At 42.6% G+C, this 72,089-nt stretch overlaps 2 protein-coding genes across 3 annotated transcripts; both read right to left on the reverse strand.

Annotated features, from left to right (window-relative positions):
• Nucleotides 1–856: 856 nt before the first annotated feature.
• Nucleotides 857–42,228, reverse strand: CD247 (CD247 molecule). The gene is made up of 8 exons (XM_035116377.3): nt 41,951–42,228; nt 10,925–11,028; nt 8,432–8,488; nt 4,795–4,881; nt 4,004–4,039; nt 1,880–1,936; nt 1,474–1,509; nt 857–936 (listed from the first exon to the last, which is right to left on the reverse strand). Exons 1-8 carry the CDS (start codon nt 42,165–42,167, stop codon nt 868–870), a joined length of 663 nt encoding a protein of 220 aa, XP_034972268.2. The 5' UTR covers nt 42,168–42,228; the 3' UTR covers nt 857–867.
• A 13,485-nt stretch (nt 42,229–55,713) lies between these two features.
• CREG1 (cellular repressor of E1A stimulated genes 1) lies at nt 55,714–64,584 on the reverse strand. 2 transcript variants are annotated; one of them, XM_035116253.3, is made up of 4 exons: nt 64,235–64,584; nt 59,572–59,691; nt 58,276–58,463; nt 55,714–57,619 (listed from the first exon to the last, which is right to left on the reverse strand). In XM_035116253.3, coding segments are annotated over exons 1-4 (582 nt in total). In that variant the 5' UTR covers nt 64,508–64,584; the 3' UTR covers nt 55,714–57,618. The 2 variants fall into 2 exon arrangements, with proteins under 2 accessions (XP_034972144.1, XP_088524153.1); XM_088668027.1 differs by lacking the exon at nt 55,714–57,619 and having other exon boundaries at nt 58,275–58,463.
• Nucleotides 64,585–72,089: the final 7,505 nt, after the last annotated feature.

The following is a 72,089-nucleotide window of genomic DNA, read 5'->3' on the forward strand; positions in this document are numbered from 1 at the left end:
ACACTATGGAGTAAATCCACTGGTAAACATTCTCCCCAGCTAATTCTTCCCTTGCTCCACTGGTATTAAGCTCACTTAACCAGGACAGCAGCACCTGACAGGTTTGATCAGGATTCTGTCTTAACAGGAATTTGAAGCATTTAAAACAGGAGGTAATGTAATACTCATTTCAACTAACCATACGTCCTGTGGAAGAACAACCTACTTCTATTCTCTTAACTATGGGAACATACTGTCTGTGCCTGCCCATACTTCTCATGCAGTATGTCGATTTTCATATTAAATCACTTTAGCAGTGCATGTTTACTCAAAAGAATACCCCACTGCACTCAGTCCAAGGTCAATGGTGGTTTCTTTACTCTAAATGTGTGCATGTTTTTGTATCTTGGCAAAAGAGTGTTTTAAAAGGTCCTTCAAGGCAATATCTCCTCCCCAAACCCCAACTGCTATTTATAAATAAAAACCCAAACCTATAACAAGAGAGGGGGATAGTTAACCTGTTGGTGCTCAGAATTATCTGATGTTTTGGAACAAAACCCTTCCACATGAGCAACATTAATGCACATTTAGCTTCAAAAAACATCTTTCCCTAGAAAAGAAAATGACTTTGAAATAGCCATCGCAACAGCTGGTCTTAAATTTAAATTGAGCAACAACACAGTGCCCAAGCTCTACAGCTATGTACACTTTGAAAGCTGCAATTTGAAATTAGCTTTAAAAAGGAGCTTTGGTTTTTATGCTCATGTAAAAGTGGCATTTGTTGTAGAAGGCAACAGATTTCTGAATAGATCATCTTGAGAATGGTAATCAAGATTCCCGCTCGCCATGGAAATAGTTCTCCTCTTGCTAGACTCAACTGTACTGTAGCTAGTAAGGTGGTGGTAGGGGCTGCATTTGAAGGACATCGTATGTATCCTTCGTTGCTTTGCTGAGACCCTGATAAAGAAAGATGAGATGACTCAAAGTTATAACTAAATCAATATAACTACCGGGAGCTATTTTCAGCAGGGGCATATGGACTTAGTACCCAACAACTCTGGGTTTCTATCCAGAGTAAATAAAGGTGACAAGCTGATACTCAGCAAGACAAAAGTCCAGCTTAGAAGAATGTGACTGGTCCATTGTTTGTTGGATCAAGCGAGGAAGCAAAGTTGTATACTGCCCTTAGAAGTGCCTGTAGTCTTGTTCCTTCACAGACTGCATTAACACCTCTGGGCATGCAAAAATATTCTCTTAGGTGGCTCAAAGTGAGGAACAGGGCACTTGCTCTGTTCTCCCACTGTAGCAAGGTGATCCAATTTGACAGGGTGCATGTATCCCAGAAGCATACTGCACAAGCAGCCCTTTGTATGTACATTAATTAAAGCAAAGGCAAACAATATTCCTGTGTGAGCTGTTTTTGTGCAACTTGCTTCCATAGGATTGTGACCCTGAAGTTTGTAGGGAAATAGGCTTGCTATTGCTGTGCCTTACCTGATAAACTGTTTCGTTGCCTTTGCCACGTCGTCTCTGAAAAAAAGAAGCCCAGCATCAATACAAAATCTCCCTGCCAAGATTTTTTTGCCTGTGCAAATAATTACACTCACACATGGCTCAGTTTAACTGGGGGGAGTGGGAGGCTTGCTTCTGATTGGTCTTTTAAGAAGGTGCTGCACAATCTGACTCAACTGCCCCTTAATCAGTAATAAATAAAAATTATAAATCACAGAAGTGTCATTCAAACAATATCAAAAGGGTGAGGAGGAGACTATAATTTCTGTTTTGCTTGACTTGACAGTACTGCTTTAAATACAGGGTAGGAAAAAAGCAGGCAGAATATTGCCTGAATCCACCTTGGCACCTTATGTGTATAGCCAAAATGGCAGGAAGTGTCACTTACCTCTCCTTTCTTTCCAATTTCGCTGTATGCTTCCCCCATCTTATCCCGCTGTAGAGCCTGGCCATGGAAGATCAGAAAATAGTGTCAGCATGAATTAAGTACTGTTTTCTGCCATACCCCTCCTCTTTGTCAGAGATAAGAAACCAGGGACTCTCCCTCCAGATGTTCTTCCAGCTCACATCAGCCCCAGCAAGCAATGTCCAATGATCAGAGATGATAAACATTGTAGTCTAGCATCATCTAGAGCAGGGGTCCCCAAACTAAGGCCCAGGGGCTGGATACAGCCCAATCGCCTTCTAAATCTGGCCCGCGGATGTCCCGGGAATCAGCATGTTTTTACATGAGTAGAATGTGTTCTTTTATTTAAAATGCATCTCTGGGTTATTTGTGGGGCATAGGAATGCGTTCATATTTTTCTTCAAAATATAGTCCGGCCCCCCACAAGGTCTGAGGGACAGTGGACCCCTGCTGAAAAAGTTTGCTGACCCCTGATCTAGAGAGCCACCTTACAGGTTCCCTATCCTTGCTATATAGATATATACATTGCTTCCCCATTGTAGTTAAAATTAAAAACGTCAAGTCCTAAGAGAAATTAACCACAAAAAGAGGAATCTAGCCAAATAAGACATAACAAAATAATACTTTCCCTGTGTTCATTCATGGGAAAGGAGATGTGATTGGTGGTCCAGACTAAGGCAATGTTTGTTCCTTCACATTGCAGTTAGACTTGAAAGAAACCGCCTGTTGGATACAATAAAAGGCTCCTTTCAAGTCTACTTGCAGAAGGGGGGGGATGCTGCAGGCCAGATGGGGAAACCCTGCAGGTCAACACTTACTCTTGCTTTATACTTGGTAATTTCCCCCAATGTCAAATAGGTCCCTGCTACTCCCATACTACAGACATGGGAGGATTTCAAACGTTGCACTAATTGAGCATCCCTTGGTGGGGTACTAGTTGCACAAGGAAAGGGCAGGAAGCCTCGTGGCAGGTCACACAGGAGTTTGCTGTAGTCAACAGTACTTGCTGCTGTACAACAAGCTTGTGCTACCACAACTGGGGCAGATGGTAGGGAGTACAACCCCACAGAGCAGGTTGGGGAACCACGCCCTCCAGATGTTGCTGAACTTCTACTCCCATCATCCCTGGCCATTGGCCATGTTTGATGGGGCTAATGGGAGTTGGAGTCCAACATGATCTGAAGGGCCAATGGTTTCCCATGCCTGCCATACAGTCTGGTCAATTGCACATTCTGGACCTAATGGTCAGGGGTCCCTTTACCGTTTTACCTATCATTAATGGCATACAATTCATTTGAAAAGTGATTACGGTACATGGAGCCTTATGCTTTGCTTTCCTAAAGTTCAGTGCCTGTGACTTTGGAACCAATTGCTGATATCGTAGTAGCACCTCAATGCCTGAGAAGCAGCAATTCCAGCAATAGTTTTTCTTCTCTCCCTCAAGTTACACTAAGGAAGGGATGCAGCAGCTAGATAGAAACAAGGAGTAGGAATACAGAAGATAAACCTGGCTGGGAGGAGGCAGAGAGAAGTTTGTTTACAGTCCTCACAAGGAGAGGAAATAAGCTATTTCATGGCAGCTGTTTGCTGTAGCAGAGGAACAGAGATCACAAAAGTATCATGCTGCTGAAATGGCATAGGAACAGACATGCACACATATAAAAAAGAACTTTGCATGCAGGTGCAGAAACATTCTTTAAAAAGAAAGAAAGAGTGGGCTCCAGGACAATGAGGCTAAAATGCAACAGGAATATCAGTTTTTGTAAACCAAAGCAGACTGCTTTAGGGGTTCATTAACAGCATGAAAACGAGCTGGTCTTGAAACACCTTCTGGGAGAGGTATTTGGCACCCATGGGCTCACAAACAGTCAAACAGATACACTGGCAAATCTTCATATGTGTGCAAAAAGAGATAAATTAATGAGGGTGATGCCTACATGGCAGCACAATTTACTTCCCAATGTTATTTCTGATGTCCTTAGGTGGGTTTTATGTGAAGCTGGCTGGTCATTTTAGAAAACTGAAAAGCAATTTAAAGAAATTCTAAACAATATGGCAAGAAACCAAAATGCTCTTCTGAAATGGTCAGTTCTTGGTTTTACTTACACTGTAAACTCTGTCCTGAGGTTTCTTTCTTCTGTGCTGAAAAGTAAAGGAAAAAACAAGCAGTACTCACAACCGTTCTTGCGGACAGTACAGTGGTACCTTGACATCCGAACGATTCGACTTCCGAAGGTGTCGACAACCCCGGAAGTCTTTTCGCAGCACGCACGGTCGGTCGGCGCACGCGCAGAAGCGCAAAATCGCGCTTCGACAACCGAATACTTCGACATACGAAGACGGTTGCGGAACGGATCGTCTTCATAAGTCGAGTTACCACTGTATAAAAAAATTATTTGGGGATGTGCAAGGCTTTCCAGAGATTCTTGCAGAGATGCTAGTCTTGGATTAGTCACAAAATTTCTAGCTGCATTTGATGATGCATGAAGCATTATCCTGAGTTGCTGGTATATGTACACATGGCAGTGGGGAGGGGGCTGTCAACAGCTGTTGATAGCACAGACCTCCTGACATATATAATGTGTGAACGATCCTTTGTTTCTATTCAGTCCACAGGCAATGGGCTTGACCAAACCACATCCACGTGCACACACACCCCTGTAACTCAGAGTAGCACTTCATGCATCTAAGGAAGTGGATTGTAATCCGCAAAACCTTATCCCATCCTTAATAATAAATCTATTAGTCTTCAAAGTGCCATCAGATTCTTTGCTGTTTTAGGAGAGGTCAGGGATGTCATGTCCCAGTGGCTGCCTAAGCTGGGCTGACATTTTCTCTGCACAGAAAAGAGTGGCCTGAATTTAATAAAAGGACTAGGATGAGATGAGTGAAGGTACCTGGGCTTTCCCCCCTACTTCAATGTCAGCATCTGCCTGTTTCGCTCCCAGCGATTCATATTCATCTCTGGTTCCATGAGACAATCTCTGAAATGAAATATATAGATAGGGACATCTACAAGAATGACAGCTCATTGGTAAGTTGCAGTCCTGAACTCCTCACGGGCTGACCAGTACTGTGTCTTTAAAATAGACTCAAAAACAAACATGAGCTCAGTAAATCACATTCTGTCGTGTTAAAACCATCGCATAAAATCCTGGTCCTAGACTCAAGTTGCTAACCCTTTCCCCAATCCTGCCGAGAGCCCATCTAGTCCAGCATTATTTTCTCTCCGTGGCCTACGCTGAGCGCAACACTCTTCTGTACCATACCTGGATCATACCAGGTATTCAGCAGCATACTGCCCCCAATGCCAGAGGTAATACAGCCATTGTAACTAGTAGCTGTTGATGATCTCCAGGAATTTGTCTAGCCCAGGTATCCCCAAACTGCGGCCCTCCAGATGTTTTGGCCTACAACTCCCATGATCCCTAGCTAACAAGACCAGTGGTCAGGGATGATGGGAATTGTAGTCCCAAAACACCTGGAGGGTCGAAGTTTGGGGGTGCCTGGTCTAGCCACCTTTGAAAACTCCTAAGTTGGTGACCATCTGTACATCTTGTGGCAGCAAATCTTGTAATTCAACTACGTTGTGCCGAGATGTACCTGCTTCCGTCTGTCCTGAATCTCCCACCATCCACCTTTCATGGGATGCCAATGCAGGCTTCCCAATAACCTCTCATATAAACCCTTGCATTCACAAGGGCCATCCCAAACTTTCCTGCCAATTATCCTTCTCTCTACTACTCATTGCAGGAGAGACTAGCTGTAGTCACAGTCACATGCACAGCCCTTGTACAACAGGCCTCTCTCTTCACCTTCCTTCTAGCATTAGAGCTGCTGGCTCTTATACTAAACAGGAAACCGAACTGACCACACATACAGTCTTCATGGTAACAACATGGTATAAGCTGCACGTGCAAGTTCATTCTCTCTTCTAGCAGGAGCCAACCAGAATCTTTTGATTCTAAACAGGAAAACAAGGTTAACCCTGCTTTCACATAGGACACTGCAACTGCTCTACAGTAAAATAATACCTGAGTGGTATACAAAAATAGAATGTGGGTGGGATTCTATGTCAGGCTAAGGGCATCATTTTGTCAGTACAAGCATTTCTGCTTTCCCAATAAAATGATTCACCCTCTCCTCCTCTTGACTCTCCCAAGCAGATTTATGGAGGGCATAGGGGGAGACATTCCATTGCACTAAAGGAATTTGATGCACCAGCTTCCACTGGAACAACCTGTTCGTTATTATGAAACATAATATGAATTTTTAAACACTATTCAAAATGTGAAGCCAGCTAGAATTAAATGCTGCAGAAATAAAATGGGTGATTTGAGAAGAGTTTTTTTCATCGAATCATAGAACTGTAGAGTTGGAAAAGACTACAAAGGTCATCTAGTCCAACCCCCTGCAATGTGGGAATGTTTTGCCTAACATGGAGCTCGCACTCACAACCCTGAGCTTAAGAGTCTCATGTTCTACTGACAGCCATGCAGTCTCCATGCACAGATTTCCTTCCATGGGTGTAAATCAACACCAAATGCAACCATTTTATCTAGTTCCAGTGTTTATAGGTTTACACAATATCAAAAAATAAATCCTAGTGTATTTAGAAACAAAAACCACATGTAAAAGTGTAAGTTCCACAGATAGGCAGTGTTTAAACCAAACAATATTGGCAATAGCATTCTGGAGGGAAAGAATTCCAGAGAACTGGTGCTACAGTGCTAAAAAAACAAAAACATGTTCAAATCATGTCAGGCTTTACTGCATGAGCCTGTGGCACTGTCAAGAAATCTTCATCAACAGATCTAATAGCCTGGTCCAGAACTGTACAGTGCTTTCTTACACAAGGAATAAAACCTTGAATACGGCCCCGTAGCAAACTGGAAGCTCATGCAATGTTTTCAACAGAAGTGTCATACCTATGTTGACAGGTTGCCCCACAGACCAACAATAGCTGCAGTTTCTGGACCAAATTCAAGGGCAGCCCCATGTTAAGTGTGTTCCAGTAATCAAGCCTAGAGGTTACCAATGTGTGGGCCACTTTCTCCAAGTCACCCCTGTCCAGGAATGGTTGCAACTGCTATACCAGCCCAAGCTGGCAAAAAGCACTCTTGGACATTGGATACATCTGAGTTTCTAGTGGCAATGCCCCAATTACACAGCTGTTATTTCAGAGGGAGTGCAACCCTGCCCAGAACAGCTGATGGACCAGTTTCCTGGACCTAGGAACCACTCACCCACAGGGCCTCCAAAATGATTGCCAGCTGATTGCCAGCAAAATCCCCTCTCAGCAATGGGCATACACCTGGTTGGTTGGGAGATGATTGCCTGTAGTGAACACCTATCAGATACTTCAGGCTTCCTCAAACTCGGCCCTCCAGATGTTTTTGGCTTACAACTCCCATGATCCCTAGCTAGCAGGACCAGTGGGTCAGTGATGATGGGAATTGTAGTCTCAAAACATCTGGAGGGCCAAGTTTGAGGAAGCCTGAGATACTTGCTACATTCCAGTTTGGGGCTATTGACATCATGAAGGAATGTGCAGAAGTAACATGCAAAAAGGTAAAGTATGGGTGGGGCAATGGAGACACTTTTGAGTATTTCTGTACATATTTTCAGAGCACAGCACTGCCATCTCTTTCATAGGAAATAGGTAAGCCAGGTAAGCCAAGGGTTGCCTTACTCAAGACTTTAATCTAGCGATTAAAAGTAGAATACACTTGAGAGTGCTGCCCTGTCCAGAAACCCTTTAGAATGTATGTTTCTTAAAGTGGGGAAGCAACAAAGCAGAACTACTGTTTTAATTAGTATGGAGAAGACCACACACTGAAAGACAAGAGCATATTCCAAAGCACCCACAGTGTGCTTTGAAGTCCTAACTATTGGGGCTTCAAAGTGCAGCAGCATCTGACATCCCTATGACCACCTGCTTAATTTGATTCACCAGGAGAACAGATTAAGATCTGGTCCACCATACAACAAATATTATCCACTTCTGATTTAAACATAACTCCTGAGACCCACTACTGATACCTCTATTGCCAGAAGCTCTCACTGCCATTAACCCTCCCCCCCCTTGCTAAGCTGGGGGTACTGGAGAGGACTCTGAATAAAAGGAGCAATGAATTTAAAGAATCCATTTAGAATTTGCCCAGACTCTGGAGGAGTCCAAGCCTACTTCTACTTGAATCTTAAGGGCAGATCCATGAAATCTGGTTTCATTTAATTCTCTGTCCTATTATAATTATTCTTTTATTTTATTTGTGAAATAAAAATCATTCAATTTCAAGATAAGACATAAGTTTAGTTGTTGTTGTTGTTTAGTCGTTTAGTCGTGTCCGACTCTTCGTGACCCCATGGACCATAGCACGCCAGGCACTCCTGTCTTGCACTGCCTCCCGTAGTTTGGTCAAACTCATGTTCGTAGCTTCGAGAACACTGTCCAACCATCTTGTCCTCTGTCGTCCCCTTCTCCTAGTGCCCTCAATCTTTCCCAAGATTTCCCAAGATAAGTTTAGTACTTACATTATATAGGTCCTCTGAATTCTGAGAAGTTTGAGGTTCAGGAGAGCCTTTGCTTATCTGGAAAACACAGCCCATTTCAATCTCTGAATATGACTTTAACATGAGGATAATTTCTGCTAGTGATTTATAAATAGTGCTTTATAAACCCACAATTCACACATTTCATGGAGATTCCATTACTCTCTTGTTCCCAAATTCAAAGAATGCCAATTACGTAAGTGTATGAAAACTGCATATTAAAAATGCACGTAAAAATGTAGATTCATCATAGAATTTCTAGATCTTTGGTCATCTTTTCATAACCCTCAGGAACTATGCATACATTGTGATATGCAGAGCACCAAGCCGTTAAGAAGATCAAATATGTTTTAGGATACTAATAGAGTATTGAAAAGTTTCTCTGCAATGTTCTTGCAATCTTATCCTAACTTTATTGGCAGCTAAACAACCTTCTAATGCCTATGTTTTGGTAAATGGAAAAACAGTTCCAAAGTACTGTTCATCGGGAACCTTTTAATGGCAGTATGAAATCTCAAATGTCCAAGAGAAAAAGTTTGTTTTGTTTTGTTTTGTTTTTAATTAGTTATTACTGTTTTCTTGTGTAACAAAAAAGTACATATAGCATCTCCACTTTCAGTTCATAGAGTCTTTTTCACAGTTCGTTTACATTCAGTATGAGGCACCGTTGTCGTAGACAAGCGGGGGGGGGCAAGGGGGCGGGGATAAGTGGCAGAAAAAACTACTCTCATTTAACTTCTCTCACTCAAAAAAACATGAATAAACTCCAAATTCTTGCACCTCTCATCCCGAGAATGATGGGGAATTCCCAACACTATATCACCTACAAAGTGCACCACATAATCCCATACATCCTAGAAGATGGAATGAAACAATGGGTGCACAATCTGCACATGGAAATAGATAAAACCAGAAACACCCCCACTACAGTGTACACAAGAGGGAAAGTTGCGTTGAAGGTTGGCAACAGGACTGCACCTTCCCTTCTCTCTTGTCGTACTGCTTGTCTCTGTATACATAGCTTACCACACCTGTGTGTGAATATGAATACAGAGTGGGGAAAGGCAAAAGATTCAGTCTTTACATTGATAACTCAACTTGCAAAGGAGTCACCTGAGTACCATAAACAGCAACTGCCACCATTTAAAATATCTTTCAGTAGGTTTGAAGGGATGGTTTTTGCTTTTCACTTGGCCAATATCTGGGGCTGGAAGCAAGCAGCTGGTTGTCAATTGACTTACTCCTCGATCAGAATCTCAGTGGGTACTTTATCATGCCCTCCCTAATCACCATCTTGACTCTGCAATGGGCAGAAGTTTTGACTCCAGTAGTTATAAACAATGTGTATCAGGCAGTGGGAATGTGAACCAATTTCTTTACCCTCAGGCTAGCTCATGAAAGGTTTCCAATGTTAAGATCAGCTGTTTTCTGCTGGAGGCAAGCATTGCGGCCCCTTCTTGCCAATTTTGGCCACTGCCTATTTTCACTTCTTCATTTAAAGCTTTCTTCTGTATTTAATGCCAGTGAGAAAAGGGACCAAGTTTCTGTCATATTAAGTTGCTTCCTGCTTATAGGTCAGCAGGGGGGAACTTCCAGGCCCATCTTCCTCATTAGGTCAGCCACACTTCTCCATTCGGCCAAGACATGCCCACACAGAGGACTGAAATCTGCACATCAGCAGATACACGGGGTGTTCAGTCCTGCTTTCTGCAACCTCATCGCTACCTACCCCCAAACCTGACATCAGAGGTACGCCAGGTGTATACGGTTTGGGAAGGGGAGTCTCTTGAGCCAAATGGAGAAGACTGGCAGGTGAAGTTTAGTTTGCAGGCCAGAGATTTCCCACCTGGTCCTAAGGAATGAATGAAGAAACTGCAAAGTGCCAGGCATCTCCAGTGACTTCTCAGGAAACCCTCCTTCAGGAATGGGGAACTCTTGATCCTCCAGATATGACTGAATTTCAACTCATCAGCCCCAGGCCCCCAGTCAGCATGGCCAGTGGTCAGGGGTGATGGGAATTGTAGTCCAGCAACCCCTAGAGAACACCGGTTTAGCATCCTTGCATGACTTCCTTGTTCCATCGAGAGATCCTAGACTTGGGAGGATCCAGCAAGTTTAAAGAAACCTACTGCTGAGTGGTGAGAGGTTCCTTAGCACAAGGCATCTTTGAATTCCTGGGGTTATACATGACTGTATAACCATTCAAAGCATTATCCAGCATACCAAGTGCCCAATGGAGTGCTCTGTTGAAATGCTGAAGTTTCCAAACACCATGGATAGCCGTTTTCTCGAATGAATCCAAGTGCCCAACGGCTCATCGGTGCTCATCCTCTATTCTCATGTTGGAAAAAGTGGGTGGAATTGGTGCAGGAAATTGAAGACGCAGAGTTTACAAATAAAAATAAGGTTTCACAGGTCATTCCTTTTATGTTAAAGATCAAGTGTCTTCCCATTTTAAAGAGGCTTAGGACTCACCTTTACTTTTACAAAACAGGCTGTGATGATTATAGCATAAATCAAGAGGATCCCATCCAGAATGTAGCAGAGTCTTGGATCTGTCAGGCCTAGTGCATTGGCATCTGCATTAAAAAACAAAGAAACCCATGTGTTGATTATTCAGAAAGTTGCCCTGTACTGAGTCCAGAGTCAAACTACTGGTTCCCCCTCAGTATTGTCTACATTGACTGGCAGTGGCTCTTCATGGCTTCAAATAGGGGTCTAGCCCAGCACTACCTGAGAGGTGCCACAGATTGAACTTTGGGCATTCTGCATGTAAATCAGGCACTGCACCACTGTCACTCCCTAAATATGAACACTCCATGTTATAGTACTTACAAGCTGGAGTGAATGAGCAAAGAGCAGGGAATGTTTTCAAGCAACTGTGATCTGTCCTCCACTAGTGACTAGAGATCAATAATACAAATGATAACTGGGCGAATTAACAGACAATGAGGTTGAAAGGTTTCTAAGAATGACCACCTCCAGGTTTCATTAGAGTTGTGATTGAACAGTTCAAAAGACAGTAACATTTGCATGAATCGGTACCAATGTGCTGTCAAAGTGTAAACAATTAATGGATGACACAAACACTAACGGCTGCCCCATCCCACTTTCCTGCAGCTAAATGACCAAACTCCACATTGTGTCAGTCACATATTTTAACAAACAAATTTTTCTCCACTTTATTTTGGAGTTAAAAAAACACCAAGCAAGCCCCAGTTCTGGCTCAGCAAGTTCCCTAGATTGCAAGATCATGCTGGTTTTGTTGCTTAAAAACATCCCCTTATCTGACTGCTGGTTACCTCCAGATGTCCTGTTTACAGTAACAGTTGCCTAGACCATGGGTAGGCAAACTAAGGCCCCGGGGGTAGGATCCGGCCCAATTGCCTTCTATATCCGGCCCGCGGGCAGTCTGGGAATCGTGTCCTTTTATTTAAAATGCATCTCTGGGTTATTTGTGGGGCATAGGAATTCGTTCATTTCTTTCCCCAAAATATAGTCCAGCCCCCCACAAGGTCTGAGGGACAGCTCCCTACTGAAAAAGTTTGCTGACCCCTGGGCTAGACTGAGATGCTTATCCCCATCCCTATCTAAAGACTCATCCAGCCTGTTCAATGGTTCCTAGAGAAACACTGCAAAAAAGGATGCAAGTACAGTATACTGTATATCCATATTCACATTTGCCTGCTCTAGAGGAAAGATTACAGTGCTGTCTTTGAAGCAGCAGAGAGAAAATTGAAGGTGGGGATTAGAGGAAAATTCAGTACTCAGGGACTCAGATCCAAATAAAGTTACACTAAAGTCCCAGTGAAAATATTCGAAAGAGTATTGTGGCACCTTCAAAATTTATTATGGCACAAGCTTTTGTGAATTCCAGTCTCAAATGACAATGATCAAACAGCAAGCTCTAACCCTTAACTGGTCATTCCAGAACAAAGGAGCTTCCAATGGAGACTGAAATGTGAAACCACTGAATTACAATTCATCAAGAGACTCAGTGGACTGAATCAGGGCAGGGTTTTTTAATCGCACTCTGTGTCATTAATCGGCTTACCAATGCCAGGGTTTTCTCATCACCAACAACTTTTTTGTGAATGGTCAAATAGCCATTTGTATACAGTACTTTTATGCACTTTCATTGCCTTTTGATCTGACTGTTTATATTTCCCTCCCCACTACCATGTGTATAGACACCTGCACTTCAGCATAATGCTTAATGCATCTGATGAAGTCAACTGTAGTCTACAAAAGCTGCTGCCATAATGAATGTATTAGTCTTTTAAGGTGCTGCAAAACTCTTTGATGGCAGTTTGCTGCAATGGCCTCATCTGGCTTCTCAGGAAAATGAAATTAATTGAACTTAAAAGAATTGCATGAAATTGAGTATAGATTTCAATGGGACTAAAGCACAATCTCAATAAAGACCAGTTAAAGGCTGATCAGAATATACACAAGTATGCATCACATGGAACAAAGTCAAATTACAGCAACATTTAAAGAGGACAGTCTCTCATACATGTACACCTTCATGTTTTAGGGCACGTGATTGTTCTCCAGGAGTACTGGGCCGCTCTCTGGTTCATATATTAATAGAAGCAATGAAAATTGCAATCCAATGCATGTCTACTCAAAAGATCAAATGGAGCTCCCAGGTTAATGGGTATAGCCATGGTTCTCAAACTTCTTTCTCTGGGCCACGCTTTCAGAATAAAAATTTGCTCGCGCCACACTTAATATTTTTTTAAATAATACATTTAGGATTATCCTCAGTATCACTTGATGTTCTTGTTCTCATTTGTAAACATTACCTAAGCATGTTCTGAAGAAGAAAAAATACTACACTGCAGGCAGTGACTGTTCTAGGCCAGTCCAATATGTGTGCAACTGTGCACGCATGCATCGCACCAAACCTGGAAGTGACAAAAAAAATATCCCAAAAAGTGTCTCTTGGTAAAAGTAAGCCTCTTCGCACATTGTTTCAGTGGTCTGTCATGACAGGGTTTTATTTCACGTTTCAACCAAATGAGGTCATAAATTTCCATTCTTGTGGAAACTGCCCTACTCATGCTGGCTCCAATCCATGTGTGGAGGGGCTGTAGTTCAGTCATGGAGCACATGGTAGTGGGTTCAATCTCTAGCTGCAGCTGAGAAAAGCTGCTGTCTGAAGTACCAGTGAAGAACTGTCAGTAGGTGTAGACAGTACCAAGCTAGATGGAAGGAACTCAGGCGGTTTAAAACAGTGCCATGAGGTGTGAGCATCCTTTTCAGAGAAAACTACTGAATAAAAATAAGATGCACATCTTAACAAAATACTGAACTCTTTCAACCCTAATAGGAAGGGTCGCCCCCATAAGAGACAGGTAAAAACAACAGCAGTCTATTTCCCAACATATTAGCCTGCTGATGTTTCATTGTAACAAGATAGTTTTGTTGAAGTACGAGATTGGAAGTCACTATAAAGGAAAGGAAACCTGTGCGCTCGAAGTAAAATGGAGCTCAGTTTCTGACATCAGTGCAAAGAGTTCCCTTGGCTGTTTGTGGCATTCGGTGTGGTTACGCTAAGTGTTTACAGCCCCCTCCACTCTGATCTGACAGCTGTGCCTCCTGCCTGCAAGGTTTCCTGAGTGCAACGTTTCCTCTACTAGATTTCAATACCAAGGGCAGCAAAAGCTTATGCCATAAAGCAGGGATGGGAAAGCTGTAGCTGTCCAGATTCAGCCACACTGGCTACAGTCTGGAAGTTGCCATACCTTGTCAGACCATTAGGACCCATCAAGCTCAGCATTGTCTGAGACCCAACTAAAAATGCTGGGCATTGAACCTGAGACCTTCTGCACACAAAGTGAATGTTCTATCACTGCTCTACCCTTGCTGAAATCCAACAACGCATGGGAGGGGCAGAGTAAGCCCCACCTCTGCAATGAGGTGCTCCTTTTTGTTGCTAATATTGTGAGCACCAAGGATTAAGAGCCAGTAGGCTGAATTGCAAACTCCAAGATATGTAAGAAAAAGCAAGATTCTGAAGAGATGCAGGGCACAGTTTCCTCCCACTCTTGTAAAATAAAAAAATTCCTTCAGTAGCACCTTAAAGACCAACTAAGTTTATATTATGGTATGAGCTTTCGTGTGCATGCACACTTCTTCAGAAGAAGTGTGCATGCACACGAAAGCTCATACCATAATATAAACTTAGTTGGTCTTTAAGGTGCTACTGAAGGAATTTTTTTATTTTGCTTCGACTCAGACCAACACGGCTACCTACCTGTAACTCCCACTCTTGTAAACATACTTCTACATCTACATCACACTAAGAACCAAAGCAATAGGAAACTTTCATAGAACAAGAAAAAGGGGACTCGAATTTAGAACAACTGTCTAGCCAAAAGCAAGTTGTGATCGTTTCTTCTCAGCCGAGTTCTTAAAACACAAACACACACAAAAACCAACAGCATGTGAACACGTGTCTTCCTGAAAGTCCAGGGGAAATATATGAACTTTGAAACCTGCCTTCATGCCACAGCAGCCATTCTTAACTCACTCATCTCTTGAGGGGGCTGGCAGCAGCATCAAAAACACTTAGTCACATTCAGAGGAGGTGAAACACACACACATGCACAGCTGTTTCAATTCTAGAAGACTAGAACCAAAAGAGATTCACAATGTTAGCAAACGAGAGCAGAGTTTGTGCAGAAGTAGGTGTGAGCCAGTTGAGCTGCTGTCAAAGCCCCCACGAGCAATTCTCCTCATGGCCCATTTCCCCACGCAGTCTCCATGTAAGCATCCAACATACAGATTTCCTTCCCTGGGTGTAAATTTATTCCATAGCCTAATAAACAAATGGCTTTGCCACCCTAGTGACATTATAGTTCATAAGTGAGCTGAACTTCATTTCTTAGACTTGGGGGTAGACGGAACCCCACGGTACATGTAACTATGGATGTTTTTAAAGCATAAACATATATGTGCAGGATCTGTGAATCAACACTGGGTCAATCTGAGCAGAGGTGTTGAGAAAATCAAACATATATACTGCTTGAGGCATAAGTATATTCCAGCTTAAAACCAGGCTGAAAAGCTCTTCTGCTTCCTTAGAAAAGGACAAAGTCCACAAAAATGTATGCTGTAATAGATTAGTTATTCTTTGAGGTACTGTTTTGACAGAATGACTGGGGAAAATTTGGCCTTTCAGATGTTTGCCAGACAATATAGCTCCCATCATCACTAACGGGGGGGGGGGGGGCTAATGGGAGTTGGGGTCCAATAACATCTGGTGGGGACAAAATGTCCCACCTCTGGTCTATAATAATGTTCCAAATCATGGTAGCAAACTTACTTCACTTACTAGATTATTGTCTAGAAGCTAGACAAATACATGGGGGAAATAAAGATCAGGCCCTGCTGGGCCAGAAAGGTTCCCACCTCTGGTCTGGATAACACAGCCTTGATTTTTACAGGCTTGTTTGTTAATACTTTAATTTATTGTTCATCCATGGCATTTGAGGGGGGATTTAAACATTGCAAACCACTTTGGGTGAGCTTGCCCCCCAAAAAAACCAGTTTTAAAATATGATTAAATGACATAACATAGCATAATCCCTCCAGTAAACAGTTGGTGAAAAAGGGAGAACGTGGCTCTTGGTTCTAAAAGAGCCACTCATCAGAAGTGTCTCAGCTTTTCATATCAAATGAAAGAGCTCAAATCAATGCAAGAGGTTTCAGGACACAAAGGCACACAGGCAACCTATGCTGTATGTTAAATGAAACCATTGCTTTCATGAACAATCTTGTAAAGTTAAGGAATAGTTGGTTTTCCTCTTATTGAACTATTGCTTACTTCAAAAATACCCATACACTCATATCTGTTCTTCTCTGTGCTAGAGATCATTACATTGGTCTCTGAACAGCAAGTGGAACCTCTATATGAAAGATAGAAAATGTGACTTTTGCAGCAAGAGCTGTACAAGGGTAAGCTGATGCACACTACATTGTCATGTAAGTACACACACAAGATACTGCACGCACCATGCTATAAACGCATTATGCAATCACAATAACAGTTCAAATGATTTAAGATGACATTTTTTTATCCCATCTAGAAAGTGGAAGAGAATTATGGGCACTGCAAGCTGACAGAAATGGCATTCTCCTCACATTACTAGGACATGGAAATCATGTTTTTTGTCATTGCAAAGGACGAGTTCCCTATCATCTACATGCAGGTCGTGAAATCTCAGGAAAATCAATTACCAAATTCAATCACCTAATTGAATTAGCTCAGAGTTTTCCATCTCCTTATTAGCAGTTATTGTCCATCTTCCCAACCCAGACAGTGATCTTTTCACTTGTGCTCAGCATCCATGCCTTCTGAAAAAGTCAAGTACAGCATTTCCCATAAATTCCATTTTCTTATCCTCCAACTTACTACTATACATACATACATACCGTGTTTCTCATATTATAAGACACATCTTATATTTATTTTTTCCTCAAAAAACACACACTATGGCTTATTTTCAAGGGGTGTCTTATTTTTTTCCTCCTCCTCCTGCCATGGCCGGCATTGCTGCTGCGCCTATCACTATGTCTTATTTTCGGGGTATGGCTTATATTCCTTGAATGCTTAAGAATCCTGCTATGGCTTATTTTATGGGTATGTCTTAAAATATGAGAAACAGGGTACATACATACATTTTATTTGTATGCCACCTTTCCATAGTTCAAACAATGCTCAAGGCAGCTTACAACATAGCAAAAGTAGTCGTACTATGTCAGATTCAAGAGTCAAAACACATAAAGGAAAAGGTTAAGAAACAGGAAGCAGAAAGTCGGAATGAATGGACAGCTCTCCCGAAGAAGGACTGAAGAAAGTGGAAGCCATCAAGGATCAGTATTAAGGCCTTGTTCATTAAAGACCTGGAGGGTCATTAAGGCTTTATGCATTAAAGATGAGCAGTGAGGTAGCAGTTTGTTTAGGATACCAAATTGTTCAGGGTGGTTAAAACAGAAAGGGAATGCAAGGAGTTCCAAAAGAATCTTTTCAAACTGGGTGAAGGGAGTAAAATAGCAAATACAATTCAATTTAAGCAAGTGGAAAATTATGGATTGGGGGGGGGTCAATTTCACACATATGTTCACAGGGTCTGAACTGGCAGTGACTGGCCAGGAATGAGACCTTCAGGTCATAACAGAGAGCTTGGTGAAGGTGTTGACCTAGTGTGCAGCAGTTGTGAAAATCCTGTGCTTGTCCATATCATATGCCATTATACAAATCTATGGTGTTGCCTCACCTCGTAAAGAACATTGCAGAGCTGAAAAAAACTCAGAAAAGGGCAAGAAAAACAATCAAGGGATTGGAGCAACTCTCCTGTGTGGAACGTTTACAACATTCGTGGCTTTTTACTTTACAGAGAATGTGAATTAGAGTTGACATGAAATAGATGTATAACATTATGCATAGTATGGAGAACATAGGTAGTGAGAGGTTTTCCCCTCACACACACAATGCTAGATGGGATATCCAATGAAGCTGGATGTTGGGATGTTCAGAACAGGCAAAAGTAAATACTTATTCACATAGCATGTGGTTGAATTATGGAATTCACACCCACAAAAAGGTAGTGATGGCCACTAACCTGGAGCTCCTTAAAAGTCCTGAAAGAGGAAAGACAGCAGCAGTTTGGTGGCAGGCAGGAGGTGGTCTGGGGTGACACCCACCGCATACTAAGGCAGCAGATGGGTAAATAGTTACAATATAATATTTATTATTTATACCCCGCCCATCTGGCTGAGTTTCCCCAGCCACTCTGGGTGGCTTCCAACCGAATATTAAAAACAGTACAGCATCAAACATTAAAAACTTCCCTAAACGGGGCCGCCTTCAGTTGTCTTCTAAAAGTAAAATAGTTGCTTATTGCCTTGACATCTGCTGGGAGGGTGTTCCACAGGGCGGGTGCCACTACCGAGAAGGCCCTCTGTCTGGTTCCCTGTAACCTCGCTTCTTGCAATGAGGGAACCGCCAGAAGGCCCTCGGTGCTGGATCTCAGTGTCCGGGCTGAATGATGGGGGTGGAGACGCTCCTTCAGGTATACAGGACAAGTCAAGGATAAGGAACCTCAGATCCAAGGGCCTTATGCAGCCCTCCAGGCCTTGCTGGCTGGCCCTCAAAACGTCTCAGCTGGGCCCAGATCTACTTTTGCTTCTGGCCCTGTTCAGCACTGGACACAGCAGACATAGGCTGCCTATGGAGGAATGTGACCCTTGGGCTGACCCACCTCTGGTATGAGCAGATATTCCCTTCCTACATTATATTCACTCACCTGCTGCTGACCCATTAAATGAAGACTAGGTTATATCACTGTACAGGGTCTGCTCGCTTCTCACGCAGGGAGCGAGAAGTGTGGCCGGAATACGTACAGCCACAATATTAGAAAAAACTGCAGAGTAAAAATAGCTTCAGCCATTCCGACCTCAGCAGCTACCCAGCAACTTCATTCATTTCATATTAAGGTAAGTTTAACTATTTTTAGGCCTTCAGAGGCCTTGTACAAAATATAGAACTGCAAAGAAAAAAGAAAAAACTTCACCAGCCAAGTACATCCATGTGTCAAGTGATGATTTGTGAGTATGAAATGACTATTCAACAATCTTTTCAAAATACCATCCAGTTATACAGCTAAAACCTTCACCCACAATGGTGAAAGGAGTGCACATTTGGGTGGTTGAGGCTGCTGTTTTAAAAGCAGACACCACAAACCTGACGTAAAAGTGCTTCTCAGTATCTTGGCATATGCTTTTCTAAATGGACATTTAGGAATAGTGTAAATTTCAATAACGTTTCTATTTTTATTATATTGTGAATATGAACTGACGTTTTTGTTCTGGGAGCTCTTCTCCTGTTTTTCCCCTTTTTGTTTTATGTGTGTGCGTGTTTTCTTTTTTGAATAAATCTATAATTTTAAAAAATATTTTTTTAAAAAAGGAATGGTGTAAATTAAAAACCTTAAGATCCCCACATGCGACAAGAGCAGATGGATATATTTCATTATGGCGATATGCACTGGGATAAGCCAGTCGTGTCCTGTGAAGATGACCATGTCTGTGAAATCTATGCATATACCGTATGCAGCACGGAAAGGAGGTGGTCAGGAGAGAAAATTCCCCATAGACTCACTTCTGTCATGTTTCATGTGAGTTGGAACAAAAACTTTTAAACTCCATCCTCAAAATGAATAGGGCTGAGTTCAGAGAAAATATATTTCAAATGGGAGCATTCATGCAAAATATTTATCTTTTATGAAGAGTGGAATGCAGCTTCCCCCTGCGCCAACAAAATGTAGAAAGAAACTGCCCCCTCTGTCCCTTTTGTGCCTCCCCCAATATTTTTTTGGTACTACCATAAACTGCTGGAAGGTTGCAGCACCTGCTGTGGATGTAGAGACTAATACGGGAGACTTTTTTGTTGCAACTGGGGCAGATGAAAGCATCCAGTTATGCTTCTGCTGAAGCACCACAGTGTTTCTTCTCTCTGCTCTCTTCCCAGCAGTCATTCCTCCTGTGGTCACTGCTGTGGATACACAACCTGACTGTCTTTCTGCAGTCACTGTGGTTGTCTGCAAGGGATTCCCACATGGCAGCCTTCATGTCTCATTTGCAGACATCTTTGTAATACAGAGCTGGTGCGTCAACGGGTCTGGTGCCCGAAGCCAGCTCCTTGTAAAGCACGTCCTTGGGGATCCTGCCATCTTTCATTCTGTCGACATGACCAAGCCAGCGTAGACATTGCTGAGACAGGAGTGTGAACATGCTGGAGATGTGGGCTTGGCGGAGCACATCTTTGTTTGAAACTCAGCCCTGCCATGCGATACTCAAAATCTTCCTGGCACAGTGTATGTGGAAGGCATTGAGGTGTCATTCCTGACGGTTGTAAGTTGCCCACGACTCACTTCCATAAAGTAATGTACTCAACACACAAGCTTGGTAGACTTTCATCATGGTATTGAACTTCAGCATCACATTCTCCCATACCCTTTTGGAGAGGCAAGCTATTGCCATAGCTGCCTTGCCAATACACTTGTCCAACGAGTGTGAGTGTGTGTGTGTGTATAGATACACACACAAATCAATGAGGCTTAAGTGGGAGATGGATCCAAATAATCTGAGAAAACATCTCTGCAATCTTAAAGGTCCTCATTCCTTCATGATCTTTCCTTAAATCCCTAATTAATAAAGTGGCCACAAGACATCTGTTGGATCTGAGGAGGGGACTAACACAACAGAAGCATTTTTCACACACGGAGCATCAAAATCAGTAAGACATATTTTGACCTACTCTGAAGGACTCATTTGTATACACATGTACATGCCCTTACTCGAAAACTTTTCACTTGGTTGAGTGGCAGTGAAAAGGTAAACGGCCTTCATTGTGCTCCAGGGATGTCAAGTGATACGAAAGGTCTGTCTTATTTAATCAGTAATGGTCATTTCATACACACAAATCACCACTTGATGCTGCAAACAAATTACTGTTTGATGATGAACACAGTGTATGAATTCAGATTTAGTAGGACACAGAAACAGTCTTCTTGTCTCAGCTTCCCATCTACACACAAACACACCTTTGAAGCCCAACGTATCTCACAATGGTTTCCTCAAGGAGAGATATTTATCTAGACTCCACCTTCCTCAGCATAAGTATGCTGATATACTTGTTAGAAAGAGACTGATGAGAAAAAGACACAATTGCTTAAGACTGTTCTTCTCAGAATTTCACATTCCTTTTGGAGAATGTAATAAATTGACTATTAAAGTCAGAAATCAATACAAAAAATTGTATAGTACATAGATGAATGTCCTGTATTATTAAGAATATACAAAGAGATTATACAAAGTTTCAAAGAGCAATAGGGCTGATATAAGCAGTGGTAGGTCAAATTATAGCAGCCCATCATTCCTCTTATTTATATGAGGCTGGGCCAAAATTTTGATCCCCTGAATTTCCCCAAATATTAATTCCCTGTGAAAACATATAGCAATCTCCTGCCACTTCTAGGGGGAGGGAAGACATTGTGTTTGGGAGAGGGGTTAAATTTTTTTGCTTATTATGTTATTTATTTTTACACTGTAAACCACCCTGTGATCCTCAGATGGAGAGTGTAAAATAAAATAAATAAACTACTTTTTTGTGGGGGAAGCAATTATCTCACTGGGTGCTTCCACATGACCTATTTATTGGGCTTTCATCCTGATTTGCTTGCAGAAAGCTTATACAAGAGGGGTGGAACCTCATCCCCACATGCCAATCTTGACCCTCCATCTGGGCTCTCGGTGCAGTTTGGGCCCAGAGAGATGGGCAGCAGTTACAGTGGCAAAGAGAAGAGAGCCCTGGATCCAGCACTAAACATGTGTAAGAGCACCTGAACACAATCCCCTCTCTCATATCTTTATATAAAGACCCACTCAAGAGTGAAAGAACAAGCAAAAGCCAATACTTCGCCCTCCTTTCCTAATGCAGAAACCACCCCCACCCTGCCCCCTCAACCACAGCAGGAAGACACATTGAAGCTGCAGCGCAGGGGACGCTACATCAAATCACCTTTGAAATTGCCCTTGAAAGAGTCATGCTAAGACCTCCTAAATGGTTTCCTCCTGCAGGATCCAAAGCAAGTTCCCTCCCCCCTCCCCATTTGTTGGATTCAAAGTCACTAGCATAAAAGCCACATCCTCGGCGCAGCGCTGCCTTGACTGGTAACCAATGTGACTTTCACAGCTAGACGCAGTTAAGTGCAGCTTGGTGGGAAAGAAACAGAAGAAACAATTAAGGCAGAACAGGAAAAAAGTGCAAATAAAAAGAAGTTATGGAAAGAAAATAGAAGGAATCTGGTTAGCAGGCAAAAATATGAGAAGGAATGTTAGGTGGTTAACTCATATCTGCCATACATCCAACAATAAAAATGAAATAAATTCACAAGGCTAACAGGGATAAGGAACCTGTGGGCCTCCAGGTATCTGATAACACCTATCATTCCTGACCAGTGGCCACGTTGACTGGGGCTGATAGGAATTGTAGTTCAACAACAACTGGAAGGCACCAGGTTCCATCAAATTGGGGTGGGGGGTCAACAAACTGTGACTGCATCTTGGTAAGACACAGAGACAGTGGTGGATCCCAGGTCTGGAAGTTGGGGAGTTCAGTTCTGGACAGGGAAGGAACAGGTGCATGGTTTGGGGGTACTTTTAAATCCATCTTTGTCACTGTGTGTAGGCTCAGATGACACTTGTGGCAAGAAGCACCCATTATCAGCTTAGACTGGTGGTCAGGGATAGCTTAGCCACTGTGATTCATGTGTTGGTAACCTCACAATTAGACTGCTGCAATGCATTCAGTGTGTAACTTCCTTTGGGATTGGTCCAAAAGCTGCACTTGATGCAGAATACTGGAGTCAAGTTGTTGAGTGGATGCGCACATATTATTTCTGGGTTGAGGAAACAATACTGGCTGCTGACCAGCTCCTGGGCCATGTTCAAGGTCTTGTTAACACATAAAGTCCTGAACAACAGTGAATACTGCATGGAGATTGTTGAAATATTAAACATTTTAGACATGCATCTTAAAAATAAATAAATGGGATGGGAGAAAAAGAAGACAATTAATGTTAATATGACAATATTGAATAGGAAAAAACCAGTTTGCAAAAACAGTTTCCAGTTTCTGGAAACTGCAGGAGGGGAGTGTGCTTAGGTCCTGCTTGCAGGTTTCCAACAAACATCTGGACGGCCACTGTGAGAATCTGACTCAGGACTATATGGACCATTGGACTGATCCAGCAGGCTCCTCTGATGCTCTTCTGACAGTTTCAGCTCTGCTTTTACCAAGGTAACAAATACCTCTGAGGGTCAATGGGCAGCCCAGCAATGCAGATGGCCTATAATGACTATAAATATTTATTTGTTGATTATCTTATGAATATGTTGTTTTGTTCGTTCTCTTTAACCCATCTACCTTATATAATGAGTACTTTTTTAATCCGACAGATACTGGGGTCAAATACAGAGCAACAAAGGCAAAGTCTAAAACGGGGGGGGGGGGAGTTTGATGAACCACAGTTGTGTAAGGAGGTTAACCCTCTTTATAAAACCCACTTTACTAATCTGATACCATGCTAAGACAAGCTGCTTTTTATCTTACATTGTAAACAGACAGGTGACTTGTCTTTTCTGTATGTATTAGAAACCACAGAAACCCTTGACCATATAGCATGTTCCTCAGTTATTTTCATTGTGGTACCTGAAGTGCAGGTGTTCCCCCTGCAACAGTGTGAGAACCATTGATCTGTTTGACCATTGATCTCTTTGTCTACAGCACTTTCCTATGTTTCATTTTTTGCATTTTTATGTTGACCCCACCTTTCATCTAAAAGCAAAACGCACCCTCCAGCACATCTAATAGAACTACAACACATGACCATTGACCACTACTCAAAACAAACTTAAAAACAAGGCTTATAAATGCCATCATGAAATAATGCTCAGCAAGAAAAACAAAGCGTACTACATAGTAGCAATGGAAAATTAAAAAACAACAGGGTCTCCCACGTATATTCATATACCCGTATTGCTATCTGTCCAAGAGGACAAGTGCTAATACTGACATGATGGCAGACTTAAAGAATGAGCAAACCCAAGCAGGAGTCCTCAATACTGTACAATGGGAGTTAAGAATCAGTGGAACAGATGGTGCTTTGTTTTGAGGCAGGGGTAGGCAACCTGTCACTCTCCATATATTGTTGGACCCCAACTTCCATCAACCCCCAGCCAGCCAATGGTCAGGGAAGATGGGAACTCTAGTCCAACAACATCCAGAGGGCTACATGTTGCCCAACCCTATTAAAAGCAAATAAGGCTGCAATCCTATGCCTACTAACGTGGAGTAAGCCCCACTGAATTCAGTATAGGATTGCGCTGTAAGGATGTGTATACACTACACATTTAAAGCTCATTCAAAACACATTATCTCCCTTAATCAGATTTCTGATTCCCAACAACCCTTAACCACAGTGCCTAGAATTCTTTGAGGGAAATAATGTGCTTTGAATATGCTTTAAAAGTGTTGTGTGTACACAGCATGTAAGACTATGCGCACACACACCTGGGAGTAAGTCCCATTGTAGGTAGGACAACTTACTACTGAATAAATACACATCAAATGGCACGGCAAATAATTTGAAGGGCATGAAAAAACCACCAGGCTTATATCTCTTTAAATTAAATAGTTGCTACCTCTCACATGGAGAATTATAGCTCTTTCTTCTTATCGTGCCAGGCTTCTGGTGTACTATGCCTTTCTGTCCATTATTAGGAGATATTATGTTTCCATCCAAGCTATTAATCTGGAGAGATACTTCACACTTTACATTCACTTCTAATAGGGATTATTCAAAGCTTTATCTTAGCTTGGTGTGTATGCCTTACCTCAGGTGAAAAAGCTGTTTATGCACACAGCTTCCCAGATTTCTAGCAAATCTGCCTAAAGTGTATTGGAATTACTTTTTTGTTCATGGAAGAGATCCAGGAAGGCAAATTCTCCCATTGCCTCAAATGACATGATTAAAGCCATATCTAACTTGTACTTTTACCCCCAATTTGTGCTTTTGCTTCTAAAGAATTGAATGTGAAGGGAACACAACATGAAGGTCTCTTAGCAAGCAACCTTTTCTATGTTTTCTCCCCCTTAATCGAATTCTTTGCCACTCTTGTGATCTACTAACTGGGCCTTTTTATCCTTTTCTCGCTTTCTCCCCATCTTGCCTGCCTCGGCAAGTAGCCTAACCTTTTACAGCTTAATTGATTTCTCTAACCAGCCTTTATTCGCTTGCTTCCCTCGTCACCACCATTTTCTCCTCCTCCCTGTCTCCTTTTCATCTTTTTTAGAATACAGGAAAAAGCTTTCCCGTTTTCTCTCTTTGATAAGCATAAATTGCACCCGGCTGAAAATGGGGCATCAGTGAGGAAATCATTAGAAGGCCTGGTTCCAAGAGCTGCTAAGAACCCCGGTGTTGTTACGAACAAGAATAGGGCATAGGCCTGTACATGGTTAGACCTGATCTGGAGAATCACATACATTACAGCTTTCTTCTGTTTGCCAGGCAACACCTGGAGCACTCAGCAGGGGCGATTTTCTCTCTTTTAATTCTTTTCAAGCACCACAGCACTGATGTTCAATCATGACTTTCATGAAGTTCAAGAAAGTGAACAGAAGTTAACAAGGCCTGTAACATGCGTACACGCAAAGGAGGTTTACTCTTGCCCCCACCCCCACCCCTTGCCTTCTCCCAGTCACACCAGAAGTGAAGACGACCGGGAAGGAAGACCCCCTCTGAGTAACTACTTAACCACAGTTTAACCTCCTACTAAAGGTAAAAGAAGGAAAAGAGTTGGTTCATTTTTAATGCAGATACGGCATCCTATAAAACAGAGATGGCTAATAGTTCTTGGTCTAAGGGCCAAGCTCTCCTTTGGCCAAGCATTGGGGGCAGGGGGGAGGGCATGCAAGAAATGGTTGTGGCCACCCTACTCTCTCAAACATACACTCAAACATACACACAAACAAACAAACAAACAAACACAGTTACCCTCTCAGGGCAAATAAGCTGCAGAGGGGGAGCCCATGCCCCCTCCCTGCTCATCTAATGATCTGTTTAGTGATGAAAGGGAGCAATCTGCATCCCCACCAGGGTTCTGGGATGGGCAGAGAGGATTCAGCTTCTCTGTTTACCCAAACAGTGTCTACTTTTTAAAATATACATTTGCCACCACTGCCAAATATCGGTGGGGCCTTGCAGGGGACAGAACATTTTGTTGGGGTACCTGGACCAGTCTTTAGTACAGAAGTTAGTTACCCCCTGCTATAAAAGATTAAAGAAAGCAACAAGGGTATTGGTTCAAAAGGAATAGCTGGTAAAAGAACCCCTCTGGAATACCTTGCCGGCAACCTTCTCCCTACACACAGTGGAGAATAACACTGCACCTTCCCATCCTACTCTCTAGGCAGTCCTGTCCTGTCACACAGCTGGATGTGGGCAAAATGTATATGCATAGCACATGCATGCATAAAATCCAATGTATGCAGGACAGAACTACATAATCAATCCTCTGTTATGTATTTAAGACTAGCCCTTTCCATGAGATGTGGGGTGGGGAGCAGAACTGTGTCTGCTGGTCCTTCCCTGACCTTCATGCATTTATTAGAAGTTAATTCAAGCTTACATGTACAAGCTATGTAAGCATAATTGGAAATACAGCCTTGTACAGGGTTCACAACTGCATAGAGAGCATTGTGCTCTGTTCTGATATTCCACTGAATACATGGACGGTCAGAATGCCCCTTCACACATTCTTTGGACATACCATTGTTCCTGTGATTCTTTCTGAAAGCAGAATTTGTCATGGAGATTTTTGGCCAAGGGTTTCCCCCCAATTTCTAGTACTAAGAACAATGGGTCCCTTCATTATTTAAGGGCCAAGTTCCTAAAGCTGACAAGTTTTAACAAGCTTCAACCCCTGGTTTCAAATCATGATTAAAAGCATACACTGGCCAGCTGTAGCAATGGAAAATCTTGGTGCCTGCCAAAAGAACTCTTAGTTCTGGTTAAGCCCCAGCAAGGCCCTGCAATGGGGGAAGAAGCAGCCAACTGATCAGCCTCCCCTTAACCCTCAACCATGGTTAGAAATTAGGGATAGTATGGGATCTCGGAGAATTCCCAGGGGGGAAAAGTCAAGGGAGCAGAAATTGCTGGTCTTTACTTATCTGTCATATGCCTGGAACAGAAATCAACCCACCAAATATGATCAGTATTTGTTGCTTTTTGGGCACATATATGCATACCGGTAGTTGATTATGCCACCCCATCCCCATGTGCACTGTGTTTCTTTTGCACTAAAATGAATGGGGGAATATTATACTGACAGCATAATTTATGTAATTAACTACGCAAGTTATGTATTTTCAGCACAGTGGACAGTAAGATGAATACTGTACTGTCAATTTTGGCAAAGGATCAATTGCACTGGAATGGAAACTGAGTCTGCCCCTACAGGACGAAAGAACGAGCAGAACCAACTACTATTTTTGTAAAAGAGATAGGGAACATCTCCAGGTGTTCTTGAAATGCCATCACCCCCAAACAGCACAGCCAATGGCCAGGAATGAGGGGAGTTGTGGTCCAACATCTGACAGGCCACAGGTCCCTCATCCCTGCTATATAAGCTGTTCTACATGCAAGAAAGAGCATGTAGAGTCCCACAATCATTTTTCACAAAAATATACTACGCAAAGGGTTTATTTAACCTTTAAAAAGAACAGAGAGCCCAAATTTGTATCCCTGCCACTCCCTTTGAAATGGTTCCATTGATCACTTTTTTTCCCTTATCCACTGTATCTCTTCACAAGTTCAATGAAAGTGTGTGGGAAGGGTGCACCTTTGCAGCGGCAGGGGCCAGGGTTCAACCCACAAATGCATGTGTTCATTGAAACAACTGTTATTGTACAGAGGACTCTCTTTACATGTTGGGGACTCCCAAATTTTTGAACAGAGCCCTCTATTCACTGTTGCAGGTGCTGGGTTCTTTTCAAACCCTGTAAATGAAGGCATGTAGGTGTGTGGAGGAGAGAAGAGCTTGCCACCGGCCTGCCACATCAAACAGCCACCCACTTGTGTCAAACATGTGAAGCACATTTGGAGATTCTCACACGGTGTTCATACCTGGCACCATGCCATCTATTTTGATCAGAAGGATAAGCAAACCCTCTGATACGGTAACTAAAATACCACTTTTATTCAGATTGACTGCCATCCTGAGAGCTGTGTGATTGTAAATATAAAGGTAAAGGTAAAGGTACCCCTGACCATTAGGTCCAGTCGTGACCGACTCTGGGGTTGCGCGCTCATCTCGCATTATTGGCCGAGGGAGCCGGCGTATAGCTTCCAGGTCATGTGGCCAGCATGACAAAGCTGCTTCTGGCAAACCAGAGCAGCACATGGAAACGCCGTTTACCTTCCTGTTGTAGCGGTTTCTATTTATCTACTTGCATTTTGACGTGCTTTCGAAATGCTAGATTGGCAGGAGCTGGGACCAAGCAACGGGAGCTCACCCCCTCACAGGGATTCGAACCGCTGACCTTCTGATCAGCAAGCCCTAGGCTCAGTGGTTTAACCCACAGCGCCACCTGGGTCCCATTTGATTGTAAATATAGCTTTGTGCAAAAAGTGCTTCTTTCAACTACCCTAATATTTTAGATGTTGCTCGGGTTAATCAAACTATGTAAATCTCATAATAAATTCTTCAGACACACCTATCCTGTAATTCAAAAGAATACATGGAAACCATAACAATAGGCAGCCAAAAGAACCCAAGAAGAGCCTTCTTGATCAGGCCAGTGGGCCATGTTGTTCAACATCCCGTTCTCTCAGTGGCCAACCAGATGCTTGTGGGAAACCCAAAAGGAGGATGCAAGTGCAACAGCACTGCCCATTTGTGATTCCCAGCAACAGGCATTCAGAGGCACACTGCCTCCATCTGTGGAGGTAGAACATGGCCATATCTCACTTGGTCATGAGACAAAGGCCAATGCATGTCTAACTCAACATGTCAACATGGAAACTCAGATATGATGATGGCATCCTTAAGTCACAAATAACATGAGAAACATAGCCCTCTTTAATATACCCCAGAGGAAAAATTAGCAGGAATATGACATCATTACTTAAGAAAGCACATACAGAAATAAATTCCTTTGAGTAGTGAGTGACACAGTCATGAAAGCTCAGGGTGGGGGATGAGTACCAATTCCTAGGGGAAATGAGAAGGCAGCTATAGCCATCAAGCCTTGCTCATGAACTTCCTGGAGACATCTGGTTGGACACTGAGAAGCAGGATGCTAGACACTGATTTGATCTAGCAGGACTCTTGTGTTCTTAAAATAGTAAGTAGCTTGACCAAAGGCCACTTAGTGTACCCCAATGCCTATTTACCCAAAAAGGAGTCCCATGGGGCTTGCTTGCATGCAAGTAAGTGTGCAGAAGACTAGCGCCTTAATGAGCCTGAGATCTTAACTGCTTGCTACAGAGAAATCAAAAGAACATGAGGAAGAATCTGGAGGACGAAGAAGAACTGACCTCAGCAAAAATATTGTACTAAGTAGAACAGAATGGCTAAATAAGTACCAGGATGGAAATAACCTGGTTAACTCATGTCTTATAATAAAAACAAAAAACATTATTAAACTAGAAGAGATAACAGGAGTCTAATACTGTTACATAGGAGCATACTGTTAATTCAAAATATCCGAATCCAGTTTAACAAGCTCTCTTTTTCCTCCAGTATTTATAATATTTACCAGCATTTTGATGTATACTTTAATTTCAGCAAATTTAATTAAAGACCTGGTATCAGCATCTAATTGCACAAGGGAAGCAGAGGGGTATATTAAGGAAAAGATAAAAGAGGAAGAGCCCAGCAAACGGACGGTGGGGTGAAACCACTGTGATACTTGACTGTTCTAAATAAACCTTTAATTCCACAAAACACTCAGGCATGAGGAGCAGAACTCCTAGGCATTCCCATCTCCACTTGTTTTGCTCACTGCCCTCCCCTCCCGCCCAACAGATTTCCAGGTTGGCAGAATGAAGCTGTCACTTCTACCAGCAGGTGCTGTCAGTCCCAACTTCACTCCACAGCCGTTATTAGACGAGATTAAGACAACAAGCTTCCCTGGGCAGACCAAATGGGCGTAATAGATGGGTTAACCTTGGATTAACCAGATAAGCGTGGGTGGGTTCACTTGAAATGACAATGCATTTTGTCATCCATTTTCTGTGAAATAGATTACTGGCACCAACACTTTCCACTGAGTCTTGGGGAAAGTAGCCAGAGACCTGGGTCTAAGCCATCTCAGTAAACAAAGTACTGAGTGAAAAACAATTCACATTCTTGGTTACAATTCTTTTCCCCTGCAGCACAACACATGCCACAGGTGATCTTGGGTCATTTTTTCCACACTTCATAGTAATTATGACACGGGGAACTAAAAAATAGGCTTTTACACACACACACACACACACACACACACACACACACACACACACACACACTTTTACAGGCTGTACCAACAAGCAGATGACAGGTGGAAATTAATATACAATAAATTACACTCAAATATTTTCTTATTCTTCTTCTTATTATTATTGGAATGATGCATTGAACACACTCTGAAAACAGGATCTCTTCTTTCTGATACACTGAATAAGATTTACCAGTGATCACTAGGCTTGACAATACAAGCTCCAGTCAGAATCTCCCTTCCTTGCAGTGCTTCAATGACTGCCAAGGCATTTGTGCCATATAACATGATTTTTTAAAAAAAGAAAAAGGCAACACAAGTTTGAATTCACACTTACTCTGCACAAAGAGCAAGAACATCCTGCTTCATTAACTGTCCCACGTTCAGAGGAATGGCTGGTTCTAAGAACTGCAGTTAAGCTTAAATGAAAGTTTAAAAAGGCCAAGGCACAGGTGTCTGCACCCATTTATATATAAAAAAGTATTTGATTCTTATAAGGCACTACGTGGTATCTCACAGTCATGCCCTTAGTTTGCACAAGCAGTGGCATAACACTCATTTACTCTGACTCGGTGTGTCTAGGGAGCCTGCACTGTGCGTTGTGTTTACAGATATGCATGACTGTCATTGTCCTTTAGACTCTACCTTGATGAAACTTTAGGTCAGGGATGGGGGACTTCTGGCCCCCCTGGTGTTGTGGGGCTACACCTCCTATCACCCCAGACCATTTGCCATGCTGGGTGAGGCGGGTCGATACTTCAGTCCAACAACATGCAGGGTGGGGGGCACAGTTTTCCCATGCTTGTTCTCCATATAATGTGAGAAAGAAACTTTGTTGAGAAAGCTGTGTCCCCGTGCTGGGGATGGTGGCTGCCCTGGCTGGTACATGGGCACAAGAAGAACAGGATAATTTTAAAATATGAATCAATCAATGGTAAGAGATCGCTGAACTCTATGGCTATGCCTAGAAGTGCAGAACAATCACTCCAGTTCCCTAGTCTAAACCAGCCTTTGACTTAATGGATTATTAAGCTCTACAAGGAACACCAGGCAGCCAGGTAATTATTATGTCTGCTGCTGACTGCTTCACACACATGCATAGCTTTAACCTCCATTCTGAAAGGTTGCGGGAACGATGGAGAAAATTCATTCAACCCTGCTACTTCTCTGTGTTTTGCCTGTTATATTCTCAACCAGGCTCAAGAAGAGGCACTAGTATTTCACTACAAATCAGTTCACCACCAGCCCATCTTTTCAAGCTTCCATCTAACTGTTAGAAGGAACATTTTTTAGTGTTGGCTTCTTTCCCCTTCTGCCTCAACATAGAACCCTGAAACAAAAACACGTCTTGATCAACTTTCTGGATCTTCCCTACAGCCTTTAATGCACTTGAGGATTCCCTCTTCTCCCATAATCTGCTGATTCACATGTACTTGTGATCTTTTCATTCAAAAATATTTTAAAGTAAACATAAGCCATAGTAAGAGCAAAAACAAACAAACCCACAACCCAAAATACAAATTACTTAGAAATATAAATTTGAAAAATCAAGTACAGATGACTAAAAGACCACAATTATAATAATGCAATTAATACTTTGACAATGCTTTTACAAGTACAAAACATAATTATCTAGAATTATGCATTGTTATAACTATCTTCCAGAGGGGTTAACACCTTAGTCTGTTGCTGCATATACTTTTGACGAAGAGAGTGCTAGTCTATGAAAGTTTATGCTGTGATTATATGCATCTTTCTGCTACAAACATTTTAACTTCGTTTAGGAGGTGGCTGCCTTATACTGTTGGCTGACCCATTTAAATCCAATTGAAGAAGAAAGCATGCTGGGCAGACTTTTCATACTATTTAGAGGCACAATCTTTCTGCAATGACAGTATGGATGTGATCAAATCAAAGCGAATTAGAACAACTCTATTAACTATTCCTCAAAACTCAACAGATCTTAAATAATCAAAACAAGGGGAAATTACAGTCCTGTACTACCAAGTAATTTTATTGCAGGGGTGCAGAGAGCAAACTCTGAAAGGTTGCAGGGGCCAGAAGCAAAATTGGCTGAGGCTGTGGTGATATTGTCCCTTTTAGACTAGCATGCAGGTTGTGTGGGAATTTGTTAGAACTCCTGGAATAATGATTTTAAACACAGATGTCTCTCATTAAGGCCTCAAGGTCTGTGTCTAATGGTAATCAGATACCTGATGGGAGCAGGTGCTAATTTCTTTGGGAGGAAAGGGTGAATGCCCATAGTCAGCGTTCCCTTAAAACCTGGGGCAAGCATAAGCAGTTCTCTCTCCATGGAAGGTCAGTGCCTGTTCGGACCTCTGAACAGGTATTTTGCTTTGCCACTCAGCTTGCTAAGATTTATGTGTATGTGTTCCTGTCAGCTAGCTAGAAAATATAGTTTTGTTGTTGTTGTTGTTTGCCTCTGAGCAGTTTTAACTTGTGTAATTGTTTGAAGCTTTTCATTTTTACAGAGTTTGGCTTTTAATAAACTTTATTGTATGCTTTTATGGGAATTGGCCTTGCCTGAGTTTCTGAATCTTCCAATCTTGACTACACTTTTCAAAGTGGGTCATTCGTCACAGAGACAACCCTTTGTATAGTATGCTACATTCCAATCATGCAAAACCCAAAGGTTTTCCACAACCTCCATCTCCCCATCCAGGCAGAGCAAGAACACATTCCAGTCAGTTGAATGCCCACAAGGAGGGTGGACAGTAGAGCCAAGTGAGGGGTGTGACCTAGAGAGTGTCCTTGGGGATGGACAGAGTCCTCACATTTGGCCCCATTCTGGAGGTTTCTCACCCCTGTTTTATTGTCTAGTATCTTCCAGCATAGTTTTTATATTGGCTGCACCTTCTTAAGGTGGCGTTTCAGTGGTACTCCACTTTTCCAGGTGTTTCGAAGAATAAAACTGGCTTTAACTAAGTCTGCCTGATGATCCACTTAGCGTTATATTGTAAACTCAACTCTTCAGTTCCTTGAAGTGCCTTTAAAAGATACAGTATATAAGCTCCTAGGAGTAGCAGCTATTTCCAACATAGTAGACCCTGGGCTGGCTAGTTATCTGCAGAGATTCAATTCTGGAGCAAAAGTATTTGAAATGTTAAGTTCTGAAATATATATATTTTTAAAGACATACAGTGCAGTATTGTGCATCTTTACTCAAAACTATGTCCCAATGTTTCAGATGGTCCATACTCCTAGTTTAGGAACTCAGCATTCATATCACATGATGATGATGATAAAATAACAACAACCACCACCATTTCAGCAACATAAATCACTACACCCCTGCAATGTGCACAGATCAGATCTTTCTGACATTTTTACTTTCCATACTCCCACACTGGGAGAAATAGATAAATTTTGTCCCATTGGTTTCAGGGGGACCTAACTGCAAATCGTAGCAGCATAAATCCTATACATGGCTGCTCAAGAAGATAAACAGCAAAATTAATTCTGGCACCTTAAAGACCAAAACATTTATGATGCTTTCACTGACCACAGTCCACTTCATCAGATGCAATGTTCATCTTTATGGCACCCAGTGGAGGCTGGTCCATTAGGTGGACCCTGCCCCACCAACCTGAGTTTTCCCTTAGACACCTCCACCTGCCTGCCTGATTACTTACACCCTGCCCAGTGAGTGGCAGCATTGCCTGTTGGCTTCCTCCCCTCCTTTGGCTCTGGCTGCAACTACTTTGGCCTATCAGCCTTCTGCCCACCAATCACCATTAATGGTGCCGCAAAACAACCTGAATTCATAACAGAGTTTGAAGCACCTGAGAAACAGTATGCAGAGTTCCAGATTCATCGTTGGAATTCTATTAAACTTTAATTGCACCTGGGCTTCTTCAGGAGAAAAGGAGGAATAGATAGACAATAGATAGCATTGCTGATTTATAGAGCTCTCTCGCAATATTTCTGTGGGATGCGGGTGGCCCTGTGGGTTAAACCACAGAGCCTAGGGCTTGCTGATCAGAAGGTCGGTGGTTCAAATCCCCGTGATGGGGTGAGCTCCTGTTGCTCGGTCCCAGCTCCTGCCAACTTACGGTAGCAGTTCGAAAACACGTCAGAGTGCAAGTAGATAAGGTACTGCTACAGCGGGAAGGTAAACGGCGTTTCCATGTGCTGCTCTGGTTCGCCAGAAGTGGCTTTGTCATGCTGGCCACATGACCTGGAAGCTGTACGCTGGCTCCCTCAGCCAATAACGCGAGATGAGCGCCGCAACCCCAGAGTCGGTCACAACTGGACCAAATGGTCAGGGGTCGCTTTACCTTTACCACAATAACAAAGATCCCTTTGTTTTTGCACTTCAAAATAGCAAGAGAGCTATTTTCAGACTGCTTACTGGTTTCAGACCACATTTCAGACTCCTTGCTGGGTTCTTGGAAAGCCACCATTTCTCCCACTCTGCAAATGTATAAAGCTTCTGCCCACATGGAACAGCCATGCTGTGTGCTTACACAGCACACTGTGTACTTACATGGAGTGCCTCCATACAGTGCATACGTGGTGTGGAGGCAGCCCATCATATGGGCTTCTTTCATGTCATATGATCCCAGAGGGACACATAAGTAACACAAAGGCAACACACTAGGTAATGTATAAACAGCACAACCCTTAAACTGTGACTGAACTTCCTCTTAAATACTAACATTCTGAAGACAACAGCACCAAAAGGATGCAAACCAAAATATGATGTTTTAACAGATTTAAAAAACAACTGGCCTTCTACTTGAGAAAGATCCAAAGTTACTACTGTAGGGGGGAAATTATGAAGTCCTAACATAACTTTTAATTACACAATTCGTTTAAATAATGTCAAAAAAATGCATGTCCACCATATAGAGCTCTTCCTAAGCAAAATCAATTTTCTTTTCTTTATAATATACACACCACTGTCCACTTCTGCTGTGTCACTCTAAACTTAAGTAAAGAACATGTGCTAGAAATATTAAATATTAAGGCACACAAATAGAAATTGAGTTCTGTTTTGCTTTTAATGTGCTATATGTTGTTAATTTTTATCTGTTTGACCCATTTTCTAGCCTGGATAACGCCAATGAAAACAACATGTTGCTTCATTCCTTAGGAATTTATCAATGTCTGAATAGAACACATTTGCTAGATTATGCTGATAAACAGAAAATACATAGAAGTTTAGCTGCTAAACCATTAATGGAAGCTACCCAATTTGCTTCTTTTTGCTTCATGCATCAACATCCAGTTCACAGTCTGTTATGAATTAATGCAATCACTGTGCATAAAAAGGTGCAAAATGGCTATAAATATTAAAGTCTCCTTCAGATTTTCCTGTCAGCATTCATATATACAAACAGGGAACGGACAATGATCGATGGAGAACATCTGATAATTGAAAAGCAGAACTGATACACATTTCCAAAACAATAAGCATAGTATTGATTATCTGTGTTAGCACATTTAGTCCCATGGCTTGTGACAAGTCTCATAGTATTACAGAGGTTAAGTTGTACAGAAGAAGAAATGACTGCTTAATTTATGGTAATTGTCAGCCAAGAGCTATCTTGATTCTCTAGAGACCAGTAATATAATCAAAATCCTCACACACATACCTGCAAAGAAAGTGAAAGAAGGTATTAAATGAATATGGAGAGAGGGATGGTGTGTATCGTTTAATCTATATATCTATTTGAAATGTAGGGTATCAGCACATGGACTTGGAAGGCACCAAACAGTGGGGTCAAGCAGGGCAGACAAACAGCGTGGGGGGGGGGTCAGGATCCCCTCCCGCCGCTGCATTCAAACCCCCTGGAATCTCCCAGCAGCAAAGAGCTGTGAGTAGGTGCTCACCGTCATCTATTAGAACAGGGAAGCCAATGCAGGGGGAGGGAGTGGGCTCAGATGATACACATCCAATTTCAATGTCAGCCATACCTCTTTCCAGTCTGCCCCTTTGCAAACCAAAAGAATTGTAAGAGGAGGGGGAAATTGGGGGGATTTTAACAATTGGCACACTAATCACAAGCCCCCGAGAACATCTACGGGTCCCCCACTTATGTATGTATACAACCTCTCTCATTATTGGCAGGGTTGGTGGGTTACAGAGTGTTCAAGAGCAATACACTATCAGTGCCCTCCACACACAATGAACAACAGTTGATTTTGTTTAATCTCGGATAATCCTTATATAATAATCCTAATTTGAATTTCATTTTTAAAGGATATTAATGAGTTATTATTAAACACAATAAAGAGGGACTGCCTTGGCTTGGGCTGTGAGGCTTTTTTGCCCACATACATTTCCAAAACAAAAGGGGATCATTTTTTTTTGTTGGGGGAGGGATTCACAACGTTCCTTGAAAAACAAGGTTTTTTTCCTCCTTGGAATTCTGTCTTCCCTGAGTAGCGCCAGCCAATCGGGAATTGCATAAGAAATGTTATGAGTTACATGGCACTGTGTGCATAGCTTTGCCTTCATTCTAAATTAGAAAGGGGACAATAACTCTATAGCTGAGGTATCTGGCCTGCACAGTTTTGTCCATACTGGTATGTGGAAGGCAGCAAACATTCTTGTTGATAAGGCAGCTGTGCAGTGCTGGCAGGACCAAAACTGTTGACTCAATTGTCTTAGCACCAGAAACCATTTGCAAATAGGTTTGAATCCTTTTAAGACCTTCCCAGCCCAAACCAGAGAGTGGTTTCTGGGAACAAGGCAATATTCACAAAGACAAGCCCCTAATTTTGATTCAACCATATACTAGCCAAGAGCAAGAACGTATTTCTTTTCATACAATTTTTCTAATCACCTTTCAGGAAAGCGAAATGAGACTAAACTCCATATAAATGAAGGTTATTTTTCTACTCTAGTCATTACCAGATACCGACATTTTCAGATTATTGTTCTTGGTTAAAAAGTATATATTTCAACATTGCAATCTGGGGGCATCTTTTACTAATTCAGAATGCTTGAAGGACGTTCATGCATTTGTTTCAGTGTAATCTAAAACAAAAGAACGCAAAGCTGCTTTCCACAGTCAGTTTTTCAAAAACAATGGCATTAAATGCAGGTGGCTGTGACAGCTATGCAGGCAAACTGGCATGTCTTCAAAGGACCCAAAGAACACAGGGTGGAAAAGAAGTCCTAATAGCGATGGTGGCAGCAGTTGTTGTGGGCATGTTGTTGTTTACTGGTATTGGACTTGCCTACATGAGCTACAGGTGGCATGTATGGCTTTCCTGTGTATCTTGTGTGGCAAAGGAATTGGAACATCTAACTTATCACACCATCTAGAAGAGCCCAGCTACCAGGCGACTCAAAAAGTATGTGGACCCTAGCAACTGGCTATTATAATGAAAACTGCCATGTGTTCTATCAACATCAAGAAATTTAAATCACTGAGAACGTAAGAGCCCGGTTGGATAAGGCCAAAAAGGCCCATCTAGTCCAGCACTCTCCCCACTTGTGATGCCCAGTGACTGGTATTCAGAGGCATACCACCTCCAGCAGTGGAGCTAGTCGGACTTACCAATGAATGAAGGTCTATTAGAGGTCTATGCATCGTTTATGTAAACACTGCTATATGTAGATGTGTTTTCAATCAACAAACAGATGGATTCTGCTTAACACCTTGATAGAGAAAATTAAAAATCCTTACATGAATGGAACTTCTTCCCTGTGGTGGGTAACCATATAGGATTATCAAGTTCATGCACCTGAAACTGGATTAGTGAAATGTACGCTCAAATCATTCAGCACGACATAGCCATGCATTTCAACATTGCATAGTTTTCAGTTCTTAATTTGCTTTCTCTTTTGATCAGAAACTGTTTCTATGTTTCCAAAGCTACCTGTGCTGTACCTTGCTCCAAAGCAGTTTTTATCCCAAAATGAACTAAAATAATAATAACCAAACTTCATGCTCAGAGATAAATGGATATACCGTAGTCTTGTTGGTGTATCACTTCTCCATTGGCTCCTACCTGTTTAGCTTTTAACCAGTGGACTGTTTCCAAGGCCTTATATTTAATGGTCTTTCATCTTTATGGCCATGTTTGAAAAAGAAAAAATGGCTAATATTTATTTCCCTATACTAATATATTCATTAGTAATAATTGACAATCAATTGGACTGGTTAGCACTAAGAATGGTGTTAATACTTAGACCAATTTAAAGTGTGCCCAGGAGGTGCAAAAACTTTACTAGATGGTCTCTGAACACTGAAACATTTCTGATGGAACATACCTTTAAAACAAAAAGCTCTCTTCTTGGGGTCCAAATAGCAATATTACCAAATTGCTTTGATGATGAGTGTGCCAAATATATTGATAAGCCATCTGCTAGTAAATTATGTACCATGAGACCTAGTAGTTATTAAGAATTGAATATATATATTTTGACATTTTATAACCAGAAACTAGCAGCATGGGGTCTACAAAAATAATACATGTTTATGAAAGTCGAATTCCATTTTGTTGTTTAATGTAGATGACTGTTATATGCTGACAAAATATCATTCATTTTGTATTATTTATTGGGAGACGTGCCCTTCATTTTGCCCTTATTTCTTTTTCTTTCAGTCAAGGACTATCGGACATGAACCCGCCTAGACTAAATGGATATGATATTGACACTACAGATTCTGGAAACCATCTTAAAAGTTATGTTTATATTAATACGCTGCATTACACTGCATTTAAATAAATAATAGTGAAACTAGAAAAGACTGAAGAAAATAACTTATTGCATCAGGGATATTTGTAGTTTATTTCCCTCCGATGTCTGTACACATGATGGGTATCCTCTATCCCTGTGCAAGTACAGTGCCCACATGGCAGGAGTCAGGAGATCCCCATAGGGTTCAAAGCTTTCCTCCTTTCAAAATGCCCATATAAGTGTGTGTAAGCAGAATGACAAGCTACTTTTAAGGGATAAGAGGCCTGTATGATATCCAGACTTCCCAATCCATTCAGCTGAGTTGCCTTAGCACAGAAGTTCACATAACTTGACTGAATGGATTGAGAGAAAGTTGGATGGAAATATGGAGTGTGTCTGTGCACTGACCTCCCCCCCCCCATGACACCTCTTTCCTAGGTGGGGGGGGCACCTTTGGCAAAGATAGAAACAAAGCTCTCTTAAGCTACTTGTGGAAGCTGCTGTATCCAATCAAGGAAGATACTTTAAACAAAATTGCACAGCTGTAATATTGTATTAGCTCTGTGTGTGAGTGTGTGTATAAATACAAATTAAAATATATAAAGATCTAGCTTAGGAATAACTTCTATCTAGAGCCTGGTGCCAACAAAGGTCTGTATAGTTAAAGTTATGGTTTTCCCAGTAGTGATGTATGGAAGTGAGAGCTGATAAAGAAGGCTGATCACCAAAGAATTTATGCTTTTGAATTATGGTGCTGGAGGAGACTCTTGAGAGTCCCATGGACTGCAAGAAGATCAAAACTATCCAATCTGAAGGAAATCAGCCCCAAGTGCTCACTGGAAGGACAGATCCTGAAGCTGAGGCTCCAATACTTTGGCCACCTCATGAGAAGAAAAGACTCCCTGGAAAAGACCCTGATGTTGGGAAAGATTGAGGGCACAAGAAGGGGACGACAGAGGACGAGATGGCTGGACAGTGTTCTTGAAGCTACAAACATGAGTTTGACCAAACTGCGGGAGGCAGTGGAAGACAGGAGTGCCTGGTGTGCTATGGCCCATGGGGTCATGAAGAGTGGGACACGACTAAACAACAACAGAGCCTGGTGAAGATGCTCCATTTCCCTCAAAAGCTTTCTAAATGCTCTGGGTTCTTCATGGCTCTCTATACCAAATATCTCAACCGCATTATACCATATACTGTACGAATGCCATTAGGAATGCAGTCACCTCCCACATAAAGCTGAGTGGGTTCTACCAGTTCACTTTTGATTAATTTATCAATATTTGAAGTATACATAAAGAGAAAGAAAAGAATTTACAAAGTAGGTATTGTGCCGTAGCCTAAATATGGGTCTCCTAATATGTGCTATTTCATAGCTAGTAGCTACCGGTATTAAAATATTTCACACGCAAATCAAGCATCAGTCTAGGCTTAGCTAAAGTCCTTATTATGCTATTAATTGTATAGTGGTATTGAAAGGTGGCAAATTAATGCAGGTTTTATCACAAAATCTAGTAGAACCTTCCAGTGCTAAACTTAGAATTACCTTTAATATTTCCAACTTATTTTACATTTTACTGTTGCTGGGAATTTATATTGAGCAGAAAAGCAGAAGAATAAACACTTTGGGTGCTTTCTATGAAAGAAAGTTTCTAACCATCACTCAGAAAACCATAGAAGTATAACTGAAGCAAACTTAACATTTTGGAAACCGATATTGAAACACAAACCAGTTTTCAGATTTATTTTATCACAGAATTAGGATACACATCTGTGCTCATTTGTATAGCTTGTGTATGCTTGTTTATTCAGACGTGCAAGTCCCACTGTGATCAACGACGCTTATGCTCAGGTTAAGAGCACACAAGATTGCAGTCACAGAGGAGCTAAATATGTGAAGTGTTTGCTGGATTTCCATCCCAGACATAGAAACAGTTGGGTAAGATGAAAGCATACACCATGGTTTCAATCTTACTTACTCAGAAGCAAGCCCCACTATGTTAAGGACAAAATAAATGTGCATAGCACCTTAGACCAATCATAGAAGAAGCTGCTATATTCAAACACGCCATTGCTGCTTCCTTATTTTCCTCCACTGTCTGAATCAATTATTTTGTGCACTCAACAGAGTTTGACCATTGCCAGCTTCTTTTGGGGAAGGACTCCCCCCACCATGGGAGCAATATGTGCTTCTTCAGAAGTACCAACAACGTGGAATCCAATAGCTCCTCCCTTAACCAAGTACTGTATCAAGAACTGCAGCAATGGTTCTCATCCAGAGGATAATTGGGATGCTTTGTGGCCTGGCCATCATGAGTAACAGCACTCTACTACGGATGATTGCAGGGGCAAAGGAGAAACTAGCGGGTGGTCAGTAATTCCAGAGATAACTCTTTCCTGCCCACCTCTGCATGCAAACGCAAACAGGCCACAGAGTGTAGTTTACACCTCCGGATATGGTTCATTATCTTTTATGCCACCCGTGCTCCTCACCAGCCTACAAAGCGCCAATTTATGGTGTACTTTTAAAACTAATTATGGGGCTTCAGTTTCCCCACTAGAGCATAACTGGCTGTAACCAAGGGGGCGCACATACGGCAGAAGCTCAAACAGAGACTCCCCTCCTGGTACAAGGGGAGCATCATATTCAACAGCGGCATCATCTTGCCTCCATTTAGAAAGGAGTTTCAAAGGAGTTTCCTACCAAAATATGAAAAGCTAGCCTTACCTGTAATTGGGGTCCATGCCTGCAGGATGGCGGCGAGGAGGATTCCTTTACACTTCATGTTACTCCCCCCAAAGGTCGCAGGGCAGGGGGGAGGCTGGAGGCTACAATTTAGCAGATAGTGGAGAAAAGGAAAAGAAAAAGGCACCTTCACTGGCTTTGTTCTTCGCCCTGCCTCCACAGGAAGTGCAAAGCTCATAAGATCTTTCGGAGTCCACATGCTGGCAATCTAGTTGAAACACACACCTCCTTTTGCTCCACAAACAGAAAGCTTGAGAGTTTTTAGAACTTTGTTAGGGGGGTTTTTTCCCCAGTATGAGGGTTTTTTTAAAAAAAAAAGCAGCTGGCAGCAGCTCAACGGGTAAAGACATCTCGTTAAAGACATTAATTTACTCACTTTACAAGAGGATTTGTACAGATGCTGCGTCTGCTTTTAAAAATGGGTGAAGGTGTTGACTATGTTCCTGGTATAGGAACAAAGGAAGCTGCCTTGTACCAAATCAGACTCACTGGTCCATCAACCTCAGGTCTGTCTACACCAACTGGCAGTAGCCTTCCTGGATTTCAGACAGGGGACTCTCCCAACCCTACTTTGAAATGCTGGGGATTAAACCTAGGACACACTTTAATTAAGAAAAGGCTAGCACAGGTGGGTTTTCTTAAAAATAGTTACCAGCCTTTAATGTCTAAACTAATAATCAAATCCAGGTGGGATTGCAGTCGTTTGCAGCTACCAGCAAAGGGAGGGAGGGTATTGAGCCTCAGGGTTCCTGGAAAACATGCTGTTCCTCATCTCCCATCATATAAACATAGGAAGTTGCTGTATACAGAGTCAGATCATTGGTCCATCTAGCTCAGCGTTGTCTACACAGACTGGCAGTGGGCTCTCCAGTGTTTGAAATGAGGACACTCCCGTCTCTACCTGGAGGTGCCAGGGATTGAAACTGGGACTGTCTACATGTAAAGCAGGTACGTCACCACTAAGCTACAGTGCATCCCTTGCCTTGCTCCAATTCTAGTCACTAATAACAGCCACAGCTCAAGGTCTGTGGTGCTAATTGTTGCTTCCTATGGGGTGGGTGGGTGTGTGAGAGAGAGTTAGTGCCCATCCTCCTCTTTCCTGCCATTGCTGCCCATTGCTTATTTGCTTGCCAGAGTGAAGCTGCTGCTCTCTTATTATTGATGATGTCGCCACACACTTACTAGATGGTAGATGAGCAGGCAGCAATGGCGAACAGGTGTGGCAGCAGGGCCAATAGGCACTCAGCAGTGGAATCCCAGGCCTCAGCAGGGGCCCAACCATGCCAACCTCTGACCTTGCCTCCAGGATCCCCAGACCTCACCACTGATTATTTGCAATACTTGTTCAGTGCAAGCCTATTCCTATTTACTCAGAAGTCAGTCCTACCGTATGCGTGTTTAGGGTTTCAGTCCAAATGCAACAAAGAGGTTGTGTGAATTGGTTCAGTTGCTTGAATCTATTTAGTTCCTACCTGAAGTCACATCACTGCCTTACCACAAACCTGTTATTAATAGTAGAAGCTATAATGCAGCTCTTGTCTTCCGTACTCAAATACACCCTCTCCATGGAATTCTAACAAAAGCCCTGCAAGGGACTATTATCCTGGGAATTCAGATAGGAGGCTGGGCTGGGGCTAGAATGCAATGGTTTGGTTCAGTTCATGAGATTTCAACCAGGGATCTCCAGCAAATGGCTTATATTCTTAACCAATGTACAATGCCATTTTAGGTGCTGTGCTAAATTAGACTAGCTGTGTGCTTTGTGTAGCTGTTAATAGGGAGGAAAAGACACACAACCAATCAGTTATGCTAATTTGCTTGAATATACAGAGCGGTCAGGAAGCAACTATGCTTGATTTTCTGATAATATATTTCTGTCTATAGGCTTACCCAATACAAAACACAATGCACTTTCAAGATACTTTTAAGTGAGGTGTAGACAGTGGGCACATTCAAACCTGAAATTCAGCGCCCTTAAGCCCACCAATTTCAAATTATTTAACACACAGAGCTCTGGTTTGGATTGTGGTCAAAGACCTCATGGTAGATTCTGTGCCCTTCACAACTTTGAAAACAGGCACTACTTCTACAAGATGCAGGGAAAATGCATATTGGTAAAATAAAATAGAAATCAGGATTTTACAACAAGTTAGACTTAAACCAGGGCTAGCCCTAGCATGGAAAGGGAGTGGGGCAGAAGTGGGAGAAATAAAGGCATAACTAGGTGTCTGAAGGGCGGCAGTTTTTGTTTTTAAAAGTTGGCCCTTGAAGACAGTGCAAACAGCAAACTGTCCTGGGCCAACACTGACTTGCATTGGCCAGAACTGCCCACCCAACGCCCATCACTTTACTTTGGTTTTGTAGTTCAGCATCTACTCTATGCAATGCTTTTTTTAAATGTGCATGCATTTAAATTAATTAACATGTGCAAATAATGTTACCACCTCTTGTGGGGGTGATGGGGGAAGCTGTCATTGCTCATTTGCATGGAAATTCATTTAAATATATGTACATTTTGAATTACCCCTAGCAAAGCATCAGCACCAAGTTGGGGGGGGGGCAATTCCTCATAACAGAGAAAAGAGGCTGGCGTTACCCGCCCAATTTGAACCCCTCTAGTAAATGAACAAAGGCAAACTTTCCTTCCTAAGGAGACTGCATCTGCTCCTTGAAAAGTCCATTTGTCCCATAATTGCAATTTCTACCATCACAGTATCTTTGTAAGCTCTTGCCTGCCTAGTTCCTTTCTCCTCCTAATTCCAATAATAATAATAACAAATTTTTATTTATACCTCGCCCTCCCCAGCGAAAGCCAGGCTCAGGGCGGTTGACATCAACAAGATCACAACAAAACGTAAAAGAAAGAAAAACAATTGATTAAAATGCGGGTTAAAATACAATCCAGATTTTTATAAAAAAATTAAATGCAGCCTCATTTTAAAATGGCCCAAATCAAAACCATAAGGGAGGAAAAACATAGTGGTCAGACTGAGTCCAGCCCAAAGGCCAGGAGGAACAGCTCCGTCTTGTAGACCCTGCTGAAAGATGTCAAATCCCACAGGGCCCTTGGCCTCCTGTGAGAGCACATTCCACCAAGTCGGGGCCAATACTGAAAAGGCCCTGGCCGTAGTTGAGGCCAATCTAGCCACCTTATGGCTTGGGATCTCCTTGATATTGTTATTTGTAGACCTTAAGGTCCTCCGCGGGGCATACTAGGAGAGGCGGTCCTGTAGGTACGGGGGTCCCAAGCCACAAACAAATGTTCCTTCCCTTTTACATTATGGACAGCTTGATTCCAGGTTTATGGTGTTACGTAATTTGTCCTTGTTTATTAAAGATAACTCTTTTGAAGGCTGCCTCACTTCAATGAAGTGAGGTAGGAAGAGTTTTAATGATCAGAAAACAGGGCCGATCATTTCCTGGCATAAGGTCATGCTGCTAAGGCTCCATAATTACCATACCTTCACAGCATATCCCCAGACCCAAATAATCCTGGTATCTGTAGTTTTCTAAGGGTGTTGGGAATTGTTGCTCTGTGAGATGCAAACTGCAGTCTCTAGGGTTCTTTGGGTGGGATGTGTTTTGTATGTGCAGTTATTTTGGAGTAAGCCACATTGAGCACATTGGACAAAGCAAGCATAGGGCTAGCCTGTGAATAGGCCAGCCACCTTGGGCTTTGGGGAAATGAAGCAAAGTGCAAGAATGGCAGAGAACTATTTAAAAGGTGGCATATAAAACTGGAGCACCATCAAGCTTCTTGCATTTTTATTGTTTCTTTACAACTGCAGTTTATTAAGATTAGTGTTCATTTAACCATTTGAGACTAACTCTTCTCATGAGGTGGCCAAAGTATTGGAGCCTCAGCGTCATGATCTGTCCTTCCAGTGAGCACTTGGGGCTGATTTTCATCAGAATGGATAGGTTTGATCTTCTTTTTCCATGCTTAGTATTTTAAGAGTTCTTTGTAAAAATAATAGGGTTACACAATTCAGGACAAGGCAGCATTCCCATGTCTTTGATAACCAAGAGAAAAGATAATTTCATTAGGTACAGCTTCTCCAAAAATCAGATCAGCTGCCAGATCAAGATGTCAAAAACCTTACTGCTATGGTGTGGTGTGGTGTGCATCTAAGACTGAAAAAGTAAATGTGATTCAAAATTAGAGGAATGCCTTAAATAAAGGATATCTGGCAGCCCTAGCTGTCATAGTACTGCATTGTAGGGAGATGTACCTAATAAACTGTCCCTCCCATGCTACTATTACCAGCAAATAGATCTGTCTTATGTTTAATCCAAAGAAAATGATTTAATGCCACAATCCTATATTGGGTTTGTCTAGCCTACGGTGGGAGTTTAACTATACTCAGAGGAAATAGGGTGCACCTGTTGTTGACAGCAACCATCTAAGAGGGGTAATTTTCCCGGGATAGGCTATGCTTCCACAGACAGATATACCATTATGTACTGTCACTGAATGTTCACAGGGAACATCTACTTTGCTATAATCAAAGTACTTATCATTGGGAAGCATCTGCTGCAAAATCTTCCAACAGTGATGGGGTGGGAAAGGGTGTGTGTATGTTCCTGCCTTGAATTGATCTCTTCCTTGCACACTAATAATGCTTCTCAACTAGGGTGAAGGAAAGCAGCTTTGCTTCCTGGTAATCAGGATCCTGGAATATTTTCCTCCATTAGAGGGAAAGGAAACAGATACAGTGTTCTATTTCTGTGATGACATAATAGAATTAATAGTAGCTGTCGTCGTGTAAGTTAATGTAGTTAGGGTAAGAATAATTTCTTACCTGCCCTTAACTGGAAGGTCCCAGGTTAGGTTACAACATATAAACACAAAAAACAATCACGCACCAATAACCCCAAAGTCAATACAGTGGTACCTCTGGTTATGAACTTAATTCATTCCGGAGGTCTGTTCTTAACATAAAACCATTCTTAACCTGAGGTACCATTTTACCTAATGGGGCCTCCCACTGCTACCGCACTGCCACCATGCAATTTCTGTTCTCATCCTGAGGTAAAGTTCTTAACCCAAGGTACTACTTCCAGGTTAGCAGAGTCTGTAACCTGATGTGTTTGTAACCCAAGGTACCACTGTAATCTAAACAGCACATTATAGGGAAGATACAAAAAAGAGAGAAGCAATTCAACACTCACAGGCCAAGGTAAATAGATATACCCTTAGCAACTGACAAAAACTGTGAATATATGGTACAACTCACACCTCTATGGGGACGGAGTTCCACATTCTTGGGGCCATCTCTGAGAGAGCTCTCACAAGCAACCACTGCTAAACTCTGAGAATGGCAGAACAACCAGGAGAGCCTCTTCTGCTGTTCTTAAACCCCCAGTTGGTATAGGAAATGAGATAATTCAGATATGGATTGTCTCAGCTGGATAAGAATCACCCATCACCACCAGAACAAAGGTACCCAGAACCACAGCACAAGTATATCCCTCACTATTACTAACCATGTGCTCCACAATTTTATTTTATTTTTATTTTTTTTGTACCCCTTATTGTCTGTGGGTTAAACCACAGAGTCTAGGGCTTGCTGATCAGAAGGTTGGCGTTTCGAATCCCTGCGACGTGGTGAGTTCCCGTTGCTCGGTCCCAGCTCCTGCCAACCTAGCAGTTCGAAAGCACATCAAAGTGCAAGTAGATAAATAGGGTCCGCTCCGGCGGGAAGGTAAACAGTGTTTCCGTGTGCTGCTCTGGTTCGCCAGAAGCTGCTTTGTCATGCTGGCCACATGACCTGGAAGCTATACGCCGGCTCCCTCGGCCAATAATGCGAGATGAGCGCGCAACCCCAGAGCCGGTCACGACTGGACCCAATGGTCAGGGGTCCCTTTACCTTTACTTTATTGTCTAATGTGGTAATACTTGTTTTCCAGAACTAGATGTCACTATAGCATGGTTTCTTTGAACACTTTGAAAAAGGAACAGCAATTCCAAAATGATAAACAAGCCCCTCAGAAACAGATAACATTTTCATTTTAGGCAGTAAGAAGAAATTTCCACAAGCAATCAAGCATGTGCCAAAGGAGTTGGGGTGGGCAGAAAGAAGACACTGTTGAACAGATCCACCTCATAAAAGCACCTATAAAGGGATTTTTAAATTATTTTTAAGACATCTTACTGCAGTGTGATAACTAGCACATTATCTGGTTCTGAATTGAAACATACAAAAAACCATATATAATATGTAAACAAATCTGTGTGAATATTTGATTCTGTAAACCTATGTCTACACAAGAGCAGCTCCTGAGCTGTAATCATATGTCCATATAAATGTTCTGCCTCAGAACCATATAACCCTGCAAAACATGTAAATGAGTGAGCAAATACTGACTATGACAAAATGTCAAACTGCAAATCGTTAAATTCAAAGTGGACGCTTTCCTATCATTCAGTAAATAAATCTTCATATGCAGGTGCTCTCAGCCTTCCGCTATCAAACTTCTCAACTTTTCAGACTTTGACATTCCAGAATTTGCATATTCAGACAGCATTGTGTCAAGTCAACATAAGTACAGTGGACCTGTAAAATCTAATATTAATACACACTTCGATACACAACCATAATATGTAGGCATAGGGAGAAAAACACACAGATCTTGCATTGCCCCGTATGATTTAGGAAGCTAATTCATCCTCAGAGATAACCATTCAGTGTTTCAGTTCTTGTGTAGTGCTCTTGCCTGGAGTAACGGCAACCACAGGGTTTGAAGCCTTAACAGGAAATAAATGAAAAGTCAAAAAAACAAACCTACGTCAGAACCAAGTTGGGAGTTATAAATAACTCATGTATTGTTACCACAGACAGCTTATCCATAATCATCACTCACAAACTGCAGCTAAGAACAAGCCAGCTGCCTATGCACAGGCTCTCCTGAGGCCACTTAATACAAATAGGGCTGGCAGGCAAAATGAATAACTTTGTCACCTGTGAGCAGGAGGTGGAGATGTGTAAAGCTTGGAGAAATGCACTCTCAAAAAGTCTCCTGCAGAGCCCAGCTCATGCTTAGTCAAAAATGATCATATTTTAGTCCCAGGGAGTAAAATCAAAGCTAATACTTAAAGCCGATTTTAGAGATGCTCACACAAAGATAATGGGCGCTAAGTAGCAAGTAGCACAGTATGGCGAGTAAGTTGGTGACCCTCAGTGGGGTACACAGCTGATTTGTTGTGCAGAAAACGAGAACAATCTCATCCACAGAGCCCAAACCAGTGATTTATATTGAGAAAGTTTAATGGAATCGTAGTCTTCAAATTGCTTTACTGTTTGACAATGTACGTCTCCCCCTTTCAGGGAAGTTTCACTGCTATAATTGGGTTCCACTGTGCTAATCTCCTCAAAATGCAGCAATTGCTAGCAAATAGATATTAATTGCTGCTTCCAAAGGGATTATCTCACCTCCACCCTGCACATTGACCAATCCCCGGAGAGCATACAAAAGTAAACAGGAACCCGTGACTCTGTATTTTACTGCAGCCACTCCTGGAAGAAATACTCTACACATTTCCGTGTTTCTCTGAACAATAGGTATCGTTTGAACCACATCCCCACCCCTAATAGCTGCCTGCCTCTTGCTACTTGACAGGCAATGGAAGAGAGGGACATACATACAAGCTGACATGCCCCAAAAGGAAGAATACACAGGTATGGTACTAGAGGTGAGAGCACTCCCATACAGTGCCGATTTAATCACTTGTTCATTACATTTCTCTTCAAGCGGCATTAAACATTTTAAGAGGAGATTATATATACACTAGCATTTTAAGATTACAATCCGTTGTTGCCAGGCCTTCATTATAAAGTGGCTTGTCAAATGCTGTTTTAAGCAGTAACAGCTGAATCTGTATTACACTGGGAAAAAAGCAACTATTTCAACTCACAAAACCAAAGCGTTTCCCTTCTACGATAGCAACTGGTGGTACCCACTCAGATGGAAGTAATTCAAGAGTCACTCACAACCCAAGTTATGTGGATCGATTTTGCCCATCGGGGAACAAAACCAACGCCATCTTACAACCCATACAAATCTCACCTTGGATTATTTCATGTCAAAATCAAGGCACCTTTCCCTAAACCACAAAACGAGGCTGCTTTTTTTCATTTATACGTAAAAACACTTGGTACTGCATCCCCCCCCCCAAAAAAAACCAAAGGATCCTAAAGTAGTTTGCATAAAACAGGAATGTGGAAGTTGTGGCCTACATATGTTCTTGGACTTCCACCTCCCACCATCCTAGATTGTTGGCCATACTGACTGGGTCTGATGAGAATTGGAGTCCAACAGTATTTGGAGGGCCACAGGTTGCCCATCCCTGGCATTAAAAGAACAACACCCCCACAAGTTTCTAAGTTCCTGAAGCAGCAGTCTTTTCTTCAAACCTCAAACATTGCAAAGTAATGGCTGGATCCCAACAGTCCACTTCAAAATTTGATGGATGTGAAAATCCTCTGTGTAACAGGTTGTATATACAAGGTATCAGATATGTTCCATATTTTAACAAGGTGCCGGATTCACAGATGACAACAGATACTCTTTATCTCAAGTGTCTCTCATCCCTTAGACCAAGAGTGGGAAGAAGGTAGATCAGGACCTACTAGAAGATCTCTGTACAATTTGCAGTAGAGATCAGCAAGGGTTTTGTACTCCCAAGCATTTAACAGCAGCAATAAAAAGTCAGGCTCCCTCACTTAAAATAAAGAAAATTGCTAAAATAAAGAAAATTGGGACTGTAGGTTGATACAGTAGCCTGTTCCTTATTTTAAATATATGATCTACCTTCCCTGCCTCTTTTACACCTGACTTTTATCTCATGCAATCTTAGTAAGAGTTTCATCTGAGGCATATTGCTCAGTAAAGGAAGACCCCACAGCCCAGGATGGACAATTGGCAGGGCCCAAGATGGGAGCAGGCTTCAGAGCAATCCACACCCCACTTTCAAGGTGGGTACAGAAGACCTTCTGAGGTTTGTCTGGGAGATTCTGGACTCTGAAGCACAGAAGAAAGAACATGCTTGCAATGTGGGCCAAGATGCTCATGTTCTCCCCATTGATACTTGGCACTCAGTTGCCAAGTCCACATCCGCCTGGGCTGCCTTACCCCCCAGGAATAAGCCTAGAAATGGAAAGCAGGATATTGAAGTCCTTCCACCTGGCAGCCTGAACCTCCATGTTGCCGGCCTATCATTTCTGCCAGGCCCCTATGCAGCCTCTTGGGTGAAGGGCAGAGCTACTGATTCTCCACCACCACACAGTCTCAGCTAACAGCACTGTTGGCAGACAGTGCCATATATATATGGACTCAGTGACTCTGCCCATTAGTCCCATGCTGTTCAGCCACAGCAGAGCTGAGTAGCGAGCGAGGCCAGTTAACCAGTCAAGTTTCAGGGGGGTACTTGCCTGGGGGCAGAGTCCAAATGCAAGGTTCAGTCCAGTCCTGAGGTCAGGAGTATGTCAGTGCAGTCAGACGGTCCAGGGGTCAGGAAAGCTGAGAGCCCAAGGTCATGAAAAGCAAGCAGCAGCAAAGTCTGGCCAGGAACAACAAATGTTGTTTCCAGCAACTGACTGAGGCTGGAAACCCTGCTTTAGAAAGCTGGAGCCAGCTGGTTCTCATCAGTAGCAAGAAGGCTGATCAGCAGCAGGTGGAGTCACTTCACCTTCTGCTCCTTCAGGCTGCTGCTCAGCAGGTGAAGCCGACTTCTGGCCCATGACAGCCTGCTCAGCAGAGCCCATCTCCCTTCAGCAAGCACACTGCCTGAGAGAAGTGCATGGACCATGTTGGTTAGGCCTGAAGGGCACAAGGACACCTCTTTTAGCCGCTGCTGTTGGGGGTGTGCAGGTTTGTACTGTGGTGTTTCATGTCCTCCTCCTCCTCAGGAAGCTACACCTACTAAGTGATAATGGGACTGATTCTCCCCTATTGAAACACATTGGAAATTAAAACTATCAAGCACCTAAACCAGGCACCCCCAAACTGCGGCTCTTCGGATGTTTTTGCCTACAACTCCCATGATTCCTAGCTAACAGGACCAGTGGTCAGGGAAGATGGGAATTGTAGTCCAAAACATCTGGAGGGCCAACGTTTGGGGATGCCTGACCTAAACTAACTGGAGTCCATTATATTCCCAGCAGCTTCTAAAAATGGAACAGAGATACAACTCAGCATTTTGCAGATTTTAATTGTTGTGGTTATAGCACTTCTAGAGCACAGGAGTAGGCTTTTTCAGTTTTTCTAGAACAAGAAAGGGAATTCCTTTCTGTACGTTTTTTAAAAAGATTACAAATCACTGCCCGGGGAGGCAGGGGTTGCTCTCAGAACCCATGAGTTAATTTTACCGTGGGGTTAACTCTGTTGCAAGTTGATACAGAAGCTAGCATTCTCATGATACAGGACTGATATTTTTATTCACATTTTTAAGCGGGGGGGGGGATTGGCTACTGGGGGTACATTTACCCCTTTCATCATTTAGTTCACCTATGGATCTCATCCACGTTCTTATCCAGGGTTTCCTATTTGGAGTCCAGTGCTGAATTTAAGTTAACATTTGCCCTGATCAAGTGTTCAAAGAACACATGAGAATATCAGGGGTGGACTTTGGTAATATGATGCCCTGAGCAAGGACAAAATTTAGTGTCCTCTGCCACCCCTCACTTTCTGCTCTGTGCATGCTCTCAAGGGCACTATGTCATAGTTTTGTGCCTCCTTGGCTTGGTGCCCTGTGCAGGGGAACTGCCCACATAGCCCTAAATCTGGCACCAATGGTATAAAATGCGTAGGGAGAATGAGGCCACTATTACCATTCCCTCTACCCCTAACCCTCCCATGTTGACTGGAAAGGCCTGAAAGGCAATTCTAAGCTCATTCATGCTTGCACTTTGCAATCAGAAACCCTTTACAATCATACCTCAGTTTAAGTACGCCTCAGTTTGAGTACTTTCAGTTTAAGTACTCCACGGACCCGTCTGGAACGGATTACAGTAATCCACTTTCCATTACTTTCAATGGGAAAGTTTGCTTCAGGTTAAGTATGCTTCAGGTCGAGTACGGACTTCCAGAACCAATTACACTCATACTTCGGGTTAAGTACGCTTCAGGTTGAGTACTCCGCAGACCCGTCTGGAACGGATTACAGTGGAACCTCGGTTTATGAACACCTCGGTTTACGAATTTTCGGTTTACGAACGCCGCGGACCCATCTGGAACGGATTAATTCACTTTCCATTACTTTCAATGGGAAAGTTCACTTCAGGTTAAGTACGCTTCAGGTTAAGTACAGACTTGCGGAAGCAATTGTGTACTTAAACCGAGGTACCACTGTATTATCATGGTTATTAATCACAGAAAAATTATTTTTTAATTCCCTTTTATATATGCCTCAAGGCAATTTACATACATACCATAAAAGCACCTAAAATAATTATTTTTAAAAACAATACACAAAACCAACTGACGACAGCTGTAAAGGCAATGCAAAATGAACACTTAAGGCAGACCTTTTCATCCAGATGGAAAAACTGGTCGCCACAAAAATGTCTTCAATTGTTACCTGGAAGTACAGAAAGAGGGCACTTGTCATATCTCAGCAGGGATGCTGTTTCATGGAGCAGAGGCAAGTGCACTGAAAGCTCTGCTCTGAGTTACGTGAAGCGGTCTTCTGATATTTTAGGGACTTTTAAGCAGAAACTTCAACTGAGCACACTTGGGATCCCACCCTCAGATCTCCCCACTCAATGCAGTGAGTAGGGCACACCCTTTACACATATTATGCCTCCTTGTGTTCTTTGAACATCTGAACAGCCCTACTGTGGGATCCAAGGAATGTAGTAAGCTGCTTTTATCCAGAGCCAGACCAGTGGTTCATCTAGATCAGTATTGTTCATATGGGCTGACAGGAGTTTCTTCCAGCTGTCTGGAGATGCTGGAGGCTGAACCTGCAACCTTCTGCACGCAAAGCAGATGCTCTACTACTGAGCTACAGCCCTTCCCTTACAGCGCTGGACTGCTTTTGGAATGCAGTACCAATAAAGATATATTTTTATGTTAAACTGGAGTCATAACGAGAATCTATCATTAACGTTATTCCCAGCAAGGACTTTAGAGGGGGGTCCATCGGATTCCAATAAAAGATTATACAGAACTGTCAAACAAATGAAAAATCAAAAGTGAGGTTTAATGCAAGAGGCCACCAGCACCCCAGATTCCTTCTGTTCTCACTGAAAATCTGTGTGTAGATTCCATTTAAAAGTGAACCTATTTTAAAGTACTGTAAAGGCTGTAAAACTTCATTGATCAAACAAAATCATCTAACAGTGTATGGCACCCTCTTCTGTTCAACACTGATATGACAATTACGAATAATATCCAACTTTCTGCTGGGAAACTCCACTGCCTTTAGCCAAGAATCACTTTTCTTCATTTCCTTTTGATTATTCCTTGCCTCAAATCAAGAACAGGAGCAGACACAAAATAATGTTGTCAATGAGAACTAATTGCGTTTGTGACACAGTTGTGTAACCTTTGTCACAGCAGAAAATCCAAACCAGAATGGCAACATAATTAGGTACTTAAAGGCAAGGGAAGCAGGGGGGGGTGGGGTGGGGACAATCGTACTTCCGCTTGCCCTAGCAAGGTCACTGGAAGCAGAGTGCAGCTTTTAGCACTAATCACAGTAAGATTATTGAGCAAGCCGTTCTCACTTTAGGGGGAAAGGTAACATGCTGCAGTTGGGAACACCAATACAGGAGTGGAAAACTCTGGAAGGCTCATCCTTCACAAACACAGTATGTATCTGTGCAAAGCAAAAAGTCAATTTGTGCTTCCACAAAACCCCTGCAATATTTAGACCTTTCTTCTTCCCCAAACACACACACACTGCATACAGTGTTGATTGGGAGAGATCAGGCAAGTGAGCGGCCTCAAAGTGCAGCATTTGCTTATTGCGAATAATCTGCTTCTCATAGGCATCTAGTTGGCCACTTTGAGAACAGGATGCTGGATAAGATGGGCCATTGGCCTGATCTAGTAGACTCTTTTCATGTCCTTAGGCTGGCATCGGTACTTCTGACTGCAGCTGATTGCTCCCAGTGGCTGCTCCCAGAAGTATTATCCTCTAGTTTAAATGGTATATCTACCAGGGGAACTATTCCCAAAACTTGCCACCAGGACAGTCTCGAGCAGGTCGGGCACCCTGGCGTTGAGGCGCGGAGATCGCTCCGGCGCCCCCGCCCTCGCAGTGCGCAGCGCCCCGCCTGCCGGCCCGGCGCCCTAGCACCCCGCGCCACAGGGACTATACCTAGAGCCGGCCCTGCTTGCCACTTTACCTTTATGAATATGAAACCTACGGTAGGTAATAGACAGTATAAAAGAGGGAAGCATTAAATCATACTGCTTAAGCCAAATCAGACTCTCCTGAAATGACTTACCCAAGTAGTACAAAAGCAAAAAAGAAATGTTGCAGACTGGAAGCGCACACTGAGGAAAAACACCAGAGTATATATTAGTTATCAGATTTAAGTTTCACAATAAAATCCATGTCTTTTTTTAAAAATCGTGGCAGGCATCAGAAAATCTGATCTGGAAAAAATGCTGTAAGTTTTAACTCACACATTTTACACACTTTCAGACAATTTACACTGTTAGAAATTTTCCTCTATTCCTCTCTCCCCCCCCCCAAATATGAAACACAACATATAATAAGAAACAGGGCAACTTCATTTCCAAGAATATATTTTTATTTCCATACTGTTTAACTATGGATTTATTATGGAAGCTAGAACTTCCATGTGCACCACAATTATGTAATTTCTCAAGATAAAAATATGCAAGCCATTTGTAGCCACATCAGAGGTAGGAAAAGTTATTTCTATAAATAAGTGAAAATTACTTCCAAGGAAACATGTTGATGACTAAGGCCTAACTTGTTTAGTTAACCGGACAGCAACACAGCAAGAACAGCCACCAAAATTTTCGAATTGTCTTATACCTTAACAATTGTGGGTGAAGAAAAGAATGTGATCAAAAACATTTGATGCCTTGAAAGTGACACATCCTTGGCAGGATTCACACTACCCTTTGTGGGTTTTGCACTTCTGTCATGACAGCTTGATCTTCTCAGATTTCAATCATGTATCCGCTATGACAGAACCCTTTTCAACACAAAACAAGAAACTCATCAAGAGAGACAGCAGCAAGCCTTCAACATCAGCCTTCCCCAGGGGTGACTAACCTGCAGTTGTTGGACTCCAACTCCCATCAGCCCCAGCCAGCTGGTCAGGGATAGAGTTGTAGTCCAGCAACATCTGGAGGGCACCAGGTATGGGAACATGGCTCCACATTATATATTAAAATTCTTTTTCTGCTCTGTGGTAAGACAACACGGTTTCATAAGATTAATGCATTCTGTGTACTACTCTCATAAGAATATCTCAGAATTAAAGATTGTTTACAATCAATCTTGTGGCACTGGGAAGAATCATATTCTTTCTTTAACAATGGGTTTACAGAATACTTCAGCACCCGATTTCAAACTCTATAATCAAGGACTACAACTTAGTTGATTTTTAAAAACGATCATCCATAATGGAACTGACATTATGTTAAGTTCAAATGAAGCCCTCAGAGTTTTTTGGCACAAGCAGTAAATAAGGCACAGAGGTGAATATAGCTAAGCATGTAGTTCTGTCATATGGTACCAGGTCAAATTAGACATTGCTATGGGTTTAAACACAGAACTGCCCCAAATTGCATAAGAAGAAAGGTCTGGGTAGGGTCTAATTTTAACAGCAAAGGGCCACATGGCTGAGGATCATAGGATGTTTTGCCCACCCAAGGCCTACCACCCTGCAGTCTGTACCCTAGTTGCTTTTCCTCTCAGTTAACCCCGAATACTACAAGCAAACTCTGCTAAGCTACAAACACTCAGAGAGAGATGCTGCAGGGAGTTAAGCTGTGGACAGAAAGATGCTTTAGTGCCCACATTCATGTGCTCTGCTCTACTGCTAAAATCACTGACACCCCCATTCTACATAACTGGTGCAGTTTCACTGCACTACTACAGACACATCAAGTTTGGCACTTCACTTGCCAATATATATTGCCTTGTAGGCACACATATGCATAAACTGACCCTAGCTGAATTAGGGCTGCAGGCATACCCCTTATCAATATGGTCAGCTGACAGCATAAATCACCCAGCAAACAATGCTACGCATGAATCTGTGGATCAAGTCCAGAATATAGCTGAACATTTCAGGATGTTTCTTCAACAACAAATTTTCTCCACTGCACTTTTCTCTTTTCTCTATTTCAGAGATGTACCCCAATTGTATTTTTCTCTAAATAAGCTTGTTGAAAAATAGCTTCTTTAAAAATCAAAGTCCCAAAAGCAGAATCAATGATGCACAGTATGCAGATTTGCATACTCTAAATATTTTTGTGCACAGAATTTAAGATTTCCTTTGCAAGGAATCCATACTTTAAAAGCCTTTTTGTACTCATATGGCGTAAGCAATCCCTTAGAATTCCAAAGGAATGTGCAGTTTTGAGATTATGGATGCTTTGCTGTTACAAAAGTGACCAGTGAAAAAGGGAGACAATGTTTCATTCAAGCATCTTCCTTGCCTACAGAGAAGAAAAAATAAAAATAAATTAAAATGGTATGTAGTCAGTCTTAATGTCTCGGTACTTTCTTTTTTGCAAGGCCCTGCTGTACAGAGGATATTCCATAGCTCAGTGGTAGAACACACGCTTTATATGGACAGTCTTAAGTTTCACTTCTTGCATCTCAAATTAAAAGGGACCACTCTCTGAAAGACTAGAAGAGATGTTTGCCTGAGACCCTACAGAGCTGCTGCCCATCAGAAGAGACACTACCAGACTAGATGAAAACCAACATAACTTTTGGATAGCATTTTAAAATGACCAAGGTTCAGCTTTTGAAGTCCCATTTATTTCCGTGAGAGATATATAGCTGTGCTCTTCTTTGATGCCCTTGATACCCTAGTTCTCTCTGGTTCTGTCCTTTGATGTCTCTTTTACAACCTAAGAGTTACTTCAGCATTTCCATAGGAGCTCTTCTGCTGCTTTCCTTCAAATTGTTGGGGTTCTTAAAGATCTGCTCTTAGCCCTCTGCTTCCTTGGTCTCTCTCAAATATATATAAAAATAAGTGACCACTTCAAATCCTATGGCTTTCAGGATCACTTAAGGAGTATTGTGGAATAAAGAAATCAGATGCTGAAAAACAAGATTCCCCAAGCAATGTAACTTGAATACTTACTATGGTGTAGCTTTAAAATATTCTTGAGGAGTCACAGTTTTGATTCCACCAAAGTAGTCCAGGACCCAGATGTTGGTGATGTTGAGTTTAGCAAAAAACCAGTTATGACCAGATGGCCACGTAGCCATTTCAGGATGTCTACTGAAGAGAGCCTTCTTTGCAAAGTCTGCTTCTGTATCATTCTGAACCTAACAAACAGGTTACCAAATATGTAATTTCACAGACATATTAGTTAACCACAGTATCTTGTACTTTCTTTCAAACTATCTCAAAATGCAAGAAAAAGAGAGAAGAGTGCACATATAAACATTATTCAAGTAATACTCAGGGATGGAGTCAGAGGAAGTTGGTCATATTTCAGTTCCTCTTAAATCAATGAGATAAAAGTATGACTAACTTCCTCTGGATCCAAACCAAGATGTTTTCAAGACTACTTGACCCATTTGTGTGAAGTTAGTCAGGTATTATAAAGCTCATACAATACTTCCTAATTTTTCAACACACCCAAAGTACATGGAACAAGAAAACACATGGGTTTAATTTCACTGCACACAGGTGGTGTAGTGACAATAAAGGTTTATTTGAAATTGAAATACTTTATTGTCACTTGTACAACTTGTATACAGTGAGATTACACGGGCACCCCCACTCAACTCTCTTAGTCTTAATTCCCCTCATTATTTATTTTATTATTATTATTGTTTGTTTGTTTGTTTCTTCAAGAAAGTTACAGCTCTTTGATTTTGCCTGACAATGCAATCCTATGCATGTCTACTCAACCTAAGTCCCACTGAGTTCAACAAGATTAATGACATGTAAGTACACATAGGGCAGTATCCAACAAAGTATTTTTGTTAGCTCAAAGACTTCAGGCTGTGAAATGGAACTTGCATTCTGTCTCATCTCCTTGTCCACCCCAAATCTTTTGTGAAGGGATATGGAAACCACCCAGAACAGTTTTAGATGAATGTGTGCTGACCACTTCATGTGATTTGGAGCCCTACACAATTGGTGTTCCTGGCTGCATGGAGAAACATACATAAGCATTTGGTTCCCGCTTCACACCTGGGAATGTGCAACAATTTAGGGATAGAACATGCTAAAACAGGGATTTTTGCCACACGTCCAGCACACACAGCTCTGCTCCCCCTTTCATAAATTATTTGAATGCATGGAAGGTAACTTTTAAATAAGTATATTTAAGAGGCATATATCATCAGTGTTATGAAACTTGCTTTCTAGTTCTCAGCCAGTGAGCATTATATTCTTCTGGTATGCCCAAATATCATAGGGTACCTTTTCAACTATTCCAGAGAAGATCACATGGGCACACAGTGGATTCTGAGGATCATAACCTTCCTTTTTGCAGTAAGGTGTCTGTGCCAAGGACATTGTTAGGGAGGCATTGGCATTTACCTGCAATGCAAGTGGCAAAAAAATACATAAATGTTACAGATTTACTGAATAGGTTAGCACATTTTAAACAAGCTGATCTGGATACTTGATCAGCATTTCTATGCTGGAAAGATGAGTTTCATTTTCTTTGCAATTCAAGGGTCATGGTCATATAACAAAATTATAAAAGTCACACAATGTTGAAATCTGCTTCTCTTCTTTTTACAGGCACAAAGCTGTCAGTGACCTCTTGGGAAATTCCACCAGTTTCATTTTTCAGCCAAAAAAAGTGAAGTTTCAGCAGCACATGATTTTAAGCATAAAAACCACACATTTGGCACTTATTTGCACAATATAAACCAATGGCAGTGACAGGAGAAAAACAGTCAAGAAACAGCTGAATCATGGTTACATTTGGAGCGTTATCTGTAAGCAGATGTCTCCATATGACTGAAGGCAGTCCAAACAGCTGTACTGTATGTTACAAGAGATAAGAGATGGCAGCACTTGTTGAGATATTCCTTCCACTTTCTGAAGAGAAATAAGCTATTGAGTAAGCTTAACAGAATTGTCCTTTAAACCATATAAAGATTTTGGGAAGCAATGCTAAGTCGGAGAGCTTTGTGACATTGCAGTTGACTATTTTCACAGCATACAAGTGAAATCCACTCTGAAATATCAGAATCAACATGCAATATTCATGAATTATAGGTAGGCCAGTTACTTTTATTGGGACCAAGCAAAATCAAGTTCTCCAAACTCTTCGTCATACTGGATGTTAGGCAAAATGGGAAATTGGGGTGGGTGGGAGAAAAGAGACAAAATTGGCATGTTATAGCCAACCACTACCACAACAGATAGTTCAACAGAGAAGTCTAACAAGATAAATAATAATCAAAGCTTAGAAGACCTGATGACGTTCACTTGGGGTTTCTAAAGGAGGTAGTGAAAACTCATTGAACCATATAAGCTAGATCATTATGTGTTTCAAGGGATCTGCAAGGCCACAATAAAATGTGTAGGAACAGCAAACACTCTGCTTATTTCCAAAAAAACAGAAGAGAAGCCGCCCAAGAATTGAGTATTCAGGTATCTGTGAAAACATATGTTAAGGCAAATAATTTGCAGCCTCCTTCAGAAGGAATGGACTTCCCTACTCAGCTTTCCATGGCAGTTTGTATTCATCTTATTTGGCTACATATCCATTACAGTGGTACCTCTACTTACGAATAACTCTACTTACGAATGTTTCTACTTACGAATGGAGCTCCGTCCGCCATCTTGGATGCGGTTTAGATAGGATTTTTTCTACTTACAAATTTTTAGATAGGGTTGCTTCAACTTACAATTTTTTTCTCCCAATGCATTCCTATGGGATTTGACTTACGATTTTTTTTCGACTTACAAATGTGCATTCGGAACACATTAAATTCGTAAGTAGAGGTACCACTGTAGTTGGTTTGATCAATTGAATGCAAGTTTCGCAACATACAGATTAAGGCTGTGCTAAACTTCCTGCATTCTTTAGAAGGGCAGGCAAAGAGGTTAATAATCCTTCCATCCAAAACAATGCTCACCAAGCTTCAATTAGATCAGTAATTGCCTATGTCATCAATTGCATACATGTATTAGGAAACTATACAAATAACCTTACTGCAAAATTGAAACAACTGTGAAGATTAAGCATATGCAGACCTAGTTCTTCACCACATCTAAGTAAAACAAAGCATGATTAAGTGTAACATTTTATTAACTAAAGCTGGGGGACTGGGGGTCCAATATTGGGACTGGGTGTCAGGAGTATGGGCAGGAGTCAGGCTCTGGGGCCTGTAGTGCTTTGCAGGACTGGGGCATGCCTCAACTTGTGCTGGAGAAGCAAGGCGTGGCCACACAGGTGAAGTCCTCAGCTTGTGCTGGAGAGGCAAGGAGTAATCACCCAGGTGAGGCCACTTGAGATCTCACTGCACCTGGTGGCAGGAGCTGGGAGGGATAAAAGCCCAGCATTTCCCTTCAGCTCTTTGCCACAGCAACGCTATCCCTGCCTGGTTGCATCTGGCCTCCTGTTCCTTGGACCCTTGCCTTGTTGCTGCCGTGCTTCTTGGACCCCTGCCTCGCCTTCGCCTTGCTCCTGCCCCGTGGACCTTTGCCTTGCTTCTCGTTCCTGGATCCTTCGCCTTGCTCCTTGCTCCTTGGACCCTTGCTTCGCCTTCGCCTTGCTCTTGCCCCGTGGACCTTCGCCTTGCTTCTTGTTCCTGGACCCTCGCTTTGCCTTCGCCCTGCTTCGTGCCCCGTGGACCTTCGCCTCTGCCTTCGACCCTGCTTCTTCACCACCATCTTGCCTCTGGTCCTGACGCCCGCCGACCGGACCGTGACACTGGGGGTCCAATGCAGCCCTCCAGCCCCACAGGATTCTCCCCAAGCCACACGCCTTCACACCTTCATTGAGTGTTTCCCCCTGGCTAGAATATGCCCTTGAACTCTGATAATACCTCCTTGTCTGGATGGAGGATGAGAGAGGAATGTGTGGGTGTACCGTGGATGTGTCCATAAGACGCACCTGACCATAGGACGCACCTAGTTTTTAGAGGATGAAAACAAGGAAAAATTTTTTTGCTTTCTTGAATTATCCTAGGCATAGCAGCCAACTCCTAGAGGCCTAGGTGCCTTTGCCCCCCCACACTAAATATTTGAGGAAGCTTCTTTTGCAAAGGGGGAAAGCTCCATTTTTGAGGATCAGCTCAAAGTTGTTGAGCTTACCTTGCAAAGGGGAAAAAATCCTGTTTTTATGGGGTTCAACTCAGTTCTGCAGCTTCTTTAGGAAAGGAAAGAGAGCCATTTCTACAGTTTCCAGACAGATAATCTAATCAGCCAGTCACATGTCGCTGAGGAAACAAACAGCCTCCATCTGCAGACAACAATGGAGGCCTGGGCAAGGGGGCTGGGCAGGGTGGGAAGGGAGCTAGCGTCCCTTATCTCCCTCCCCGATCTCTTGCAATCAGCTGCTGAGCGGGTTCCTTTCAACACTCTCCTTCCCTCTTGTTAGCATTTGGCTCTTTCTTAGAAGAAGAAGAAGAAGAAGAAGAAGAAGAAGAAGAAGAAGAAGAAGCACGGTCTGCCTTTCGCCCCTGGGCAATTCGGCTCCCGGGACTACACATTCAGTCCATAAGACGCACAGACATTTCCTCTTACTTTTTAGGAGGAAAAAAGTGCATCTAATGGAGCGAAAAATATGGTATGTGTAGAAACTAAACTACTGTACAAACGTAACATTTATATTCATTGCTTCCACCCAGTTGCCTCTTGCCCTACCACTGACATGTATGCCCCAGAATGATACCCAGAACTAAATGTGGCCCTCAGAATGTAAAAGGTTTCCTGCTCCTGACCTACAGGTTTAGATCTTTTAAGCCAGGCATCCCCAAGCTTCGGCCCTCCAAATGTTTTGGGCTACAATTCCCATCTTCCCCGACCACTGGTCCTGTTAGCTAGGGATCATGGGAGCTGTAGGCCAAAACATCTGGAGGGCCACAGTTTGGGGATGCCTGTTTTATAGCTCAGGACTGGCCACAAGTTGGGATGTTGAAACCAAGGTGAGTTTGTTAAACCATGCTTGCCCCACCCATCTGTCAAATTTGGCCCACAAAGCAGATCCTGACAAGGTTGTTTAGAAAGATATAGAACATGTTAACTGTAAATGAAAACAAATTTGTATGTTGACATTTTCACAGAATTAACTGGACAGGGTGGGTAGTGTTTTAGATTGGGTAAGCACCATTTTTTATTTTTTGCCTAAAATTGTCTCCAAGAGCTGTTGTTATTACGCAGGTCAAACATACTGGCACCCATATGATAAGCAATAACTGTATGTTTTGTCCTGAAAGACAAAAAGCAGCTGTGGAAGAAGGTATTCATGTGGTTTTATTAGGAAGATAGTTCAGGAGAAAGAACTAAAAACCTCCCCCAACACCAAGATTTTCATTTATCCCACCCTTTTGAACTTTTATTAATGTAAGAGACACTTTTCATGTTACACTTTATTTGGCCCTGAAGACTCACATTCAGATCCCTGCGCAGTCATATGGCTTGCTGGGAGATACCGCGACAGTCATAAAACTTGGCCTAACTTACCTCACAAGGTTGTTGCAATAACAACTGAGATGAGAAAACGAGGAATGCTCATCAGAATGAATGGGATAAAACACAGCAATAATTTATGTTGTTATATACTGAAATAATTTAAATTTTATGGATTTTTTTAAAAAATCAAATTCCCTCTTAAGGCACTTTATATATGCATAACACAATTGTACATGCATATTGTAATTAATAATGATGATGTACACACAAGACTTAACTTGATTTGGAACTCACCAGGCCTCAGCTTCGGAACCTTGTTTCAGTAACGAAGCTCAGCCCTGCGACAGTGCCTCTGAACACGTGCAGAGTACATTCCACTGCACTGAATAACTACAGCCGACCTCAGACAGTTGCTGCTGCTGTGTCGCGAGGTCTTCCCTCATCTCAGAATAACTGAAATGCCGGTCGCCGGTCCCCGCCCCCTCACCTGCAAATCTTGCACGGAGACCTCAAGCGGCGTCAAGTACATGTAAGGCACCCCGCTGCCTTGCTGCGACCCCAGCGGCCCGTCGCTGACGGAGAAGACGTTGGAGAAAGGCTGGCCCCGCATCGGCGGGTCTTGCGCGGAAAGTGTGGCGAGCGCGCCCCAATCGCACGAGTGCGCCACGAAGCGCGCGACCCGAGCCACGTCCTCGTGCGGAGGGATCTGACCCACCCCGGAGACCCCCACCAACGGCAGCAGCAGCAGCAACGACCACATTGCTCGCTCTCTCGCGCGCGCGAATCTCACACCTTCTGCCTCAGACACCTGAGCGAAGCTTTGCCTACCTAGGTAGTGTTTGCGGGCGAGGGCGGCGGGGCTCAGGCATCTACCAAGTCGTGCGAGCCCGCTCCGCCCCCGCGCGCCGCAGCCAATAGAAATCCTTCGCTTTGCCCGCTTCTGTAGAGCGGAAGTAAACAGAGTGTAAGAAGCCATCGAGGGGGGGGCAGGCCTTGTTATTTTTAGCCAATAGCTGCACTCCATTCTCTCGTTTTTGCCAATGAGAACTGCGCTAAGGGCGGAAGAGATGAGGAGACGGCTTACATATTTGGGGTGGGGATTGTGCAGCTCTCTGCCCATGATGCACAGCGCCTTGAAATTTGCCAATGAGATTTGCCGGAGGATGGTGCCGCGGGACAAAAACACTCACCTTATACGGGTGAAGGGAGGGGAGGAGACGCGAGTCTTTAGCTGGGTTTGCAAGGTCGAAGGTTTAGAACAGTGAAATAAGTAAATATCATTATGTAGTTGGCGACCGTGAAGCGTGGTGGGAAGTCCTCTAGCCTTAGTCAAGTGCCGGCTTTAAGTAATGAAAAAGCAACCCTGTGCACGCTCACCTCATTTACTGGAGGTTTTAAAGCAGAGGTTGTATGACCATCTTTCTTGGATGCTTTAGTTGATATTCCTGTATTGCAGTAGGTTGTACTACTAGATGACCCTCAGCATCCCTTCCAATTCTATGAAGTCCCATTGAACACAGTGGGGTTTAGCCTGTATTTCAACACTAAATTTATCTGGCAGCCAGTTTTAACACCTATTAGACCCAGGAATTTAGGGGAACCTGGCACCCACAAACTCTGGCACCCACAATATGGTATTCCTGGAAATGCCACCATATAGAGATTCCTGCAGTCAAGGACACATATAGCCAATGAACTCGCCATGACTAGGGCTTACCCCCAACACACACATGTAAAACACATAAAATGATGCCCTAATGCCCCAGTTCCCATCAACCCCAGTGGTACAGCTAGCATTTGACCCCATAATTGGCAGCCCCCACACACCCCTAAGTTTCATTTCCTTTATATTCCTCAGAAACATTTTTGAAGCACCAATACATATTCAAAAAGAGAACAGAGGAAGAAACATACAATAAAGCGTCAACAGAGGTCCCTGGTTAGGATACTTGGAGGCACACAGCCCTCCTTGGACAAGAGTTCAAAACTCACACAGAGATAAAAATACTTATTTGACAAGCAGCCAAGTGGATGGACCAGGACGTACAGCAATGGCAGCTGCATACATGCACTGTCAGCAACAGTCTTCCTTGGCTCACTGTATAAGATGTGAGGTTGGGAAGCAGGAGGTGGGCATTTGAGACCCATGGGGGAAAGGGTGAATTTGACCCCTAGCTGCTGTTTGGATTCCAGGAGGGAAATGCCACTGGCAAAAGAGCAATTTCACAACCACTCAACAGAATGGCCAAGCAGATTATTATTATTATTATTATTATTATTATTATTATTATTATTATTATTTTATATCTCACCCTTCCTCCCAAAGGAACCCAGGGTGGCAAACACAACAGAAATAAAATATTTAAAACAAACATAAAAACAGTTAAAACCATAAAAACAGTGGTCTCAGGGTTTCCAGGAACAGTGTCATCAAATGCCTGGGTAAAGAGGAATGTTTTTAGATTTCTCTTTAAAATGAATAAGAAAGAAAACATTAGGAAGGGCATTCTACAGAAAAGGCCTTGTCAACACCAACTAGGCACACCCCAGTGGCTGCACCACCAACAAAGCCTCACCTGCTGATCATGAGTCTGAGGTGTTATAGAAGACATAATTTTAGGTACTTGGGTCCCAAGCCAGTTAGGGCCCTTGAAGTGAGTCCAGTAGCTCACTGTCAGCCAGTGCAATACTTTCTGAACCAGTGGCTTGTATTCCTATCCATATGTCCAACTTGCCATCCTAGCAGCCACGTTTTGTGCTGCAGCCTCCAGACAGCCCCACATACAGTGCATTACAGTAGTCCAGATGGGAGGTCACCAGAGCATGAACAACTAAAGCCAAGCTATGCCAGTCCAGGAACAGCTGTAGCTGATGAATCAGCTTAAGCTGGTCCTGGGCACAAGCACTCCTAGCCACAGAAGCCACCTGAGACCTGAGTAATAAGTTGAAATCCAACAATACTCCCAGACTACAAACATCTTCGTTCCAAGGGAGCACAACTCCTCCCAAATCAGGTAATATACATTCCCAGGCACAGAAGCCACCCCCACAGCACTTCCTTCTTAACAGGATTAGCCTCAGTTTAATGGTGCATCTGGTGGAACAGGTTATGTTTTACATGCTGCAGGTCCCGGGTTCAAATCTAAGGTACAACTCCACACTACAAAGAGGAGAGCCTCCACACACATTCAGCATGCACCTGAGCCCATCAGGAAGAATACTGCATGGACTAATAATCAGCCATCCCTCCTCCACACACACACACACACACACACACCCCTTTCATCCCCTCTCCTCTGCTGACTGCATCATATACCCAGCAGTAACACCCAAGGACAAAAGTGGTAAGGACCTAACAGAAGCAGAAGACATCAAGAAGAGATGGCAAGAATACACAGAGGAATTATACCAGAAAGATATGGAGGTCTCGTACACCCCAGGTAGTGTGGTTGCTGACCTTGAGCCAGACATCTTGGAGAGTGAAGTCAAATGGGCCTTAGAAAGCACTGCTAATAACAAAGCCAGTGGAAGTGATGATATTCCAGCTGAACTATTTAAAATTTTAAAAGATGATGCTGTTAAGGTGCTACACCCAATATGCCAGCAAGTTTGGAAAACTCAGCAATGGCCAGAGGATTGGAGAAGATCAGTCTACATCCCAATTCCAAAGAAGGGCAGTGCCAAAGAATGCTCCAACTACCGCACAATTGCGCTCATTTCACACGCTAGCAAGGTTATGCTTAAAATTCTACAAGGCAGGCTTAGGCAGTATGTGGACCAAGAACTCCCAGAAGTGCAAGCTGGATTTCGAAAGGGCAGAGGAACCAGAGACCAAATAGCAAACATGCGCTGGATTATGGAGAAAGCTAGAGAGTTCCAGAAAAACGTCTACTTCTGCTTCATTGACTATGCAAAAGCCTTTGACTGTGTCGACCACAGCAAACTATGGCAAGTTCTTAAAGAAATGGGAGTGCCTGATCACCTCATCTGTCTCCTGAGAAATCTCTATGTGGGACAAGAAGCTACAGTTAGAACTGGATATGGAACAACTGGTTGGTTCAAAATTGGGAAAGGAGTACGACAAGGTTGTATATTGTCTCCCTGCTTATTTAACTTATATGCAGAATTCATCATGCGAAAGGCTGGACTAGATGAATCCCAAGCAGGAATTAAGATTGCCGGAAGAAATATCAACAACCTCAGATATGCAGATGACACAACCTTGATGGCAGAAAGTGAGGAGGAATTAAAGAACCTTTTAATGAGGGTGAAAGAGGAGAGCGCAAAATATGGTCTGAAGCTCAACATCAAAAAAACCAAGATCATGGCCACTGGTCCCATCACCTCCTGGCAAATAGAAGGGGAAGAAATGGAGGCAGTGAGAGATTTTACTTTCTTGGGCTCCTTGATCACTGCAGATGGTGACAGCAGTCACGAAATTAAAAGACGCCTGCTTCTTGGGAGAAAAGCAATGACAAACCTAGACAGCATCTTAAAAAGCAGAGACATCACTTTGCCGACAAAGGTCCGTATAGTTAAAGCTATGGTTTTCCCAGTAGTGATGTATGGAAGTGAGAGCTGGACCATAAAGAAGGCTGATCGCCGAAGAATTGATGCTTTTGAATTATGGTGCTGGAGGAGACTCTTGAGAGTCCCATGGACTGCTAGAAGATCAAACCTATCAATTCTTAAGGAAATCAGCCCTGAGTGCTCCCTGGAAGGACAGATCGTGAAGCTGAGGCTCCAATACTTTGGCCACCTCATGAGAAGAGAAGAATCCTTGGAAAAGACCCTGATGTTGGGAAAGATTGAGGGCACTAGGAGAAGGGGACGACGGAGGACAAGATGGTTGGACAGTGTTCTCGAAGCTACGAACATGAGTTTGACCAAACTACGGGAGGCAGTGCAAGACAGGAGTGCCTGGCGTGCTATGGTCCATGGGGTCACGAAGAGTCGGACACGACTAAACGACTAAACAACAACAACACCCAAATCACCTGTGCACCCCGAGAGGCCTATCAGCTCACAGTCCAAGGTTCCACTCTTTGGGCTCATCCACACTGCCATTTGTCCCGTGATTTCTAGGCCCAGGTTTGAGAAGTATTGTTGGACCTATGCCTGGAAATCAAGGTACAAACAGAAGAAATCACAGGATAAAGGGAAGTGTGGATGAGTTCTGTGTCTCCTACCCAATGGCTTCTCTCAAGTCCTGCCGGCATAGCAGGGCTTCTGCCAGATCCTAGAGCCTCTCATCTCATGGATTTTGTGTGTTGGGCAGCCTTTAATAAATCAGATTTTTCAATTACAATAATTTAATTGGCTTAAAAGGTGCTACCATTTATTAGTCAGCAGATTTGTAAATATAAAATAAAATACTATATTGGCAACCTGGTTTTCAGATAATTAATGTTTCCTAAAGTGGCTCATATCAGTAAGAGAGAGCAAGAGTCCCTGCCATCAGACTTAGAAATCAATAGATCAGAACTTGTTTGTTTTTATTTACAACTTCTGCAAATGAGAAGCACCATTTAAAAAAATGTAATTATTGTACGTATTCAAAATATTTCTTTAAAACATTAAAACTGCTTACTGATTAATCAGGAGCACCATTTTAAGTGTTTTAATCAAATAATTTACCCAATTAAATTAGATCTTACACCTAGCTTTAATGCCTAGTGAAAATATAACTTAATTTGCTAAATATTTTGTGATTATGATTGTGTCTTCCTGGAGCTATAATCCTTACATAGTTGAGAATTTTGGGTCCGTCCATCAGGCTTCTGTTAAACAAAATACCAGTACTGTATTGTATTGTACTGTACTGTACTGTACTCTGTGTCAGTGCGTGTCAAAAGATTGCAGCCACAAGACGGTGCTGTTCTCACAATTTGGTTTGCAAGAAAGGATTCTTCCATCAAGACAGAAGAGTGGATTCAAAAGTTGCTGGAGTGATGGAAATAGCTGCACCTGGCAAGTTTCACAGAGTTTTCACATCAAGAAATACATTCTGGATGTGCTGGAGTAGCTGGAGTAGCAGGCAGAGCTTGTGCAGTACTCTGTGGATTCAAGGGAGGGCAGGGAGGGCAGAGACAAGAGCAGACTGAAATGCTAACAGATCCAGGACTGGAAAGGTCCCAGTTACACTGCTTTGCATGAGAGAGATGAGTAATGAATAGGCACCCAGAAACCAGTTCCTATGTTCCCTGCACTTTTCTCCATGCAGATGTGGGACCCACAGAGAAACTGAAGGAAGTGTTCATGTTTCAGAGACATATCACAGAATCATAAAATTGGAAGGGACCATGGGGGTCATCTAGTCCAACCCCCTGCAATGCAGGAATCTTTTCCCCAATGTGGGGCTCGAACTCATGGCCCTGAGATTAAGAGCCTCATGCTCTACCAACTGAGCTAGGAAATAGGGGCTGGATATATTTGTAGTATTATAGTTTATTTATCATCCTGCTGCTATGTTTGTGTACTGTATTATAATTTTTCTGGTTTTGTGTTGCATTGAATTGCTTTCATCCTGCTTTTCCATTTTTATGTTTTATCAGTCATTGTAGCCATTCTAAGCACTTTTTTAAAGCAGAAGGGCAAAGTAAAAAATGTTTTAAATAAAGTAACAATCCTCCTTTCTTATCATATGGAAGTACGGTATGTTTCTACTGTTTCACAAGAGAGATGCTGTTTCAAAGCCTTTGCACAATGTGCTGCAGCATTGCCTAATGCAGTTTTTGCTTGCTCTTTTCAGCTATTAGAACAAATATCCTCTGAGCTGGGCCAGCCCAGCATCCTGAAATCGTTCTTGCTCTGGACAAAGCCATCTGTATCCGGATAACCTCCTCCTTCTCTCCAGATAACAGTCCCTTAATGGGAAGGACCAGCCCACTCTCTGGACAGCCTGTTTCCTTTGTGAGTTGAGCCAGTCCAGCCCTGTGTCCAGATAACTGTATTCCATCATAGGCAGGCTCTGCCTTCTTTCAGGATAACATTGTTATTGCCCTGGCCTTAATTCTGCATTACACAATGCCACTGCATCTGTCTGATAGCCATCAAAGCAAGTTATTTGCCCGCCACCCCCATCTTTTTGGGGGGCTTGGCCAGCCTCCTCTGCTAACACAACCCATCTCTCCCTCAGTTCTAATAAAATGTGTCTAGTTTTTCTCTGGAATAAGTTTGAGCTTTTTTAAAAAAAAAAGAGAGAGAGAGAGAGAGAGAGAGAGAGAGAGAGAGAGAGAGAGAGAGAGAGAGAGAGAGAGAGAGAGAGAGCACTGCTTCATATGCTGGGCCAACTTCCTGTCTGGATAGCATTAATCAGTTCATGAATATGAGCCTCTCTTTGCCTATATAATCCCCATGCAGTCTTTGATAGTGTTCAGTCTATGAGCAGGGCCAACTCTGTCTATACAAATGACATCCAGTAAGATTAAACCCTTTTTCTTTTTTATTTGTTGCAGTACATGACAGATGAATCTGACTGGTAATATAGCAGTGTCTGAAAGTTAGGTTCTTTAAGTGCTGTATTTTCCTGTACCACTTGAGAGCCCATATGTTGATACACTCAATATCTGTAACAACAGGCATTTCCTGTTCTGTCACAATTAGATAGTTGCATAAACATTACTCTAAATACTGTGGTACTGAAATTCTTTGCAAACGTTGCAGCTGGCTTTTTGTCTGAAACTCCAGTCAAAGTACAAAGAATATAAACTCATTTTCACTGTTTTTCAAAGGATTTTTAACCATAAATCTGGCCAAATGAGCCATAGTGATAATCCTGAAATCTAAAGTTATCTTTAGTCTAAAAACTGCCAGTTGGCATACAGATTACATTAGAAATGCAAACAGGGGACCCTTCTCTGTCACACCTGAGTGCATAGGTGCCAGGTCCTTGGGGCCTTGGGTGTCCAAGCACCCACAAAAATTCCCCATGAAGGGGCTGGACACCCACAAATTTTGGTGCCAGGGCCATGCACCCTGTGTGGCACCCCAGCCCCAGGCACCCAAGGAGGCCAAGTTGGCACTCCTGAGTCCTAACTGAGTGATCCTGGGAGTAAGAATTGTTTAGAAGGCATCCTGAGTCCAGGGTTTTTCTGCAAGATGGTGTTTTCAACATAGTATGTCCTTGGTTTTTGTGGGGTCGGTTAGAAACTAAATTGGGTAAAACATTTAGCCTAATGGTGCATCCCAATTGTCACTATTTGTGGGTGGGATTCACCTAGTTACCACCAAATCCAAGTTGTACAATTAAAGTAGATTTGGTTTTCTTGTACAAAGCTGCTTTTTAAGGGGGGTTTGGACTTCTTGCAGTTAGGAAAGTGACAGGAGGGAAATGCACTGAA

Source organism: Zootoca vivipara, chromosome 4 (genome assembly GCF_965207765.1).
Source record: "Zootoca vivipara chromosome 4, rZooViv2.hap1.1, whole genome shotgun sequence".
NCBI classification, from domain to species: Eukaryota; Metazoa; Chordata; class Lepidosauria; order Squamata; family Lacertidae; genus Zootoca; species Zootoca vivipara.

What these genes read in the sequence shown, in the direction of transcription:
- CD247 (XM_035116377.3), bottom strand. Translation starts at nt 42,167, where the DNA reads ATGTGGACTCCGAAAGATCTTATGAGCTTTGCACTTCCTGTGGAGGCA. An exon ending in ATTCAGAGGACCTATATAAT is followed by an intron (nt 4,882 to 8,431) that starts GTAAGTACTAAA and finishes ATTTCATTTCAG; the next exon opens with AGATTGTCTCATGGAACCAG. An exon ending in CTCAGGACAGAGTTTACAGT is followed by an intron (nt 1,937 to 4,003) that starts GTAAGTAAAACC and finishes TTCCATGGCCAG; the next exon opens with GCTCTACAGCGGGATAAGAT.
- CREG1 (XM_035116253.3), bottom strand. Translation starts at nt 64,507, where the DNA reads ATGTGGTCGTTGCTGCTGCTGCTGCCGTTGGTGGGGGTCTCCGGGGTG. An exon ending in TCTCCGTGCAAGATTTGCAG is followed by an intron (nt 59,692 to 64,234) that starts GTGAGGGGGCGG and finishes CTTGCATTGCAG; the next exon opens with GTAAATGCCAATGCCTCCCT. An exon ending in TCTCTGGAATAGTTGAAAAG is followed by an intron (nt 58,464 to 59,571) that starts GTACCCTATGAT and finishes CCTGTTTGTTAG; the next exon opens with GTTCAGAATGATACAGAAGC.